General features: G+C 39.6%; 4 protein-coding genes and 1 long non-coding RNA gene across 7 annotated transcripts; 3 read left to right on the forward strand and 2 right to left on the reverse strand.

Annotated features, from left to right (window-relative positions):
* Nucleotides 1-4,609: 4,609 nt before the first annotated feature.
* Nucleotides 4,610-7,888, forward strand: LOC147494794 (uncharacterized). Of its 3 annotated transcripts, none has more exons than XR_015200208.1 (7): nucleotides 4,610-4,665; nucleotides 4,766-4,830; nucleotides 5,095-5,251; nucleotides 6,245-6,304; nucleotides 6,588-6,703; nucleotides 7,047-7,249; nucleotides 7,643-7,888. It is a non-coding gene; the product is annotated as an uncharacterized LOC147494794 (long non-coding RNA). The 3 variants fall into 3 exon arrangements; XR_015200206.1 differs by having other exon boundaries at nucleotides 5,095-5,138; XR_015200207.1 differs by having other exon boundaries at nucleotides 5,095-5,138; nucleotides 7,047-7,241.
* Nucleotides 5,342-5,861, reverse strand: LOC147494795 (large ribosomal subunit protein eL42). Its single transcript, XM_086569280.1, has one exon. It carries the CDS (start codon nucleotides 5,795-5,797, stop codon nucleotides 5,480-5,482), a length of 318 nt encoding a protein of 105 aa, XP_086425406.1. The 5' UTR covers nucleotides 5,798-5,861; the 3' UTR covers nucleotides 5,342-5,479.
* A 1,566-nt stretch (nucleotides 7,889-9,454) lies between the features above and the next one.
* LOC147494796 (serine/threonine-protein kinase SAPK3-like) lies at nucleotides 9,455-15,444 on the forward strand. The gene is made up of 8 exons (XM_086569281.1): nucleotides 9,455-9,464; nucleotides 9,550-9,642; nucleotides 10,658-10,762; nucleotides 10,858-10,956; nucleotides 11,045-12,114; nucleotides 12,454-12,556; nucleotides 14,888-14,980; nucleotides 15,102-15,444. The coding sequence occupies exons 3-5, from the start codon at nucleotides 10,697-10,699 to the stop codon at nucleotides 11,177-11,179; spliced, it is 300 nt and encodes a 99-aa protein (XP_086425407.1). The 5' UTR covers nucleotides 9,455-9,464; nucleotides 9,550-9,642; nucleotides 10,658-10,696; the 3' UTR covers nucleotides 11,180-12,114; nucleotides 12,454-12,556; nucleotides 14,888-14,980; nucleotides 15,102-15,444.
* A 17,885-nt stretch (nucleotides 15,445-33,329) lies between these two features.
* LOC147494797 (uncharacterized) lies at nucleotides 33,330-34,464 on the reverse strand. The gene is made up of 3 exons (XM_086568245.1): nucleotides 34,246-34,464; nucleotides 33,969-34,101; nucleotides 33,330-33,883 (listed from the first exon to the last, which is right to left on the reverse strand). Exons 1-3 carry the CDS (start codon nucleotides 34,462-34,464, stop codon nucleotides 33,444-33,446), a joined length of 792 nt encoding a protein of 263 aa, XP_086424371.1. The 3' UTR covers nucleotides 33,330-33,443.
* Nucleotides 34,465-63,200: 28,736 nt separating this feature from the next.
* Nucleotides 63,201-64,509, forward strand: LOC147494798 (uncharacterized). Its single transcript, XM_086568246.1, has 4 exons — nucleotides 63,201-63,286; nucleotides 63,398-63,881; nucleotides 63,993-64,181; nucleotides 64,243-64,509. The coding sequence occupies exons 1-4, from the start codon at nucleotides 63,201-63,203 to the stop codon at nucleotides 64,507-64,509; spliced, it is 1,026 nt and encodes a 341-aa protein (XP_086424372.1).
* The last annotated feature ends 5,776 nt before the right edge of the window (nucleotides 64,510-70,285 follow it).

Consider the following 70,285-nt stretch of genomic DNA (forward strand, 5'->3'; position numbering starts at 1 on the left):
ACTCATATGTAGATGTTTTAATTATTGTATGCATATTAACTTGAGTTTGAAAGAATTAATCCTCGTTCCCCGCCAAGGAGATGTATATAGATATCCGAGATTAATTTAGGAAACAAGCTTTTGTTACTAAGTCATTGTAGTATAAATGAAGTTTGTGAGTATCTTCTCTGAAAAACTCTCGAGGGTTATAACTCGTCCACTAGGGAATTCCTAGTGGTTTAAGGCCTTGTTGCATATGGTCAATGCAACCTTGACTCTGCTAAACGCGAGACTTAGCTTAGAATGCACAGTTTTGGCCACTTATCCGTTTTAATGTCTCTTCTTTGCTTGAGGACAAGCAAAATGCTGTTTGGGAGTGGTGTGATAAGCACTCAAAACTGTATTATAAAACCGTAGAGACATAACATTTTCGGTCAATTTTGTGCTTAATAATCATGAAATAATCGATCTTCGTGTTTTTGCAGGTTGGAGCAACAAATGTAAAATGATGATAAAGCCAAAGATTTAAGCACGGAATATGGAGTATACACATGCCTTCCGATCAAGTCCATGTGAAGCCCAACAAATTCGGACTAAAGCCCAAAGACTCAAATAGTACGTAATCCGGTCGAACGGGATTATGTGCAACGAAGCATCAAACTTCAAGCTCATATCTCTTGAACCGGGGACTAATGAACGGCCGAGTGGGCTACTCCGACGATCGGTCGCGATGAACTCTACAAATAGGCGGGAAGTTGTAAAAATGCCAAAAGACCGGATTGCCATCGACATCAGACGTGGACCCACTAGGCGGGCCCATAAGATTTGATGAGTCATCATGCAAGTCAAGACAAAGGTGCAAATAATTGGTGCAAATTTGACACCTTGCATGAAGTTAATGAGTTAGTTGGATTTAGGTGATGATTATCTAAAAAATGAAAGGTGTCAAATGGGGGTTAGTTGTGGATAAGTGAAAAATAAATGAGAGGAGAGTGTTTCATGTGGGAGAAGAGAAAAAGGCTCTCTTATGTAAAGGGGAGCTGATTTTGGGAGTTGGGGGAGCTTTTACTTCCTTGACTTTTACTTTTCATTTACATCCATGTCTTTAATTTTGTTTTTTAGTTCTTAGTTTTTTAGAGAAAAGCTTGTAACTTGTTAATGGGGAACTCTCTAGTTTTTAAAAACTCTTCTTCATTTAGGTAAACGGTGGTAGTTTTCTTGTTTCATTCTCTTTCTTTTTTCATTTCACATATCTTCTTGTAGTTTAATTCAATCCTAGGATCATGAGCTAAAACTCTCCCAAGGGGGAGGGTTAATGATGCTCATGTGAGGATCATGCTACAAATTTAGGATTCCAAAATCACTACTTAAAAGACTTAGGTTCTATTTTTCATCCCCGTCCCAAAATGACAGAGATTGACAATTATCGATCAATTGTTGTAAAGTAGAACTAGGAGTTGGAATGATATTTCGTGAGATGAAATATCATTTCAATTCTACATGCTAGCATGATATGTTTAGAGATAGGTATATTATGTTAGGGATTTGAGATGGTAGTGACCTGTTTCTAAAAGACTTGTAGCAACCTTGCATGAGTAGGATTAATCCTTCCCTATCTATCTCTCTTTTTCATTTAACTATAAACAAACTTACAAATTTTAGATAACTTGTATAAAAAAAATCTATTTATAAAATCCTTCTCACTTAGTTCTCCAAAGTGTAGATTCCAGTTGTGATCATTTAAATTCTTGTCTTAGAAGTTGGAACGAAATCCCTACTCGAACTAGATTGACATTCTCAAAGAAAAAAAAACAGTGAGTAAGGAATTATTGAGTTTTAGCACGTAGTAAGTCAACTTCTAAAAACACTGAAAAGTGCATAAGATCAATTATAACTGTTGAAACTGATTCTTGCATGAGTACGATTAACCCTTTTTCTGTTTCTCTATCCCTATTTATTTACGTAGAAATAAATCATCATTATTTTAGGTTACTTCCATTACCGTTAATTTACTTAAACCAACTAAATAACCTAAAATCCTACTCACTAAAAGCTGTAAATCCAATTGTGAACCTTGTCGAGCCCTAAGGTATGGACGATCCCTTACTCGACCTATCCTACCAACCCACGTGAGTAAGGTAATTAACTTGACTAAACGGACGTTTACGGACTTTGGACTTTGGACTTCGGACTTAGGACTTAAAGGACAAAACTTGAAATTACCGTTTATCAAATGGCGCCGCTACTCGCCTAAGGACTCTGGACATTAAACGTAATAAGTAGAGTACATCAAGGAAAAACCCCCCTTCCTACCCCCTCATTTTTATTTTCATTTGTTTTGCGATATTAACGTGTTACGTACCTGCTTGTCCCAACTTTTCTTTTTCTACTAACAGATATCCGTGAACCAGATCTTGTTTATCATTATTATCACAGTCTAAGTATTCTGTAGGAAGTTGAAGTACTGAATTGATCTTATAGTCTCGGACAAGACTATAATAGTAGCGCGCGAGACTAACCTGGAGTATCAACACTCGGTTTTCAGGTACAAGCCACCTTCCTTCTCAGTACTACTTTGGACTCTCTAAACCTGTTTATCCAACTTCTAGTAAGTTGTCGAGCTCAAGAGTTAATTTGATTGTTATACGAGGAAAAGCGGGACGCTAGGTTTCAAATTCTTAAACACTCAAACTTTGTCGAGGATATTATTTGGTTCATTGCTATATCCTGTTTTACCTCGCATATTTGTGTGTTGGCATGAGAACTCTTTGCATGTATAGAATTTTTCCTAAGTAAATGTGGTTCGTCATTACATATTCACGTTAATATGATTAAAATGATTCGAATATATTTGGATGTCTGCGTAATTTCAAACCACATGCTTAGATTATTTTTGTATGTGTATATTACATCCATTCACGTACGCCGTATTACTTTGCATGAGTACGTTCTCGACATTCCTCTAGCTCGCATCTAGTTGCACGTGTAGATTATATTTTGTGTATACATAACTATATATTATTGCATGCGTAGGACGTGTTTCTAATCACGAATAGTTAATTTAGAGTTGCATGTGTAGACTTCCTGTGTATAACTAGTGTGTGTTAATTGCATGCTTAATCATCTATTTTGGCATCTCTCGTCTTTAATTGTATGTTTCGTAATCACGTCTTCATAATACATTAATTACGTAAACTAAAAAAAATTAAAAAAATTAAACAATAATAAATAAATAAATATCCTAAAAATAAAAATGTCAACATAATCATAGTAATAATAATTGCATAATACACCATCATACATCATCATCCTATTCCATCAGTGTCTAGCAAACGTGAAAGATTGAGGTTACCTAATTAAGGAACGTGCTAGCACGGACAACCTCCCTCAATTCTCTCATGTGACCTGGCTGCTGGAATATTCACATGTTATCCTAGCCTACCTGCTCACGTTAGCAACAGCTCAGGAAAACGTGGTTCACCTCCCTCCTTCTGTAATAACTAATCCTCATGTCATAATTCGTTCCTTATGAGCCTAAAATTAAAATTTGTGTTTGCATGAGACTAAGGTCTTGTACTAATAAGGAATTAGAACTTACATATCGTCGTCAGAAATACAATAAACAACTATATAAGTTATCCCCTAGACATAGTTCTTCCTTCGTAAACCAACCTCGTCAAGTATCTTCGTTGTCATTATCTCCCATAGTTATGGCCCAGGAAAATCCCACAGTCGAGAAACCCTTTTCGGACTTCTATTTGCCTACAGAAGGACTTTTTTCGCGATTAAACTTCGATGAGATTTACGGTGATTTTCGCATTCTGCGAAACGTTTTTGGTTTGTTACCTATTTACCATGGTCTAGACCATGAAAAACCATACAATCACCTTCGTCGGATGCAGCAAGTAGCCACCACTTTCCACCATCCAATCGTTACCAACGAACAAGTCTTGCTTAGGTTGTTTTCCTTCACCTTAGCTGATAAAGCTTCGGTTTGGCTCCGCAGGAAGTTACCGCAATCCCCTTGACATATGGGCCAAACTCGTACAAGCATTCATGATAAAGTTCTATACTCAGAAGAAAACTACAAAAATGCTTCAGAAGATTCAATTCTTTCGCCAACATCCACTACAACAGAAGGGGTCTTTTGCAGCGCATCTTTTTGCAACGCCAAAAAATTGTTGCTAAAAAGGGTCTTTTGCAACGTCTTTAAGTGCTGCAAAAAGTTTGTCATGTTATCTCACTCAACTCACTTAGAACTATTTGTTGAGACGCCAATGGCGTGGCAAATGTTCGCAATTAAATATTTCTCAAAATAAAAAAATAAAAAAATTTTGAAGAAATTTATTATTTTACATATTTGTAGGTCGCTTATATCAGACGCTTCTGTTGCAACGCCTTTCTTCGTTGTAATAGCTTTTTATGAATATAAAAATTTATTAGGAATGATGTGCTACAACGCGGTTGGCGTGGATAATGGGCTTTTTCATGCATGGTTCTCATTGTTTTCACCTAAACGTTTGTCACCGGGCTAGTTTGTTTGAAGTCCGCGCTTTTAACTAAAACTAAAAACTTAAAATTGACACTTTGACTAAAACTAAATCATTAGCAAAAAAAACCTAAAATGAAAAAAGCTTTAAGTTGAAAAACCTCCATCGCCAAGCAGCTCCATTCAACAAAATGAAGGTTCCATCTCAAAACCTATCTGCTTAGATATTAAATGAAATCCGTAGATAGATTTTGCTTTCTAAATCTCAATGTTTATTTTCTCGTGTCTTTTTTACAGTTGAATAGCACCAATCCAACCACTAGTTGCTAGAAAAAGATCGAAATCGGTGATGACCAGAAGTTGTAAGTTAATCTCTCCATTTGTTGATTTACGGATACAATTAGTGGCTTTTGCAGTTGCATTTTCAATTATCTATTGTTCGTTGATGGCTGGTTTTTATGTTTACGTAAATCCTACTGTTTATTGGGTATTGCTTGTGTCTACTATCCATGGTTAACTTTTAGAAGGTTTATAAGGCTTTAGCTTAGTTGTCTGTTTATTTGTTTTGCACATTCTTGGTAATTTTAAGTATAGGTCTGAGTTCTCACTGAATTTTACATTTTCAGCAAGCTAGGTAGTGGACATGGAACCCCAGGCCAATTCAGGCTAGGTTTGTCATTTTACTCTTCCTAATGATAAATTACCCCTTACCTTTCAACTGTTGAGTCAAAGGGCTAATACACAGTCACTTGCAACATAACAAACTTCTTGTTGTCTCACGAGGTAAGCAACAATCAAGCACATGTAATAGTTCTTTTATCGTTGTTGTATAGTTTTTTTTTTTTTTTTTTAACATCTAAAGAACACCTCATAAAAACTTCATAAACATCTGTATTTGAATAAAATAAAACCAAAATATAAGCCTAGAATTTCCCATTTAAACTAATGTCAAGCAACAAAACAGCATCACGCTGGAAAATGATGATAAAGATACAAAATGAAGCGGCCCATTTAGAAAAGAGAAGTTCCCTTTCCCTTCTTGTCTCCACCAATCTCAAAATGCTTGCACCTCTTGATTGCGTGCTGGGAGACATGTTTGCAGCTCTGGCATTGAAGCCTCAACACGATCTTTTTGGTGGTTTTGGCCTTCTTGTGGAAGACTGGTTTAGTTTGTCCACCATATCCAGATTGCTTACGATCATAACGGCGCTTTCCCTGGGCAGCAAGACTGTCCTTTCCCTTCTTGTACTGAGTAACCTTGTGTAGGGTGTGCTTTTTGCACTCCTTGTTCTTGCAGTATGTCTTCTTTGTCTTCGGAACATTAACCATGGCTGCAAGTAGATTTGGCTCTTCTTTCTGCCTCTCTTTTCACCCTAGCCGAACCAAGATTTAGCTTTTATATTGCCAGCTTACCCGGGTTTGTTGTATAGTTCTTAATTGGTACTATTTTTTCCTTTTCCTTCATGGGTCTTTCCTCATTTTTTTTTTCTGTTTTTTGGTATGCGGAGAGACACCTGACCTCATTCTTACTATAAAAACAGTACTCCTTCAATCAAAATGTAGCTCTTGCTACTGCCATAGGACTATAGGAGTGAAAATTACTCCCAAATGGTGTTGTTTTGTCCCCCCCCCCCCCTTTGTTAGTTACATGTGTTTTAGTGATAAAACACGAGTTCTTATCGAGTTATATAGACTCAAGTTAGAAGAATTTATTAGTTCATTAATTTTCTATGAATTATGATAATGAGCTTACGTGTATATATGTGGTATCTATAGGAGTTGACGTTGGTTATAGTTCTTTGGGAACGCAGCGTGACTATAAGGAAGCGTGTAAAGGTAGGAACTTACACCACCAGTCTATAACCTATTTATTTCATGCATGTTGTATTTATTTGAATGGTTAAATGTTAGTTGATCGTTTGGTGTGTCATGAGCCACGTTGTTTGGTGTGCCGTGAGCCACGTTGTTTGGTGTGCCGTGAGCCACCAACGTGTCTAGAAAATGCAGACTTACTAAGACTCACAACATATAAGTTTTTTGTGTGGAAATAATGTTTTTGGTGAACAATGTATTTTTTTTCCCTGACAAGTTTCTATACGTTTCTTTTTGTTCTTTTTAGCGAGATATGAGGCGCCGGTGAATATGCTGAGGCTTTATTTGGGTTTAGCTACATTATCATTGATCATCTTTTTTATAGGATTTCAACATTTACCCGTGATTGTAGAGCTTACTGAGGTATTATTGGCTTTCTAAGATACACTTTGTACAAATATCTTGTTCAGTTAAAATATGAGAGGCCTTATCTATTAGTTTTTTGTTTCGTACATTGAGCATTCATAGAAGAGTACTTGTAAGTTGTCAGTCAAGCTCGTGTTGCGTCCATTTAGGTTTCAGTTGTTGCAGTAGTTCTATTCAGAACTTGTTAAACAGCTCTCCCCATATAGAAACTCTTGCCTAGGAAGTAAATCAGGTTCTAAAAAAAACTTTGTCATTCCTTTTATTAATAGTTATTTTTCTTCTTCATGTGTTTAGCCTAACTTATCTTCTAATTCTTATACATCACTCTTCCAATGCTTAGGTAATGAAGGCAAAATATTGGGGAGAGGTGTTCCAAAGCATTCATTACCTAAAATCCATTGAGAATAGCCTGTCACTATTTTGGTAGTTGCAGAAGTATGTAGGACCTGGTCATAGTTAATTATTGATGAGGTTTTTACAGTGTTGATTGGGCAGCAATTTCCTGCAACATTCTTGAAATATCTATCATCAATTGGTGAGTAGGTAAAAACTCTCTTGACTTTAGTTCTTCTTTGTGTCATTGTAAACTCAATATATACTTGGTTCTTTTTACTCTTTTGCTTAGTTTTAATCAAATCAGTTGGGATATTTGAACTTTCCAATCAGAGAATTTCTGACATGTTTCTTTATGACATTGAGTTGAAGTGAATCAGGAATCTTTATATGAGATAAGGGTTGTGGTGGTTTGTGAGTACTTGTATATGTTTGATTGACGTGTAGGTAGAAATAGAGGATAATTGTGTGGATTGTGTGGTGCTGATTTTTGGGTTTTGAAGGAAGTAATATGCATACTTAGTGAACGACATGTCAAAGAAGTATACTAATTTGGATAAGTATACTAATGTCTTTTCTTTTCCAATTTGTTGTTTGTACCAGATTGCCTGATTGGTTGGCGGTATATTGATAAGGAAAACTTAGGTGGATGTTGTTCGAATCGGCAAATTATTGGAATTTGGCCAAAATCTTATTTTTTGAAGAACTAATCTTATTTAGTTGATGGCTTTGAAGATTATGTAATTCAATATATTGGCAGAGGCTAATTGTATGGATGCTCAGATAATGTTTTTGGATGATCTTAATTAATGAAATATATTTTGCTATAATTTATTGTGAATGAATACACTTGTGGTTTTTAGTTTAATCATAAATTGTATTGGGCAGGCTTATATAAATTGAAATGATTCAAAATAATCCCATTTGCAACGCCAAGCTCGTTGTAAAAGAATAACAATTACCAACACAATTGGTGCGGCTAAAACCACCAGCAGTGGGGCAGCTAAAAACACACTTTTGGCAATGCCCTTGGTGCAGTTAATAATTTAAACCTTTTGCGACGCATCTAATGTTTTGTTTCTTTTGTGACGCCAGAGGGTGCAACTAAAAGTAACGCTTTTGCAACGCTAGCAGGTGCAGCTAAAAAGAACCTTTTGCAACGCCAAACGCTGCAAATAGTTTAAATATTTTAAAAATCATTTTAGTTTGGGAAAATACTTTAGCAACGCTAATAAAGTAATAGCAACGGCACAAGGCGTTGCAATAACCTTCAAGCTTTTGCGACGCCAATTGTTGCGACTCAATTTAGTTTTTGTGACCCAATTTTTTGCAGGGCCTTTGTGACGCCCACATTGGCGTTGCCAGCGATCATTCGCGGCTTTTGCAGACACTGAGCGACACCAGATGGCGTTGCAATTGAGCCTTTCTGTTGTAGTGATCCCCAGGAATCCTTTACGGAAGCATGGAGCAGATTTACGAATCTGCTTCTCGAATGTCCCCATCATCAACTCGACACCGCTATCTTAGTTCGTTCATTCTTTAATGGTCTCTATGACCATCGAAAGGAAACATTAGATATTATGAACGGCGGTTGTTTCATGGACAATGGCGCTAATGAAGCATACCCTTTTATCGAGAAACAGGCTTCACAGAACACCCATTAGGGTAACACTAATTCTTCTAGATCTTCTAAAGACACTCCTACCAAAGTTACGTCTATGTTCGAGGTCAAACCCAATCTGAAATTAAAAACTCTGATCGAGTCCCTAACCAAAAAGGTCGATGCTCTTTCGGTTCAAGTAAATGATCAAAAACCTAACCAAGTCATGGCTGCCAACGTTTCCCCATGTCTTCTTTGCTTAAGTCACTAGTAGAAAAAAGGCTTTTTGTGACTGTTTTAAAATGTTATTTGTAGGATCGTTTCGTTGAAACGGTCACAAATGGCATAAAAGGGTTTTTGTGACTGTTTTAAAAAGTTTTTAGTGACATGCGTTTTCGAAACGGTCACAAATAGTTTTTTTTTTTTTTTCTAAAGAAGGTGTATATGTGTGGAGAACTATTTGTGACTATTTCACTAAAATAGTTACATGTTCCCGGACTGACTTTATGTGACATTCATAGATAGAAGACCAAATTCTAATTTTTTAGTCCCGCCCCCCACAACTGCACTAAAAAACTACTACGAAGCCCAAGTTCAGTTTCCCGGCCCGCTCTCTTCAAATAGTTGCAGGTTCGTGCCTCTAAGAAACGGTTCACAAAAATGGAAAAAAATATAAGAAACAAAACAAACAAACAAAGTGAATCGCACGATCTCTTGCGACTCTTTATTCATTGAAATCTGAAATTTGCCCAAGTCCGAAACATTCTAGTATCACTAGTCATTGAAATCTGATTGCCACCCACATTAAGCCGATTCTCGAGATTGGTACTATTATCAATAATGAAAGGCTATGTCTGGCCAATGATACTATTTTTAATTGTGGTGATATCACCTAATGCTTTTGCTGCAGGAAATTTGTCATAGGGACCTAAAGCTGGAGAATACACTTTTGGATGGAAGTGCAACTCCACGTCTTAAGATATGCGATTTTGGTTATTCAAAGGTTGGTAACAAATGATTTCTAGGTTTTGTGGTTTAGATATGATAAGAACCTCACCGTTCCCAACCAATTCATGATAATTACATTTTGTTTCGCCACAGTCTGGCATATTGCACTCACAACCTAAATCAACAGTTGGAACACCAGCGTATGTTGCCCCAAAAGTTCTATCGCGGAAAGGTAATTTTTTTGCTTAAGCGTGAAGTTGGCCTAGTGAAATGTAGACAGTTGTCTTACTGCGCCTCAGGCTACCTTATTACTCAGCTATCTGATTATTGGTCTGAACACCCTCAACACGCTGTGAGTGTTGACCCAGCGCCAGAAAAGGGAAAAAGAAGGAAAATGGAAAAACATATCAGGCTACACACTCACGGCTGCATATAACACAACACTATTAAATTACTCATGAGTTTTGGTGGTACTGTTTTTTGTTATCACATCGACATTTTAGTTAGTGTAAATAACTATGCATCATGGGAAGTTTGTTTTTTATTTCACAAACTGCCTGTGATGACTTTCATTTACAAATATCTTAAATGTGAATGCCTTACAAAGTATCATTAAGAAAGAGCTACCTCTTGATTTAAAATTTTACTTGTGCCTTTGCTAAAGCATAGGGACAAGTTGGCACTTGTTAAGGATCATGTGTTTTTGCCGGTCCATGAGCTTGGAACAAAATTAGATAAGCACCTGCTACTTTGCATGTACCTAATATCAGCTAACAATATATGTTCGAAGCATCTGATGTGTTTGCAAAACAGGCTCTTGTCAGTGCGTGATTTTTCTTATTGTGGTACTGTCGTTACACAGCATTAATATTGATATGTTTCTGTAGCAGACATATAGTCACGTGTGCACGGCCATACCTCAAAGTAGTTGTTTATTTTGAACTGGCGATCTATAACCCATTAATAGTTTCATGAATAGTGTGCTTTTCGTACATGTGTACACAAATTTGGTTCAACTCCCCTAGTGGACCAATCAATGGATCCTACCCTAAGTTTCTCTATAATTGCAGATAGCAGATGTTTGGTCCTGTGGTGTGACACTATATGTAATGTTGGTAGGAGCATATCCATTTGAGGATCCAGAAGATCCTAGAAATTACCGCAAGACTATTGGGGTGAGTTCTTTTCACGACTCACTACCAGCTTCATTTCTGCATACTTGAATTTGGAGTGGATTCTATCAACTCATCTTTTGTGATATGCTCAACAGAGAATAATGAATGTTCAATACTCCATACCAGACTATGTTTATGTATCTTCAAGTTGCAGGGAACTCCTCTCCAGGATTTTTGTTGCCAACCCGTCAAAAGTGAGCTTCTCCCCACTAATTATGCATCCAATTCTTATATTTCAGTCGTGGAAGGTCTAACCAATTTTGATCTTAATTCCAATGATAGAGAATCACCCTACCAGAGGTAAAAAAGCATCCCTGGTTTCTGAAGAACCTGCCCAAAGAACTGGAAGTCGACAAGACAAATTATGAGGGCACAAATAGTGACCAACACCTCCAGAGCGTTGAAGAAGTAATGTGAATTATACAAGAGATTGGTACTATTATCATCCCCATTGGTAGTATTGTACATATCAAGCATAGACACAAGCTCAATCCCATTCACAATGGCAAACGCATTAGGAGCATTAGGAGACGGTATGAAAGTTATATTCAATCTTCCACCCACTACATTAACACAAAATTCCTTGACAATATAATCATAGTTCAAAGCCTGAGTAGTTTGCCAAACGCTAAAGTTTCTAAGGAAGGTGAATTCCCCGGAAATGGCACCAAAGCGTGCATCAGAAGCATTGAGACCGGCATATGAAGCGGGGTAAAAATGAAATCAAGTAAGGTATGGGTTTTCAATTTACTGTTCATGCCTACTTTACCTCATTGATTTGCAAATTGCTATGCTTATATAACCCCATTTACCTGAAATTTTCTATGAGCACAATATCAATTATAATTATATGAACCAAGAAATACAAATTAACCCCATAAAATGTTAGCTTAAGACAATTATAATTTTTGCTTATTTAGCGAGGATAAATGTCTTCACTAGTTCTTTGTGCATGAGGATGTCTTGTATAACATAATGTTGTGTCCGACTTGAATTTGTGAACTGGGGAATTTTATATTGGCTTGCTAAAATTGTTATGTACTTTGCTTAAGTTTATGGTAATGGAGATATTAGGTGTTTTATGCTCATTGCAAGCATCCACCATGAACTGAAACCTGATTTGTGTTCTTTTTCTGTAGTTTGTATTTACAATCAGGGATCACCATCTTTTTACTGAACCTATGCTGCAAAAGTAATTTTTTATTTTGGAATGTTTAATAGCATTAACAATTTGGCTACTATGTTCTCATGGAGGTGATTTCGTTATGCTTTTGAATGTCTCTTCTGACGAGAAGATTTTACCAGCCATATATGGTGAATTAAGGCCTCCTCTTGGGAAGCATCGTTTGAAGGTACATCCTCACTCTACATAATGAGTTACTGTAGTTTGACTATTTATTTAATTTTTATTATATTTTCAGTTGGAAAATATAGCTTGGTTACAATCCAAAATTGATACTCTGTGCTTCTGGAGAATTGGTAGACCCCTCTAACCTATTATTAAGGTTGTTAATATATAGACCTGAAACCATTCTTCAATCTTACAATATCTGAGTAGAATACAGGTAAGTTTCTGATGTAATCGAGTGGTTGTGTTTTGATGGCTTCAATGAACTGTGAAACTCTCTATTAAAATTTTCCAGCAAGCACCTCACCTAGATCAACTAATTAGAAGCAATTATCATATGTAGGGAGACGTCCAAGAGAAAGAGCTGGGATTTGTTGGTGTTAATTTGAACGGGATGTTTTCGAAACCGAAGTTTCCCGTGGGAATTCCGGATTTGCTTTCAACTAGTGAGTAATCATTTACCCAAGGTTTAATTCTATATATGCCTGACTAATATTCAATGAATTATGTTATTTGATAGAGAGTAGTCTTTTTATTTTTAACACCAATTTCTAATGGACTTTTGATTGGAGTTTTGGCATGATATTTACCATTAGAAACTTTGTATAATTTGTTAGTAAATCATAACAGAGGTGGAGAGGAATATTCAAACCAATTGATATTCACAGTTGATTTAATTGTTTGGGTCAATACGTATATAGATGGTGTTTGTACTTTAATTATATGTCTTTGCTAACTGCTGTTTCAGAGTCTTGGCTAGAGATAATGAGTGAGCGATTATCGCTCATCTATTGAACTTTCTTTTATGCAGTAATAATAATCTCATTATCTGGTTTGCTTAGTAATTGGGTTATACTATTGATCTTTCACCTCAATCTATTCTTCATAGAAATTTTGGTGTGTTTGCGTTGTTGTTAAGGTGGTGTTCATTAGTTGTAACTCGGTCGAGAAGTTAACCCGTCAGAAATCAGGTTCTGCCCCAGTTTTGGAACCGCCTTTTAACATAGTTAGGCTATGAATCAAACCCTTGTCGAACATGAAAAAGTAAGTTCTGTGTGTCTACTTTTCAGCCCAATTGGCCTCATCGTGTTCTGAGCCCTGTGGAAAAAGATTTTGTGTTTAGAAATTTGGTCGGCAGAAAACAGTGCGTCAAAAATCAGTTTTTGCGTACTGTGTTCAAGCCCAATTTTCACATATTTAGAATGAGATTGAGAATTTTTGTAAAGCGTAAGAAAGTAAGTTCTGTATGTTATCTTTACAATGCAAAAAACCTCATTGGTTTTGGATAACTGTGGAAAGAGTTGTACTATCCCGAAGATAGTCCGTCAGAATTCTTACTTGCTGAAAATTAGGATTTTTACCAAGTTCTCGCTATAATTACTCCTCGATAGGCTAGCATTAGGACTTCAAGTTCTACAAGTATATATATCATAGTTTTCAAATAATCAAGTGGTGTATTATTTGGATGACTATAGGAAACGTTATTGTATTAGTAAGTTGGCTAGAAAACCTACCTTGTTCTCTTTTTATGTGCAAGAACCTATTTTGAGAAATATTTCTAGTAATGAACAAAGAGTTTCTTAAACTTTTCTTGGCTGTTTTGTATAGTGTTTGTGGCCTACGTTTCGATGATGGTTTTGTTTGGAACTGACATGAATCTTAAGATAGTTTTGGAGACCTGAAAGTATAGTAAAAATCCATTTTTGAGTAATTCTGACGTATAGGTTTATTGTGCGTCAGTAGGGCTGAAACTTTATATATGATATTTTGAATATGAACGTTATCGAAAGTGAGAATAGTGATTATTTTCAGCATGTTTATGTATGACAATTATATTTTTGGTTAAGAGCTACGTAAGACTTGATTCTAATTTTGAAAGATTAGATATTTGTGTGACTATCGTGGTTGTGGCTAAGGTTATTTGTGTGTTATATTATAATGATTTTAGACTATGTAGTTAAGTTTGAATTAATATATATGTTAGCTAGTTTTACTCGTTTAAAATATGCTTTGCAGGATGGTATTATCATATAACGATATATGTAAACATACTAACATTCTTACAGGTGTGGATTATCATATAACGATTTTGAACAAGATAAATTTATTTTATTTGTTGGTTAACTTTGATAAAAAGACGCCTCACAATTGTATAGAGGAACTATGATCATGATGTAAATTTTACAATGTTTTTAGTAGATTTTAGATCTTATTTAGAGAAACTAATGTCTTCCAATGGAAGAAACTAAATTGTCTCGAGAAGTAAGGGTTACTTAACCTGTTTAGGCATTCGTCAATGGTTAAGTACTTGGGTTGAGCAATAAGATATATATTGTTATGATTTTCAGGTTATAACATGATTAAAATTTATAAAATGTTGAAAATACAGAGGGAGTTTTGCCAAAATTTTTGTAGGATTTTCCTGTCTCTGTATAGTTTGGGTTTTGCTTGGTTGGTCTGTATCACGTCCCAAGTTTTATAATGATTGTAGATGTCACGTGCCTTCGGTATTCAGTCATTATGAAATTTGGGGTGTGACAATAACATAATGATGTCTCCTCCATTTATCATTTCCCTGAAAGAGGTCGACGAGGTAAGACATTATGGTGAAGCTTTTATAACTATGATTTTAAATATCGAAATGGTTTACTTCTTATTTATATGCATTTACATATGATGTTATTTATGCCCAAAAGGATGTGCAATGTAGTTTTAGACTCAACTTGTAGTTTTGCATTGTTTTGTAGTTGATAAGCATCAATTTCATATTTTTGCAGGGCCCTAGGCAACCAGATGGTAAACAATGTAGTATTCATGCAATGCGCTTCATGCGAGACCTAATGAGTGATCCTTCTTCTTTTCCATTGAAAGTAAATAAAATACCTCTCACATTTTAACTTAATTTATGCTTGATATCTTTAGCAACTGTGTTTTAATTTTTTTTTTTCTCTATTTTGCAAAATATTAAACTTGTTGTTTCTTATATTCCAGCTAAAAAATCTTAGCCATAAAAAAGCCTTCACCGACAAGGAGATATATGACGTTCGAATGGATTTTGTTATGTTCATCCAAGAATGTATTATGAACTATCCTCATGATGAAGATGAACCATAAGGCTGAAGACATATATGTGGGTGATCGAATTTGACGAGATTAGGTTATTTTTTCATTTGGATTTGGATTAGGATTAGGCTGATTATATTTATATGAATTAGATTGGAAATGTGTTATTTTTTTCATTATGTTTTACGATTAAGTACAAATATATATTGGTTATCCAATGGGATTGGAATGTTTCAATGAAATTAGCAATGTATATGAGTGTTACTTGAAATTTAATGGATCATATTCAGATATGTAGTTTATTCAGGTGTGTAGTTTATTGCAGATCAACAATTTTGGGGTTTTTATATATATTCACGTTTTTTTTTCTTTTTTTAATTAAAAAAAACAATATATACATATTACTGTTTTACCCAAACCGTCATGACTAATGATACTTTTTATGACCATTAAAAAGGATGAATGCATAACAGTTTATTTAAAACCATCACAAATGATATGATTTGTTGTGACAATTTTTGAGCAATTGTTACCATTTTTTTATGGTTTATAACCATTAAAAAGGATGAATGCATAACCGTTTATTTAAAACCGTCACAAATTATATGATTTGTTGTGACGGTTTTTGAGCAGTTGTTACCGTTTTTTATGGTAGAGAGAGGCTAGTTTAGAACAAATATTTGTGATGGTTTTGGGAAAAAAATAAATGACTCCCACTCCGTCACGATTTTGAAAAAAAAAATAGTGACAAAAGACTTTTTGTGAGTGTTTTTAATAGTGATATAAAGTCTTTTTTCTTGTAGTGAGTCCTGAGCACTCCGATTTTTATTGTCCTTTGGCATACGAGTGTCCTGTCCAACCATCTGAAGAGACTTGTGCTTTCAATATCCCTAATACACCTTGGCGACAACATCCAAATTTGGCTTGGCGTCCCCCTGCCCAACAGCCAGCTCCTCCGGGTTTCAACAACGCTCCTGTACGACCACCCACGAACTACAATTCCTACCGTCAAGGAAATCCTCCGCAATTCCAACAAGAGCAAAGTCAGTTTCCTAACACTGCCAATATAGGATACCAAAACAACCGCAGTCTTGTCCCTACAAATACAGGTTATGGCTACCAAAATCAATCCGTAAACAATAAATGTAAACTTGTTCCTAATGCTCCACTAGGACAGTCTACTACCGATAAAACAGCGGAAACTTTTCTGACTTACATGAATCACCAATTTCAAATCCTAGCATCTATCCAACAGTCTCTTCAGCTGTTAGCACAGGATAAAAGTCAAAAAGGCGTGTTTCCTGGCCAATTAGTTCCCAACCCTAAGCCCACAAACACTGCCTTATAACTTAACAATGCACCAAGATCTAGTAATCCCAGCCAGGGTGAGGTGAATGCCATCACCACTCTTCATTCTGGCCAAACCATCGACAATCATATACATATGCTAAACATTGAATCGACGAAAGCCGCGGCTGACGTCTTTCCAACTCCTACCTCGCAACCTATAGCGGACGAAGTTGTTCCTTCCAAATCTACAACCACGTCACCGGGGAAAGATGCCACTGATCCATATGTGAAATTCAGCCCAAAAGCTCCATTCCCTGCCCGTTTGGGAAAGAACAAACCTGATGAACATTTTGATGAGATCAGAGAAAGCTTCAAAAATTTGACCATAAACCTACCTTTTCTCGATGCACTTAAGCATTTACCTAAGCATGCCAAGTTTTTGAAGGACATATGCACCAACAAACGACTAATGAATGTTTCTCAACAAGCGTTCCTCACTGAGCAGTTTCCCACCATTACTACTACCAATGGTGTGGTTAAATACAAAGATCCTGGGTCAACCAACTGTACCATGCACGTTGGGCGACAAGTATACTGCTACCGCACTTCTAGACCTAGGCATGAGTGTTAACTTACTTCCCTACTACTTATTCAAGCAGTTAGGTCTTCATGAATTAAAACCTACCAACATGACCCTTGCAACTCGCGGATTGCTCCATCAAATACCCAAAGGGAATAGTAGAAAACGTCCTAGTAAAGGTCTAAGATTTCTACTACCCCATTGATTTTGTTATTCTAGATACCGAAGTTGCCTGTGACTCTATTCCTATCATTTTAGGACGTCCATTTCTTGCTACTACTAATGCTCTCATCAATTGTCGGGATGGTTCAATGACAATGTCTTTCAGGAACCTTTCTGTAGAAGTCAATGTATTCAACTTAATGTTCTTCCCGATCCTAATATTGAAGGTGAGATTAGCCTGGTTGATAGTCTGGCACAGGAATATTTTGCAAACTCTTTTCCCCCAGACAAGGTACACCAATTTCTTTCTTTTGATAATCCAGAGTTTGATGATGACTCGTACATTAAGGATGTCCACACATTATTAGAGTCAATACCACTATTTGACCCTACTGCTGTGTTGCCATCTGATTCAGAAGAACCGGACTCGCTCTTTTCCATTGAAGAGACGGCCTCGTCACGAATCCTTGATCCCCACTCCTCCAACTCTGGATTTAAAACCTTTACCTTCTGATTTGAAGTACGTACATCTCGATCCCGATGGTAGTCACCCTAGAATAATTTCTTCTCACTTGACTACCGATGAAAAAGCACGTTTGATTCGTGTCATTCATGAACACCGCTCCATTATCGGATGGTCCTTAGATGATATCAAAGGAATAGACCCTAGTGTATGCACACATCGTATACATCTAAATGACGACACAAAGACATCGCGAGAACCGCAACGTCGCCTTAACCCTGCCATGAAAGAGGTGGTGAGAGAGAAAGTTTTACGTTTACTTGATGCGGATATCATATACCCTATCTCTGATAGTGACTGGGTTTGTCCTGTCCACGTTGTTCCCAAAAAGTCCGGCATTACAGTTGTGCAAAATGAAAATTATGAATGCATTTCCACTCGCATTCCATTAAAATGGAGAATTTGCATTGACTATCACAAACTTAATGTCAAAACACGTAAAGATCACTTCCCTCTTCCATTCATTGACCAGATGATAGAACGTTTAGCCGGTCATGCTTACTACTGTTTTCTTGATGGCTATTCCGACTATTTCTAAATTGTCATCGATCCAGCTGATTAAGAAAAAACAACCTTCACATGTCCTTTTGGAACCTTTGCATACAAACGAATGCCTTTTGGTCTTTGCAATGCCCTAGGCACTTTCCAACACTGCATGCTTCACATTTTCAGTGATATGGTGGAACGTTATATAGAAGTCTTCATGGACGACTTTTCTATTTATGGAAATTCCTTTGACGACTGTCTATCCAACCTTTCTGAAGTGTTAACGCGTTGCGGAGAGAAAAATCTGGTATTTAATTAGGAAAAGTGTCATTTCATGGTGACCAAAGAAATTGTTCTAGGTCATATTGTTTCAAAAGACGAGATAGAGGTTGATAAAGCTAAAATTGTTAAAATTGCTTCGCTACCTATCCCCCGAATAGTTCGCGATATCCGTGTTTTTTTAGGCCACGCTAGATATACAGGTAATTCATTTAGGATTTTTCTAAAGTTGCTCGACCCTTAACCAATCTCCTGCTTAAAGATGTGGTCTTCGACTTCAATTTCAATTGCAAACAAGCTTTTGAAACTCTAAAAACCACGCTGACTACCGCTCCTATCATTCAACCCCCTGATTGGTCTCAACCATTCGAACTAATATGTGATGTTGGCGACTTTGTTATTGGCATCGTACTAGGCCAACGACGTGATAACAAACCCGTTGTCATTTACTACGCTAGTAAAACTCTTAATGACACTCAACGTAATTACATGACAACTGACAAAGAGTTCCTAGCTATTGTCTATACTTTGGATAAGTTTCGCCCTTACCTGGTTGGATCATCCACCATCATATATATATATATACATATACTGACCATGCCGCACTTCGGTACCTACTCGCGAAAAAGGATGCGAAACAGAGATTTTTCCGCTGGATCCTTCTCTTGCAAGAATTCACCTTGGAAATCAAAGACAAGAAAGAAACCGAAAATGTCATGGCCAACCATTTATCAAGGCTGGTTGGTGATGTTGATAGTGATTCTGAAGCCATCTGTGATTCCTTCCTAGACGAACATTTATCTCCATTTTCTCCTCTCCATGGTACGCGGATATCGTTAACTACCTAGTTATTGGGGAAGTTCCTTCCTCTTGGTCACGCCCTAATCATAAAAAGTTCTTATCCACTGTAAAATATTATTTTTGGGATGACCCCTACCTCTTTAAGTATTATTCTGACCAACTCATTCGTCGATGCATTCCTGACTAGGAACACATTGACATGTTATCTTTTTGCCATGAACAATCTTGCGGTGGTCATTTCAGTGGGAAGAAAACTGTGGCCAAGGTTTTGCAATGTGGTTTTTACTGGCCTACCCTTTTTCGCGATGCACACGAACATTGCAAAGGTTGCATTTGTTGTCAGCTCCTAGGTCGCATTACCCAACGCAATACGATGCCCCTAAATCCCATTTTAATTGTGGCCATTTTTTATGTTTGGGGCATTGATTTTATAGGACTCTTCCCGATTTCTGAAGGTTTTCTCTACATTCTAGTCACTGTGGACTATGTGTCCAAATAGATTGAGGCACTCGCATGTCACTCAAATGATCATAAGACTGTCGTGAAATTTGTAAAAGAAAATATTTTCTCTCGTTTTGGAGTCCCCAAAGCTATCATCAGTGATGGGGGTACACATTTTTGTAATAAAAATTTTGGGTTTTTAATGAAGAAATATGGAGTTACTCACAAAGTTGCTACTCCATATCACCCACAGACGAGTGGCCAAGTGGAAGTCTCCAACAGAGAGATAAAGTCCATTCTAGAGAAAATTGTCAATCCATCAAGAAAAAACTGGTCTCTCCACTTACCGAATGCCTTGTGGGCATACCGAACGGCCTTTAAGACACCTATAGGGATGTCTCCTTATTGCATCGTTTTTGGAAAACCTTGTCATCTTCCAGTTGAACTTGAGCATCGTGCCCTATGAGTCATCAAAAGCCTCAATTACAATATCAAAGCGGCAGGCGAGAAGCAAAAACTGCAATTAAATGAGCTTGAGGAGATTCGGAGTGATGCTTATGATCTCTCAAAATCCTACAAAGCTAATATGAAAAGAGTGCACAACAAGCACATTTTGTGTAATGATTTCAAAATTAGCCAAAAAGTTTTTCTTTACAACTCCAGATTGTACATTTTTCCTGGTAAATTGAAAACACGATGGTCTGGTCCTTTCATTGTGTCAGCTGTGACACATTATAGGGCAATCTCTTTGCTTAATCCACAAGATAACAACGAATTTCAAGTAAATGGCCAACGCCTCAAACATTACCACGAGTTACGCTCCCCAGCTGTTGAATAGACTCTTCTTCAGGATCCGGTCTACATAGACTAGATGTTTCGTTTGGCGTACTCAATCTTGTTTTTTTTGTAGAGGGTATGCCATTTTGGTAGCCAGGCCATCTTTTATTTTATGATCTCAAAAGTTCTTTGAAGTGTGTGGTTGCAAGCACCGGAGCTGTAGTCCACAAAAACTCTATTTCAGAACTGAGTATAATGTCTTCTGCAACACGAGCAAACGTTCCTGCTCGTAAACGATGGGTACCAAAAATTTCACCTCCTTCCTTCTCTTCCCTTTTCTACTCTCTTCCTCGCGAACTTCAGCTAATCATTTGGTGTAAGTCTCACTCATCACGAATAGGTAATGGTCGTAGTACTTTTGCTCGTAAACGACGTGTGTGAAGGATGGGGTGGTGCATGCATTGGCAAACACCTTTATGTCCAGGTCTAGACTTCTTATCCATTACTAGCCGATATAAGGTATACTTTTGTCTGACACCAGCTGCGCAGGATAAACTTTGTCGCTGCGTCGTTTCTCCCACGGATTGGGAATCGTCTTGAGGATCTGAATTTAAAAGACTTGCAAATGTCTTGAGGATCTAACGTTAAAAGACTCGAATCATCTTAAGGATCTGACATTAAAAGACTCACCTTGTAGATATGTATATATTGTTGTCTTTTAAAATTTCCTTTGCATTAAGTTGTGCACGTAAAGATTCGTGCTCAACCTCGGATGTTGCCTACTTGGAACACGTACGGGCAATGGATTCCACTAGGCCAACCCCTAGAATTGGTTACTTTGAGTTCCCTTTGGGGCGGTTTGAGGATAGTCATATGTAATAAGGGCAATATTATTAGACCGAAGTGCGCATGGTCCAGGATGGTACCGTCCAGCCCCTAGACCCATAATACATAAAGGTGAAGCCACAGTCTGGCTGGATTGGGTTGCTCCAGAGCCGACATGACAGTTGCCTAAGAATTTAGATGGTGACTATTATGGACATCCAGTGTTATTCACATTAATCTCCCTTGTATAGAAATAAAACCATAGTATAAAAAAATAAAAAAAAAAAAAAAAAAAAAAAAAAAAAAAAAGTGCACCACTCCTTGTAGTCACATGCCCTATTTTTTCCCATTCACACTACATCCACTTTTGCGCCTTATTTTAGAAATATACAAGTTGGGCAAACTACCCTGTGAAACCTTCTCTTGTATATTCTATCTTTTTCCATGTTTGATTCACAGTCTCAAGAATTTGTTTTTAAACGATATTTAATGCAAGGACCTTGGTAGAATTGTTTTAGAAGATACACGTGGTCTAACTACCCTTTGACACCTCGATCCGTATTTTCTGCATTTTCGAATTGGTGCTTATTTATAGCAAGGCTAGACACCTCTCAAATCCAGTCTTCCCTTTTTCACTAAATTATCTTCACCACTCCATTCCTTCCATCATTAATGGCCCTAACTCGAATTTTCATGCCCGGGCAAAATTTTATGAAAAATTTTCAGAGTGGTTTATTTCACCCATATTTTGATACTAAAATTTTACGTCGAGGATGGTTCCCTCTATTATATCATAAGGAGGCACTTTATTCAAGGGAATTGGTCCTGCTATTCTATAAACACAGTTATTTCCAAAACGGGCAATTCTTTGTTTGTGCAAACGGATGCGAGCGCGAATTGACTCTAGAAATCATCTCTGAGGTCTTTCAAACTCCCATAACGAACCCGGGGGTACACCTTCAGGATTCACCATTCGACAATATAAGGCATCTGATGTTTGCAACTATCTTTTACGGCGAATACAACCAGAAAAACCGCATTGTTTATCAACGATCCTTGCAAAGAAACCAATTATCTGTGATCCAATGGCTAGCTCATAATGTGCTCGACACATCTAAGACTTCAAAAAACAAAACCCTCCTCCATCTACTATGGATACTGTAGACTAAATGCAATAATTTTTGCATAATTCAATTTCTTTGGAACGCGATCGCACGTGCCAGGAAAAATCAACTCCTTTGCCAACCATTGTAACACTTATCATGGTGCGTTAGGGTTTTCCTATTACTTCTCCTACTACGTACCTCAGAACAGCTAATATTCTCACCATTCACTCTATCTGCATGAACGGTTTTTGGACTCCCGACATTGCAAAGAAACATGCCGGTGCAGAAACCGCAAAGCTTGTTCTGCTATCAACATCTTCACTGAAAATACAATACACAATGTATTAATCCTATGGAAGGCCTTCGTCTAATTCACCAAAGACTAATGACATTATACACACGTTAGAACATCATCATCACTAGTCTTCTTGAATTTCACTATCTGTGGACAATACAAGACGAGGAACAAGCACAATTCTTGCACAGCCACAACTAGTTCTTGACAAATCACACTCTCATAATGGAGAACCACGCCGAGATTTACCAGACACAGAGCGCCCTGTTGCAACGGGCTGTTGCACGGATTAACTGCATCGAGAATCTTATAAATGGATTTCTCTCACCTAAGGATCCTCGCCGTTACTTAGGCCCATGACACAAATTAGATTTTGCAAATTTATGTTCTTTGTCATTTTCTTTTTAGTTTTTAATATAGTGCAATTTTCCTATGGTAATAAATGTCATTTGTTTCTACTTAGTCATTCCCATCGTATTCTAATTTTTGGTTTATCGTTGTCTACAGGTGATATCTTTCATCACACGACTTCTACAATGGCATCTCCAAAGATTATTCCAGAACAATCTTTCCATGCTTTGCTGAATTCTCCTGCATATGGACATCTTTTCAGAGACTTCATCACCCAAGTTGGTTGGAACTCCTTCATTCTGCACCCTGAGCAGACATACTCTCTAGGTTTGGCAACTTATTTTTATGATCATATGGAGGATCTACCTGCTACTGCACGTGGTTTCGTTTTGAATGGATTTGCAATTTGTATTGGTAACACCAGACATCTCTTTTACGAGCCAGCAGTTGCTATGGCTTTGGACCTTCCTTATATTCAGCCAAACACCCTCATTCAATACATCATACAAAACAATATTAATTACTATTCTTGGGAAGATTTCGCCGACCATTATGGCGATGGCCTCGCACAAGTCATTGGCGTCGCGAGAACACGGCCGATGGCGGACAAACACAATTCCACTAGCCCGATTATGACCATGAATATCGGGACTGCCATGTTGTTTATCCTTCTGAACATCATGGGGGATTGGCATTTTTCCACTGCTTCGAATCATCTTGTAAGACTTTCCATGCTCTGGCCCAGCAACATACCGCCTTCGACATCACAGACCTAGTAATTGAGAACCTGAAAAGGTTTCGTCTTTTTCGGCAGCACTATATCACTTTGCCAGTTGCAGCATGCCAGATAATGAGGACATGCTTCCTACAGTTTGCGACCACTTTTCATGACTGGGTACGAGTAGATTCTATGTGTCCGATGAACAAGATAATTCATTCTTTGAGATTTTGGGTCTGTCGTCGGCGCTCTTCAAGGTACCTGAGGAAAGTTCGTTGCTTCCCTAATGACAAAGACATGATAGCTCATCTGGACACTTCTAGAAAGAGGAAGTGGAGCAAAGTCTAGCAGACTATGATAAATTGGCGTGACACAAAGGAATGGCATTTCGATAAAGATGAAGCTAGAATGGACAGACCCCTAATTCGTGATTAGGGCAGTGTAAGTTTATGTACATATTTGTTGTTTTACTTTTTGATGTGAAAAATAAATAACCTAACAGTGTGCTTTCACTTTTGTGTTGTATATTATATGTGGTGTTAATATAATTTTCTGTTAAAGATATCAGCTTTATTTTTGCTCAAGCTTCTCGGGTATATTCTTTCTTACTCTTGACACTTTGAGGACACAGCATCCGACTGTTTAGAGGTGGTTAGAACCTTTCGTAAAAATTAAGCATTTATAGGTTGTATATAGTTTTATTTTATGTCTAAATAAGTAAATTTAGTGACAAAGTCTCGTTTCCTTTTCTGTGATGAAAAATATTTAGAAATCTCACCCTAGCATTAGAATTAGGACTTGTTCTTAGAAACTTAAGTTAATATGTATGCAATAGTTTTTACATATTTTCATGAGCATTCATGCACTGACTATCATTAAATGTAAATAGCCAAAAATTCACACCTGTAAAAAACATTTACCGCTAGTCGTCCCACGAACCTTTCATTAACCCTTTCTATTTCACCAAAAATTCATTACCCATCTATTAACCACAAATAAATAAGCCTACCTAGATGATGAGTATGAGAAATAGGATGAAGTGTGGAAAAATGAAGAGAAAAACTTGTCACAAATCAAAATCAGTAACCTGCTTCAGAAGAAAAGAAAAGGAAAAATATAAATATGTTTCCAAAAAAATTTGAAAGAAAAATCAAAGTTAGAATTTCTCCCAAAATCAAATCAAAAGGGAATACAAAAGCTTAAAAAAGTCAAGTATGGAAACTCATGTTAGAAGCAGGAAAGAAAATAAGGATTTCTCTAGTATAAATATCTCGAAGACCTTATTCTCTCATACTTATCATTTTTTTGAATTTTCCATTCTATTTTCTTCTACACTACCACCTAAGCCCCATAACACCTAATAAAGACATCTAACTCAATTAGGAGTAAGGTGGTGTGATAATAAGTAGTAGATATGAATTCTCGACCTCGGCTCCTCTAACTGTCATTGAGTATGTCAGGAAACGTGTGCCCACTGCACACTGGAGTTAGCAAAACTTGAGTGGAAAAATGAGAGAGAAATTGTGTTTCGACACATACCTGTGAGAACCTACTTAAATATCCAGAAACGGCCCTACTCGTACATTTCATTGTAAAGATCACTGCACGCATGCTCATATGTAGATGTTTTGATTATTGTATGTATATTAACTTGAATTTCGAAAGAATTAGTCTTTGTTTCCCCCGCTAGTGAGATGTATAGATATCTGAGATTAATTAAGGGAACAAGCCTTTGTTACTGAGTCGTTGTAGTATAAATGATGTTTGTCAGTATCTTCTCTGGAAAACTCTTACGAGGCTATAACTCGTCCACTAGGGAATTCCTAGTGGTTCAAGGCCTTGTTGCATACGGTCAATGCAACCGCACCATGCAAAATGAGACTTAGTTAGGACAACACATTTTTGGCCACTTATCATTTTAATGTCTCTTCTTTGCTTGAGGACAAGCAAAGTGTTGTTTGGGGGTGATGTGATAAGCACCTAAAATTGTAATATTAAACCCTGAGAGACATAGCAATTTGGTCAATTATGTGTTTAATAATCATGAAATAATTATATTTTCGTACTTTTGCAGGTTTCCGCAGTTAAAGTGAATATGATAATAAAACATGCATCAAAGTTCGGGAATACTGTACATACTTGAAGTCTTCCCACTCAGCCCCAATGAAGCCCAACAAAGCCTGACTAGAGCCGAAATTTCCAAAGGGACAAAACCAGTGCAGAACGGGTCCACATGTAAAGAAGCAGCAAACTTCCGAAGCTCACATCTTTCAAACCTGGACGCCGATTTCGGCTAGTGAACTGCCAGAGCAACCAGGGCGACGAACTCTACGCAAAGATAGAAAGTTGTAAAAATGCCAAAATCCGAGTCGCCACTGGACACAACGTGGACCCACTCTACGGAGCCACAAGGCATGACGAGTCAGCATAGGCAGGTGGCAAGTGATGGTCACAATGGTGTGACACCTTGCACAAAAGAAAGGACGAAACAAATCAATGTATGAATTGATTTAAGGAAAACAACAAAAACATAAAAAGTTTGGATTATTATGGACAAAAGGACAAAACCTTTAAAATAAGGTTTGGATTGTTTGAAATTAGAAAAAGACAAAACATAAATGAAGGGCTTTACAGAGACCAGGCTATATATATGAGAGGGGGACCTTACCTTTGTTAGTTTTTAGTTTTAGACTTTAGTGGTTAGCTTTATATTCTTGTATTACTTCCATTTCCAATACGTAGCTTTCTCCTTCCAGTAGCTTTCCAAGCTTCAAGTACTGTAAGTCCTTTACTTAATAAAAGTCATTTCTTTTCAAGTTTAATTCCTGTTCTTCATTTACTTATTTATTGTATACAACAAATTCAATTAATCATCCAATGACCATGAGCTAAAACCCTCCCAAGGGGGAGGGTTAATGATGCTCATGTGAGGATCTGGATTGACACTTTAATGTTCCATAATCATTACTTAGGAATTAGGTATAGATTATGCATCCGGTCCCAAAATGATTGAGACTGTCCAAGTTTGGAGTGTTGATGCTCCAGAACAGTCTCATGAGAGACCCAAAATGTCTCGCGCACGACTCTATGGTGTTAGATAGCTCTCTGATTTGTCCAACTGATGTAGAATCGAACCAGGAGCTGAAATGATATTCCAAAGATGGAATATTAGTTCAACTCCTTATGCTAGTGAGATGAGCTCAGAGATGTGTGCATCTCACTAGGGATCGATACTCGACGCCGTCTCGAGTTTGTCTATGAACTCGAGATGGATTAGAGTTATAGTGATATGGTATTATAACTGTTGAAACTAATTCTTGCATGAGTACGGTTAACCCTTTTCATGTTTCTCCATCCCTGTTTATTTACATAGAAATCAATCATCATTATTTTACGTTACGTTTGCATTACCGTTAATTTACTTAAACCAACTAAATAACCTAAAATCCTGCTCACTAATTAAAAGTTGTAAATCCAGTTGTGAACCTTCCCGAACCCTAAGGTATGGACGATCCCTTACTTGACCTATCCTACCAACCCACGTGAGTATGGTAACTTGACTAAACGGACGTTTACGGACTTTGGACTTTGAACTGAAAGGACAAAACCTGAAATTGGCGTCGTCTGCGGGTCAATTTTCTAGAGAAAACAACACGATCAAGTTGTTATTCTCAGGCCCACAAAGCATGGAAATCTTCATGGATTCAGTCAAGCAACTTGTCTCTGTCGTGAGTACAATGCAACAAGCAATCTCAAACTTAGAAGAAGACAACCAAAACCTGAGGAGAACTTCACTCCTAACCGGGCGCCCTGCATCCGGCATCAACGCCCTCATCACCGACGAACCACTCCAGCCAAAAGATTACTCAGAAGACCAAACCAGCGCAACCACAAAGAGCACGCCGTACATTCCAGTTCCATACGAACCAGAGAACCATTACAGCCATGACAACAAATATAGCACGAGGAACGCAATACCCAAGCCTGAAGCAGCTTCAAACCACCAGAAGAAAAGAACACGATGAGGGAGCAGACAATTCTACTCGCTATCCAAACCAATGGAAGAAATCCTCGAGGAAATCAAACGCATTCCATTTTTTCAACCCCTCCCCCTGAGAGCAGACAAGTTCCCCAAGAAACCAGGCAATCGCTTCTACCATTATAACCAACTCTGCAACCACCACACCAATGAATGTCAACACTTGAAATGCCACATTCAAGACCTTCTCGATAAAGGTTACCTATATGAGTACCTAGCCATTCCAACAAATCAAACTGGTTACCCCCCATGGCACAACTCAATCTGTCAAACTATCTAGATCGTTAAGCCACATTTTCAACAGCATCCGAAACACTCCATTTTTCAATCCGGACATCAAACCAATTCCAAACGTTACCAGTCAACCATTCTGTCAATTCCACCAAGTTCACTCCCATCACACTGACAAGTATAAGTGCTTGAGAAATTACATATAATACCTTATCAGCAAAGGACTCTTGAAGAAATTCATTGACGACAAACTGCAACAACCTAGTAGAGGTCCAGAACAAAGGGACTTCATCCATCATAATGCCAACTGTGGCAAACCACAAAAACAAAAGAGAGGTCGAACTACTGGGGCTTTTACTCGAACACACGTCCCAACAGTCAAGTCCAGATTAGAACATGATTCCCCCCCTTCCACACTCCCAGTTCGCAAGTGGATCCACCCATATCGTCTAGATTCACCAACTTACAGCTGGGTCGCTTACCACAACAACGATGTATGGCAGCGCACATCAGCCAATTCAACACGGTACACACAGTTCGCAAAGAACCGTCATCATCTGAGCAAAAGAGTATCTATGCTTTCACAAAGGTCCATTCGACATGTTTTCTTTATTTCGTCAATGTCTTACCTTTCTATTCATCAATAAAGTTATCCCTCTTTCTTGGAACATGTTTTGCTCCGTACTTACAATTCAGTATAGAAAAATACCTAGTTCACAATGTCAAACCAGTTCGCTTCCACAAACACGTAAGAACGACTAACGAACTACAATAACCATGAAGTCACACTTCGACTCCCCCATAACAAGGGAGAGGAACATTACACTAGGACGATGCACCCAAGAAACTCTGTCCATACGAAAAACATAGTAACTAACTCAAAACTCACTATTACTCAAGAGAGACATCACCAAACCACATAGTACGAAGCATACTAATCAACCAGCAGTACGCTCAAATATGACTTGGCCACAAACAGCCCATGATCTCACATACTCAAAGAAGATCGATACCAGTCATATGCCCACACCAAGATCAACGCATAATCATAGTCGCACAACACAAACCATACACTGGGGGCTTCACCAATAAACAAAGGCACCGATAGAAACACCCCACCAATCTGGACGTATCTTCTACCATTAGTATGTATTAACAGCCACGTGCAAGGTCGCATTTCTTTTTCAGGATCAACTCCACACGTGCTTACCTCATGAGCTCACTCCATAGTGACTCCAGCTGGGTAAATAGTCTCGCCAGCTGGGGACCTATTTTTCTAGGACCAATTCAGGATCGAGCTATCATGGTATCATACCAATGGAGAAGCGGAAGCTAGGAGCAACTCAACATGAACTTACCTCACGAGCTCACTCCAAAGTGACTCCAGCCTGGTAAATAGTCTCGCCAACTGGGGACCTAAACTTCTAGGACCAGTTCAAGATCGAGCTATGATGGTATCATACCAACGGACGACCTCGTCCAGGATCAATTCCACACGTGCTTACCTCACGAGCTCACTCCAAAGTGACTCCAGCCGGGTAAATAGTCTCGCCAGCTGGGGACCTATATTTCTAGGACCAATTCAAGATTGAGCTATCATGGTATCATACCAATGGAGAGCGGAAGCTAGGAGCAACTCAACATGAACTCGCCTCAGGAGCTTACTCAAAAGTGACTCTAGCCGGGCAAATAGTCTCGCCAACTGGGGACTTAAGCTTCTAGGACCAGTTCAAGATCGACCTATGATGGTATCATACCAATGGACGACCTCGTCCAGGATCAACTCATCACATACTCGCCCTACGAGCTCACTCCAAAGTAACTCAAGCCGGGTGGACGACCTCATCCAGGAGAAACTTAATGTTGGAACGGCCACTTAGTTTACTGAAGTGCCACCCAACCTACAGATCGATCACTTATATGTAGGACAATCTGAAGCTAGGAGGAAATCAACATGAAATCGCCTCACGAGCTCACTCCAAAGTAACTCAAGCCAAGTAGACAACCTCGTCTAGGAGCAACTCAATGATGGAATGGTCAGTCAATCTATTGAAGTGTCACCAACCCTAAAGATTGCTCACTCATACACAGGACAATTTAAAGCTAGGCCCGTTCCAGCACAAAACTACAAGCTACGAAACTATACTTCTAGTATCGTAGCTCCCATAACAACATCAACAGAGTTTTACTACGCTAAAAGCAAAGGAACATTCAAGCAAGAGAGATCATCAAAGCTACTCAAAAGAACTGTCCGAGCTACCTTAGGAAACCAGTTCACAAAGCTTCATAATATCAAAAGAACTACCCTAGTCACCTCAGGAAACCAGTTCGCAAAAGCGCGATTGCATCAAGTAACGACCTGCTCAAACCAGTCCAAAAAGTAAACAGCCTCCCATCACTCCAACGTAACAGGCAAAGTTTAAACATTACATTACTCAAACTATGGAGACATGCCACCATCATCCATAACTCTATCAACAGAGTCGGATAAGACAGCCTGACGATCTCTGAAAAGCACAACAGAAATATCCTCTGCTAGATCAGCACCACTTGCACCTCCAGGTACGAGTTTATCTCTAGTTCTAGAAGCATCATGCACACATTGCAACTTCAAGTCTTCATACTTTCCCTTCAGTTCTTAAATGTCCTTAGAAAGTACATACTTACCACCTTCCACCTCACTAAACGAAGTCTCATAAAGATTTTTAGTCAACTTTGCTGCCGACTTGCATCTATTTGCAAAATCTTCAACTTTTACCAACTTAGCTCGCTCCATCTCGAGCTGACGTACTAGATCACTATTTTCTGAAGCCAATCGAACTTCTCCGCAACCAAATCGTCAGATTTTTTCTTCAAAACATCAGTCATCTTTCTCTAGCTTCAAAATAGAACGAACATTCACCAACTCCTCATGAGCCACATCCATATTCCTCTTATAGGTATCACCAACCAAAGCCAATCGTTTCAGATGTTAGTAACCAGCAAGCAGCTGCAAAAACAAATCAAAGTCCTCATGACAGAAAAAAAAAATCAAAACACCACAAAGACGACACAAAATAGAGTACTTACATAACATAGGCTAACATCCATGGATTTCAGATTATCCACCAACTCCTTGCCTTCAATCAACCAACTCCTTCATATCACCATCCAAAACAATACTGTCCAACAAGCAGCTCGCCACCAATGGCGACTTGAAGCTACAATCAAATCGCTTCACCAAATGGGTTTTTCCCATCTTAGGATGAACATACGATAGACTCCTATCGAGCTCAGCACTTTGGCTCTATGTTTGCATCCCCTTAGAACAATCCTTCAGAACACTTATCTGCTTCACAGTAGGAGAAGAAACAAGAGTCGCACCACCGACCTCCTTATCAAAAACATCAAAGTCAAACTCACTAAGGTCAATAGTTTTAGAGAGAGATGGACCATCCATTGCCACCTTCCCATCACAAGTTCCTATAGTCCCCACATTATCAGCAACATCACCGACCTTCCTTTTTAAATTTGGCAGTCAAACTGCCACAATCACCTCACCAAATTTGGGCGTATGATAAGAGCCCAAAACTGTAGTTTTAACCCCTTAACAATATTACTTTTTAGACCAATTATATGATTAATAAGTAAAAATTAGTATTGTTATCATATTCTTATGTATTTCAGGCATTGGAGTCGAATATGTGTAGAAATGCGTCTCTTTTGCGAGATAAAAGAAACAAAGGTTGGTTGCTAAAAAGTTCTATGATTAAAGGCCAAGATTCAAGGAGAAAAAGCCTTTTTAAAGCCCTATCAAAGCTGAAAAGTCAAAGTCAACGCGGGTAGAAATAACGCACAAAAGTCAGCAGAACTTCCGAAAGCCATATTTTTGGACTCAGACCTCGAAATTGGGCCTACCTTATGTCAAAACAACCGGCTTGAAATGAGCTTTCTAATGGTCTAAGCCTTGACCCAATTATAGGAGTAAAAGTGGACGAAAAGGCAGTTGAAGTCATTTCCAGCTGAAAACCCCTTTGTGGACTGAAGTAATGAGGTTTTAGGCTCGATTTTTCGGCCCAAAACATGGCTCCTTAGCCCATGCACGAGATTATGGATTTAGCCTCTTCTATTTAAAGAGACTAAGGCTTAGCTCTTAAGCTACTTAGTTCTACTTCATAAAATTAGTTTTTAGATAGATGAATCTAGTTAGTTATCAAGAAAATAGTTGTTACAACAAGTTTTTAGTTTTTAGAATAAAATACTTAGTTTATATTTCAAGTTTTAGTTTCTAATTCAATACTTCATTCATAGATTTAGTTTGTTTTAAATTGATAATTAGTTATTCATAATCTTAGTTTTAAATTCAATATTAATTCTTTTCAAATCATTATACTATTGTTTAATTAGATTAATAAAGTTTAATACTTATTCAATAATGACTTGTTCTTGTTGTTCTTGTGTTAGAAATGATAGCTTAATGATTCAAGGCTAAAACCACTATTAGAGGGGTTTGAGGAAGTCTTGATGAAACTTGATTGGATTAGCATAGAAATGGTTATAGTAATCTATTCCATTCTAGAAAGTAATTAGTTCTCCATGAGAATGGGTTTGATTACTTCACATGTTGATTGTTAGTTGGTAGAGATTACCATGAAGAATTAGGGATTAGAAAGACCCAATTGTTATGCGAAAACATTGCAATTTGGATTACGACAATTCTTTGTTAGTTTATTAAGTCGAATCAAGGTGGAATCAAATTCCCCTAATTCATTCTCTTAGGGTGTGTTTGTTAACTAGCAAACTTCTAGTGGGAAAATATAAGATTTGCCCGTGTTTTCCCACTATAGATTTGCCAGACAAATTTATAGTGGGAAAATTTTAGTTTGCCAGTGTTTGTTTGCAAAAATTTATAGTGGGAAAATATAAGATTTGCCAGTTTTGCCAGTGTTTGTTTACATGGTTTTTCTCCAGTAGTGGCAAATGATATTTCAATTTTTTGGAGATATTTTTTTTGGTTTTCAAACTCAATGAAGTATAACAAAAAATTAAATAAAATACAAATTAAATAAAATAAAATACAATATAACTCAACTTTAATAGTATCCATAGGATGTCTTCTTAAACAACCATCGCAGCATAGCAGTAGCAGCAGCACACCACCACCACTCCACCACACCCACCACACCACCTAATTGCACACACTACACACACTACCACACACACCAACCCACTACACACAAACACAAAGACTCAACAAGAACACACAATAAAATATCCAAAAGTAACATCAATGTCACTTAACAATAATATATCGGTCCACCACTTAACAACAATCCCACAAAAACATATAGTTCAAATATAGAAATAAACCAAAAAACAAGGTTGAATCAACGTCCAGCTTGTTCTAGCCTCCTAAACAACCATGAAGCCTTGATATCCTCTTTAAGGCCCAAGAAGACCTTAATAAACCTATCATTCTCGACCAGCAAGTCAAGCGACCTTAAGAAAAGCTCAGGATTCATATCAGGAAGAGACTGCAAAGCATCCTTCAACAAATCTATTTGGTCTACTTCTTCTTCTTGTGGTTCTAGTTTGAGGGCCTCGGCAATTTTTGCCACCGCTTCAATTAACACCTTAAACGAAGGGGGTTCAGTTATATCCTCAAAGAATCGAGACTTCCTAGTCTTCTTAGAAGTAGGTGTAGTGCTTCTAGGACCACTCTCAGTTTGAGAAGTATCCCCACCAGTATCTGAGGGAGCACCAAAAGCTGAGGACTCACTAGCATCAGAATCGTCACCCCCATCTCCTTGGGTTTGCCTAGAATCATCTAAATAAGAAGTTGAAACAAAAAGTTAATTTCAAAACTAGTTAGACACACAAAATTCAACTCTATTTACATCTAATCAACTTACCTCCATCCACCATGTCATCATCGAACCCACTATTACCCCCTTCTCCAGTTGCATAATCATTCCCAAAAATGAGACAACATTCGTCATAGTAAGGAAATGATTTCTGCCTGAGAGTTTTTGCCAACAGATGAGCCTAAATCCCACAATATACCAATTAATATGGCATCCAAAACCAAATCCTATAAAAAAAATGAGATTATTTTATTACCTTTACATAACTTTCCCATGCATTCTCATCTCAGATCAATTCTCTTGGTCTCTTTGTTGAAAGACAAACCAAACCACTAGCATCAACTGCATGTTTAGCAAGAACTTGCCAAGCAAGTCTCATTGTTTTCAACCTCGACCTGACATTGTCTGAAACACAATTCATTCCAAGTCGCGTATTGATCTCATCAGCATTACGCTTCAAGCTCTCTTTCCTCCACCCATTATCTGCCCTCTTGCCCCCAGTAGCTAACTCTTCTAACAACACCTCTACCAAGATGGCTTCCATGTTGGGATACCATCTAATTTGGGGCGATCTTGTTTTCACAACTTCTTTCTGTTTTCTAGCCATACCTAGTTTGAAGCAATGACCAAAAAGAACATAGCATAGTAACATATCAAGGTAACAAATAAGAAAGATTGCATGTGAATAAAATATTATAAGTAGTTGAAACATAATAGTGTCTATTACAAAAAAACTCTAATAAAATCATAAGTCTACTACAAAAACATCACTCATATAATCATAATATCTATTACATCACTCGTTATCTTCCCACATTGCAATTGACAACTCATCCCTAAAATTAGTCCACCCAATGCTTGGTTGCATATCAATATTCATATTTGGAGCATTCAGAGAGTTGTCAGCCTCTTCCTCATCATCAATGAGCTCCTCGTCACTTAATGTATTATCAGGATCTTCTTCTCGCAAGAAGTTGTGCAATGCACAACAGGGGCAAGGATAACCTTTGTGTGTGTTTTGACATCGTGGAAAACTGCATGCCTTAGATAGGCAAATCGCTTCTTCAAGAGACCAATTGTCCTTTCAATAACAGTACGCAAAGATGAATGACGAAAGTTATATTGTTCTTTATGATTTTGAGGTTGAACTTCACCTATCTCTCTAAGATGGTACCGTACACCATGGTAAGGCGTGAGGAACCCTGGCACTAAAGCAAATCCAGGATCCGCAAGATAGTACTTGCCATTTGGAATAGTAAGTTTATGCCCTGGACGAGCCACAACACTCCTCAACAACCGTCCATCGTGTGCCGATCCCTCCCACCCTGCTAGCACGTATGTGAACCTCATGTCAAATGTGCAAGCTACTAACACATTTTGGGTCACGACACCTTTCCTGTTACGATACCTAGCCTGTTGTGCTAGTGGTAAATTGATTGGAAAGTGTGTACCATCAACCGCACCCACAGCATCCTAACATAAAAAAAAATCATAAATATTTATTAAACTATTAAACATTGAAATCAGAATGATCCTATCCATTTTCTAAAAAGTTGACTGACCTTGAAATAACAATACTAATTATGTGTGTTGGTACACTCGCGAGGAGAGTTATCAGTGGTAGCATTTGTTACTAACTCTCTGAATAAACAAAGGATTGCATCCAACACAAGATGGAAATAACGGTGAACTGTTTCTCCTGAACGGAAGAATTGAAATGTTTCATTCGATTATGCATGTCATGCCCAACAGTGTTGAGAAATAGGGCAACTTGCTCTTACAATGTAACATGTCTGCTTTCACGTAGACCATGACCATGCAAACGAGTGCACAAGCGACGAAACATTGATCGTCTCATCCTTAATTGCTCGTGGCAGAGAATATGTCGTGCTTGTATACATCCTACCCAATACAGTTCTCCGCACTTGATCCCAATTCCTATGAGGACCTCTAATAAGAGCGGGGGGAGCCTTACGCCTAGGCCTATACCTCTCCATATACATTCTCCTATACCACCATGTCATCATCATATATGCACTTATAACTATAAGTAGAAATGCCACTAACCTACGCTGACGTTCGGTAATCATTCTACAATATCTCAAAAAGAAAAAAAAAATTAATGAAGTATACAAATTCATGTACTCAATTAACGAAACAAACAAATTGATACAAACATACATGCATAAACGACAATCCATACATCTATTGTATTCAACCAACAAAGAAATAACAATGAACCATTCTAAAAATAATTACAACAAAGATTTGGGTATTCATTGTGCATTTGTGCCATGTCAGATAGGGATACTTCAAGTCTTGTTACCCTTACTTTGTTTCTAGACTCTATTCTTTTCGATCAACTACCAAAGATCAACCTGGTTTGGACAGTGGGAAATAAAGAGAGATTATTTTCTTGGTGATTCTACTATGTCTTCTATTCTCGCCTCCTGGATAATTTTCATCCTAATTATATTCCAGATTTTTCTTGTAGTTATATTTGGAGTTGGGGAGTCTATTTGTGCTGCACAATACAAGTTAAGATTTTAACATTGTTACATATCACTATTGTGAGGAAACCTATTGTCAATTTGTATTCAGCGTGTACTTCAGATGAAGAGTCGGTTAGCTATACTATCATCCATCTTCCTTTCTCGTGGCATATTTGGTCTTATTTCTTTTAAATTCGGTCTCGAAAGTGGTTTGGGTTTGTCATGTGAAGGGTCTACTAACTTCTTTGTTCTTGAGAGCTCTCCACAGATGGGAGTAGATTGTGGAGCATATTCCTTTCCCATTATATGGGTAATGACCGATTGTCCTTTAGCGTAGGAATTGGTATATTGATGATAACCTTCATCTTTGAAGGAGATGATTATACAATTAAAGGCCTCATTTTCGTTCGGTCAAAAGTGTGGAAGGAGCTAAAATATCATTGGAAACTATTTTCAAATTAAGAGTGTCTGTTACAGCAGTACTAAAATGATTATCGAATGACTAAGGGTATTTAATAGCGGGTGCCACCAAACAACGAAACCAAACTAAATTAAAACTCAAACAACGAAATTAAAACCAAAACTTACCTGATGGCACGCGGTGAGAGATGGAGGTGGAGCGAGCAAGTTGTTGAGAGGCGGCAGTGAGAAAGAGAGAAGAGAGATCGAGAGGGAGAGTTGTTTCTATTTTCCTACCAAAGTGGGAAAATACCGGGTGACTAATTCAACTTTGGGGGGAGGTGTTTTCTATTTTCCCACTTCTAGTGGGTTAATTTGATTTGCCGGCTAATTCCAAATAGTGTTTGCCAGGGCCCTTAAATACACCCAAACACTGGCAAATGGTACTTCTAGTGGGAAAATACAATTAGCCACCCTCATTTGCCAGTTAACAAACACACCTTTATTGTTAATTTACATTTGAATTGCCGTCATTTCATTTATCGCATCTTAATTAGTTGATTCACCATCGTAGTCAATTTCAATTCCATTACTCTCACGACTTTGTTAGCTTACACGAACTAGGAAACTTCACATCTAAACGACTAGGAGTGGAACGAATTCTCTACTCCAAACATATTGCATTGATAACGAGAGTAGAAAACTTTGATATATAAGCACGAAAATAGTTTTAGTTTTACTTACATTTGAGTTTCATCACTTATTCGTAGGTAAAACTAGCGTTTTCCCTTTTATCAGCGCAGAAGATGTTCCCGGTCATTTTCACCCACAGGACGCTTGCTAACAGAATGCAGCATCAAATTATTTCCAGCATTCGAACTGCCCCCAAGGCTACCACCACTCCTCATCCGAGCTGAAAGACACACACCTCTCGGTTCGTTCACAACAGCTTCAACCACCTCATTCCCCATGACAAAGTTCGAATTAGAGTTCGAATCACTCACAAGTAAAGGATGTCTGGTCATTACCTTATATGCTTCCCACATGTGAACTTAAACTCTCATCAGCTCGCCCCCAATGAACAGGAACGAACTAATGAGAGGGGGTTGTGTGAGGGACTAATATACACAACCAATGTATATTATATACGTGTCCAGCACAACTTAACAAGAGAACATTCCCCCCTCATGATAGCTCGCTTCATAGCGAACCAAACTGTCTCTCCATCACGAATTGACACCATTAGAAGACACCTCCCCCGACGAACTCATGAGAAATGCCTTCACAGCGAACCAGCATAATCACTTTACCTAACGACCTCATACACTCACCCTATGACCTCACTCCAAAGTTACTCAAGTCGAATGGACAACCTCGTCCTAGAGCGACCTCCATAGTGCTCGCTCACCCCATTTTATAACGGCTAGTAATGTACGCCTTCACTGATACATTCAATGTCGCAGCTTCAGTCGCACACCTCATCAATCGCCATAACTCGCCATCATGACCTGAAGACCAGGATCTGACCTAACACTAAAGAAGATGAAGGACCGCCAAGGTTTTCTATATAAAGGGGACAAGAACTACGTCTGACCTGATTCAAGTCTCCCCCCAATGGAGAAAACTTGATACGTAGGCAGTTTGTCCAAACGAACTTGGTCAAACCCAATCAACCAACCCATCTCCCTTAAATTGCCTGCATCAGTAAGGTTAACCAAATACAACATTTACATGGCCCTTTGGGCTAGGTAAGCTTTCAGACTAGAGACTGGGTGCTGCTACAATGGGTGGACCGAAGAGCGAAAGCAAGTCTTCATGGACAAAGTGGAGGCAGTTGGGTTTACTCAAAATGGCATATTGGCAAGAGCCTTCGGGCTTACGGTCCTTCAATGTAACTGGTGTGGGTCTGCCTTAACCCTAAAAATATTTCAAACAAAAAATTATCAAATTATCAAATCTTCAAAACCTATTATACTCTTCTCTCTCAACTTCTACAATTCTTTTATTCAATCTTGTGTGTGTCGTAGGCAAGATGGTCAATTGCTGGGAATGGTGTATAAGAGATTCAAGGCTGGAAGTGCTCGAGGTAGAGTGCATTGGTGCAGAGATTGCAGTGGGACTATACAAGGACCTAAAACTTCAACGAATACTTGATGCAGAAGCTAAGAGAGGAAGGAGCTAGAGCAGGATGGTAGTTTAAAGAAATGATCAATATAAGCTTTAAATTGTTTAAGACTGCTTCTGTAAACTCTAGTAACTCTATTTTTCTTTTCTGTTGAATTAGGAAATATGGTAATTTCGAGCTCATCAGTTATATACAAATTTTGGATTATGTAAATGGGCTCTAAAGCATGCCGATATTGGTCCTCCATGTGTGGACTTATGAAGTTGTAAATCTTTTAAGAGCAGTTTAATACATGGACCAAAATATTGAATTCGAGCAATATATTATGTACTCCAAAAACCAAGATATATCGGATATATCAGTGGATATATATCCTTCTATTGACCGATCAAAATTTTGTTTTGTATATCGATATATCAGAAATATCGTTGAAATATCGTCGATTATATTAAAAATATCGTTGATATATTAATAAAAATCGGACAAAAATTGGTCAAAGTCAACAATTTATATCGGTCGATATATATCAATATATCGGAAATTGTGATATATATCGACAAAAAAAATTCAATATTCGGTGGTGATATATCGAATATTTCCATCTCGTGTACCCAAAAAAACGATAAATATATCGGCAATATTTCATAATCTCGATAGTATTTTGGGCCTCGGTTTAATATATGGAAGGGTTATCACCGGAAAAAAAAACACAAAAGAAATCGAAAATAGCAAAATTTCAAGAGTTTCCTTACGAAATGTAACAAATCGAAAATTGTCATGGCATATGCATTGCACGAGTATTTAGCCCCCTTGGTTTAAACCAAAATCTTCCAGGACACACCTCTATTTAGTCCAACCAAACCAAACCATCACCAAGGTCCCACCCCACTACAAAACTCACTAATATATTCTACATTCATGTTTTCCAAGTAGATTCATATTTGCCTGCATTCCATCTTCTGAAACCAGTTCTGAATCCATTTTGAAACCATCTTCTAAAACTGGTTATTCAAAAACAAAACTTCCATTCAATCAAACTAAAATCCCAAAATCTATTCAGTCAAACTAAAATCCTAAAATCTATTCAATCAAAGTAGATAAATCATTGTTCTTGAACAGAAATGGGTAAAAGCAAAAGAGCAAGTGCAACTTCGGAGGTGGGAAAGGGTGTCGTGGAGAGAAATCCAAACATGAGATTGAAAGTGTGTCATAAAGTAGATAAATCACAGAAACCATCCACTTCTAAATCTACCAAAGCACCCACTTATAAATCTCCAAAATCATCTCATCGATCACAGGTAAAATCTCTTATAAACTTGTTTTTTTAAAACTTTGAAGATTTTGTTGCATATCAGTTGAAATTTTCTATAAATTTCACAAAATCCAACTTGAAATGCCATGTTCTGGAAAGATATATATGTGTGTTTGTTTGTTTGTTTGTTTGTTTGTTAAGTGTTTTGAAAAAAATATTTGGAATTTATTGGAATAGGTTATAAGAATATGTGAAATGTTTGTAGAAACAGATTATATAGTCTAGTGGTATTAGTTTAGGGTGATCTTGAACATACCCAACAAAATACTTCCGTACCCCAACTTTAAAATAAATAAATAAAACAATTTTAGACACATTTAGCTTCCTAAATTATCCTTCTTTTTTATTAGGCGTACCCAAGATATTTATTGACTAAAACAAGTCATTTACCATACGTGATTCAGTTGTAGAAGAAAAAGACGGTTTTTTTTTTCCCTTCTCCAATAACCTTTTATTCTTTTATCTCATTAATAAACATGCAAATACTCATTTTTTATTTGAATCAATCATACCAAAGTAATGAGGATGAAGAAAAAAAATTCAAAATCAAATTTTAACGAATGGGAGAACGGGAGAACGTAGAAGACTATTATACTTTGGATTTTGTATGAACCTAGAAGTTCCTCTCACTCCCAATGCGTGAACCTCTCAATTCCTCTCACTCCAAAAATCCGCCTCCCCTTTTTCTCATCCCTTCTTTTCTTTATATCTCTTTTTTCCTCCTCTTTTGGGCCACACACCTGTCCCTTCATCCGACGATTCCACCTTCGTCGTACCTCAGCCACGTCCGCCCTTAGGGTTCCGCGGCAATGTTCCACTGCTCCCACTCTTATCTGGTTACCCTGCCCTCGTTCTCTTTTAGACTTGGTCCACGGCTCTAATATGGGCCACTACAAATGCCCCTTCTCGATGTCGCTGGCCATATAATGGCGCCGAGGTCGGTGAACTCCCCTTCTCTTTCCTCTTCCACTATTCCATGTTTTTCTTGGGCAGCGTGTGATGTGAGAGGCACTCATCACGCGCGTTCTTTCTGGCGGCCTCTTGGTCCCCGTGCGGCTACGTGTCATCATTTGGCTGGTACCCCGACCGATGCTTCGTTTCCCCCGCCGGCTGAAGTTACGCTTTTACCCTTGGCCTATTTAAACCCCACTTTCCCTTCATCTTCCCTCACTTTCTTTCCTCTGGTTTTGCTCTTCTCTCTCCAGCCTCCATTTTCGCCATTCTTCAAGTCTTCATCGGAGTGCAAGTTCTTTTCAGCGGTGGTTCCTCCAGCATCTTCCCCTCTCTCCTTTTCTTCACCGATAATGCGTTTCCTTAGCCTTCCCTTCTTTTTTGTTGTCTTTGTTCTCCCATTATTGTTGTAAAAATTTTGATTCACGGAATCCGTTCATCTTCTTTCGATGTCGGGCCGCGGATCTATTGACTCTATCTCTTCTTCGTTCAACGAGCACTCATTCGCCCACTCCTCTGCTCCATCTGCCGGCCCTCCACCTCGGTCGTCCTTGCCGCCTCCCCCTAGATCTCGTAGACCCTAACTTAGATGCCCTCAGAGGCGGCTTATGGTGTTCCGGCCGGCGTCATCTTTGGAGCCGCGTGTCTTCCGTTACCCATTATCCACATCTAGTTCCCCGCCGACCGGGCTCACTGGTCATTACCGTAGGTCAAATAGTTGCCGGTCTGCGGCTTCCCCTTACACTCTTGGATGTGGAAGTCTGCAATCACTTTAACATTCCCCCCTGCCAAGGTATAGGGAACTTCTGGAGGATAATGTATGCCGCGAATTCCTACAACCGATCTCATAATCCTCAAATTACCAGCCGCGACGTATACTCTCACTACTATCTCAAAACCAGCACCAAGGACGTAAGCATAGGATACCAGTCCTTCTGCGTTCGTCCTAAAAAACAGTCTTTTCTCCTCAAGCTTACTACCTCCGACAAGGTTTGGCACCACTACCCGCTCTATGTTTCAGGCAACTTCTTATCCGCGGACATCCCATCTTCCCTGACTCTTAATCATCTCGCCTTCCGTCGTCGTGGTGAAGTGGTTCTTTTCCCTGTTATTCTCAATGTTTCCCCTCTGGTTTATTAACTTGCCTCTGTCTTTGTCTACAGGTTGGCGGCCAGATTCCAAATCACATATTTACGACGACGTCTCTTGCCCGATCTTTGACCAAATCCGCGGTCTAGGCTCTGCTCAAGCCGACTTGCTAGGTATTCACCCCACCACTGCGACTCCCCTACTCCCCATTCCCGCTCTCAACACCTTCGCGGCCTATCCGGGACCATTTTCCGCCCTCCTCCTCCTAAGGAACGAAAGCCCAGCGCCTCCCCTCCTTCAAGAAGCGTTTCGTACCCGAGTTCTCACCAACTCGGTCTTCCTCTCCTTCTTTTCGGCTCCGTCCCCTCGGATACCCATCTTTCCGCTACCTCCTTCGCTCTATCTCCCGGGGACGACCCGATTACACCTCTCCCACTTCCCCTACCGAGAACATGGATGTCCCTGGCGAAACTTTTGATAGTGACTCGGGGAGGGCGAGGTCATAGAGGTTCCCTCCACTGAGGTGCAGGTGACCACTGAACAGCCGCCCCTAAAGAGGCCGCGGACCTCCTGCTCTGCAGAGCCTGAACTCCCCCCGCAGCCCGACCCCGCATCAGGGGATGTTGCCTCCATCCCATCCGTCCGAAACTCTGCAGCCCCCTCCTCCCCTCCTCCCCGCGCGGATAAGGCGCCCGCCTCTGCCCCTGCCTCCTCAGATACCCCGGCCCTCCACCATACTGTTGCCGAAGAATTCCGACCCGTATTCAAGGTGCGCAACCGTCGGGTAAACCTTGACGACCATACGGATAACGCCCAGCGGTGGCCTCCTCCTTATTCTACTCTCATTTGCCCGAGAAGAGGCCGCTGACGGAGGCGCGTTTGATTTCGCGACCGTACCTCACTTTATTAATTGGGAAAGGGTGAGTCACATTATTCATCCTCCGTTTTTTTTTTTTTTAACCTCGCCCTTGCATCCCAGGTCAGTTTGGACATATCCTTTATGATCCGCGGTCTTCTCAGCGCCCGGAACAAACTGGCTGCCTTGGAAAAGGAGTTGGACGGACCCCAGGGCTTAAGGGCAACCAATGCCGTGCTTCATTCTGATTTGGAGGCCGCCAACCTAGCCAAACTTCAAGCTCAAGACGAACTACGGACTGCGGAACGTATCCACCAACAGTACATGGACCAAGTCAACGACCGTCTGAGTCAGCAGCGGGAATCCCTTCTTCATCATCATCAGCTCAACGTGGATTCTCTGTCTCAACAGCATCAAGAGACCCTGGAAGCTCTCAAACAAAGCAACACCAAGAGGCCCTCACCGCTGAGTCTCAAAAGAGCTTAGGCGACATGAATATTCTTCGGGATCGTTTCAAGCTTCCGGCCGACAAGAGGGTGGCCAAGAAACTCCAAGAAGCCATGGGCGGCTTACTCAGAAGGCCGTCTTCTCCCGAAACTCTTGGTACTCCCGCTGATCGGCTCCACCGAGGCTCGAGGATTTCTTTCTTTCGCTTGAGGCCGCGGCTTTACCCACTGAGCCTTCCGAAGATGCGGCTCCCGCCCCTGAGATGTCATAGAGAATTTTGTATTTGTAATTTTGTATTTTTGTTCCCCTAACTTTGCTATGGGTCATACTCACTCTTTTCCGTTTGCTATCTTATTGTACTATTGCCTTGGGCTTTGCATGTTATTTTACTGTCTCTTTATCAATTGCTGCTACTTATCAGTTCGATTCTCCACCCTTTTCTTCCTCTACCACTCTGCATCCTTTCCACGTTCTCTTCTTTCCTTGAACCGCCATCGGGCTCACCAATCCGCTGCCCTTTCTCTCGCAGCACAGTGTAAACAACTGGGGCTACTCTCTTTACCCCTTTGTCTCTTGCATCTCTGATCCGCGGAGGGCTCATTCCACTCCACGGACCATTTAGGATTTCAGCTACTGGGGCTCTCACATTGCCCCATGTATCCCTTGCATCTCTGATCCGCGGAGGGATCCTCTCACCCCACGAGGTCTCTCCCTTTTGGGGCGCTCTGGCCGCCCCATGCATTTCTCACGACTCTAATCCGGGGGGGCTCATCCCTCCGGGACTCTTTAGGACTTCAGCTGCCGGGGATCTCTCATTGCCCCATGTGTCACTCGCATCTCTGATCCGCGAAGGGCTCCTCCCACTTCGCGAGATCTCTCCCTTGCATTTCTCACAACTCTGATCCGGGGAGGGCTCATCCCGCTCCACGGACCCTCTTGGACTCCAGATGCTGGGGCTCTCTCATTGCCCCATGTGTCACTTCGTGCATCTTCGATCCGAAGGGCTCCTCCCACTTGAGATCTCTCCCTTTGCATTTCTCATAACTTCGATCCGGGGAGGGCTCATCCCACTCCCGGACTCTTTAGGACTTCAGCTGCGGAGATCTCATCATTGCCTGTGTGTCCCTCGCATCTCGATCCGCGGAGGGCTCCTCCCCACAAGGCGAGATCTCTCCCCTTGCATTTCTCACAACTCGATCGGGGAGGGCTCATCCCGCTCCACGGACCCTCTTTGACTCGGATCTTTGGGGGCTCTCATTGCCCCATGTGTCACTTTCGCATCTCCCGATCCGCGAAGGGCTCCTCCCACAGCGAGATCTCTCCCTTGCATTTCTCACAACTCTGATCCGGGGAGGGCTCATCCCACTCCACGGACTCTTTAGGACTTCAGCTGCCGGGGATCTCTCATTGCCCCATGTGTCCCTCGCATCTCTGATCCGCGGAGGGCTCCTCCCACTCCGCGAGATCTCTCCCTTGCATTTCTCACAACTCTGATCCGGGGAGGGCTCATCCCGCTCCACGGACCCTTTAGGACCTCAGCTGTTGGAGGTTCCCTCATTGCCCCATGTATCTAGTTTACATTTTGCTTTTAACGCTAAGCATAACAAACGTCTTTCCATTCACAAAAGTCTTTGTGGTCTTATACATTTACATACTGACTCTAGTCCCTTGTCCGGACTTCATTACCTTACATGGCACAACATTACATTCGGTTATAGATTTTTTCAGCATCCTTATATTCCATGGTTTCTCAATCTTTTGGATGCAGTAGCTTATGCGTTGCTGCGCCTCCCACTTCCACCACGGTATATGGCCCTCCCAAATTTGGGCCAAGCTTCCGTCCTTTTCCTCTTTTTTACCGGGCGCCACTCTGCGTAATACCAACTCTCCTACCGGAAACGGCGGCGGGGGCGACCCTCTTGTTGTCTTGTCTCGCAACCTCTCGTGATACTCCTCTGGCGGATCGCGAGCCGTGTCCCTTGTCTCGTCCACGGGTTCAAGTCTCCCGCCAATATCGCCCGATTCGTCCCTCCTCCACCGCCGGGTCCTCCCAAAGTGCTGCGACCATTTCGAGGGTATGACCGCCTCGGCGCCCGTATGCTAAGGCAAACGGGGTCTCCTTTGAGCTTCCCCGTGGGGTGGTCCGGTATGCCCAGAGCACATGGTTCAACTCGTCGGCCCACGCGCCCTTTTTGTCTTCTAGCTTCCTTTTCAGGCTGTTCATTATTGTTTTGTTGGAAGATTCCGCTTGTCCATTGCCCTCAGGATTGTAGGGGGCCGAGAACCCTTGCTTCACCTTATACCCCTTTAGGAACGCGGCCACCTTGGCTCCCGTGAACTGTGTTCCGTTGTCTGCGATGATGGCATACGGCAATCCAAACCGACATATGATATTCTCCCATAGAAACTTAATTACTTGTGCTTCCTTGACCGGGCTGTAAAGGGACGCCTCTATCCATTTAAGTAAAGTGATGCGTGGCGCCATGTACCTACCTCCTCTTGCCGCGTCCCATGGGCAGCGGCCCCACTATATCCATAGCCCACATAGCAAATGGCCACGGATTGGAGACATTATGTAGGGGTTCCGCGGGAGCGAATATGAGCTGTGAAAACTTCTGACACTTATCGCATTTCTTGGCGAACTCCACCGCGTCTCTCTTCATGTGGGGCCAAAAAATAAACCCGTGTTAAAAAGCGGTCTTATTTGTGGTTCTTCCGCGGAATGACTTCCACAATCTCCTTCATGCAATTCGCTAACACTTCTAAAGCCAATCGAGGTCCCGTGCACCTCAACAAAGGTCCATTGAAGTTTTTCTTGTATAACTTCGCCCCACCGGGACATATCTCTGCGATGTCCGTTTCCAATCTTCTCTTTTCTCTTTTTGTCCGTCACCTCCCTTCCTTCCGGAAATTCGATGGGATTTATCCAAAGCATCGCCCGTTTTCCCGATCGGCATACCTCTTCCGCTTCCTGCGTGCTAGGCCTCTCCAACCGTCTCACGCTTTATAATCCTTTCCTCGGACCCGGGCATGGCTGCCGATATATACGCTTAGAGCATCGGCGTGCTATTCTCGCCAGCGACCGGATGTACAAACTGGACTTTCTCGAACTCATTGGATCTCTTGTGTAACACTTCCAGATACTTCGCCATCCTTGGGCATCGGGCCGTGAACCCCCCATTAGCCTGACATACTACCAGATTCGAGTCTGAGTACACAATCAGCTCTTTCACCCCCAAATCCCCGGCCATTCTCATCCCTGCTATCACTGCCTCATACTCTGCTTCATTGCTGGTTGCCGCGAAGCCTAACTTCATAGTCAGTTCTATTCTGTTGTTTTCGGGTGTGACCAACACGACCCCTATTCCGCTGCAAGTATCGGTGGCTGACCCATCCACAAACACCCTCCATCCGTTTCTTTTGTCCCAAGGATCTAGAAATTCGGTCTCCACCTCTTTCTCTGGTTCCATCACCATCTCCTCTCCCCACGTGGGATCCTCAGCCGGGAACTCAGCCAGGAACTCCGCCACTGCCTGTGCCTTCTCCGCGGTCCTTACCTGATACTGTATCTCATAAGCACTAAGCATCACCGCCCACTTCAACATTCTTCCTGACCTTTCTGTCCTTAACGCCTGTTTGAGAGGCAAGTTTGTGACCACTACAACCGAATGGGACTCGAAGTAGGGTTTCAGTTTCAGCGACGAGAAAACCAACGCCAAGGCATACCTCTCAACCCTGCTATACCGCGTCTCTGCGTCCAGTAATGTCTTGCTCTGGAAGTACACCGGCTTCTCCACCCTATCTGTAGGCCCGGACCAACACCGAACTCATCTGCGTGCTTTCGGTGGCACCCAAGTACAAGTACAACTTCTCCCCCTCTTCGGGCCGAGACAGTAAAGGAGCCTTGCCCAAATACCCCTTCAACTCTTGGAATGCCTCCTCGCGACTCTGGCTGTCCATAAGAAATCCGAGTCTTCCTCAGCCGGCCCGTCTGGCCGCGCACTTGTCGAGGACTTGGCAATGAACCTATTCAACGCCGCCACCCCTTCCGCTAGCCATTTTGTACTTCCTTAACATTCTCGCGGGAAGGGATTTCTATCGGCGATCTTATCTGCTCGGGTTGGCCTCTATTCCCCGGTGAGTCACGCGATGTACCCGGGGAACTTTCCGTGGTCACTCGAAGGTGCACTTCTCAGGATTCAACTTCAAATTATACCTCCGCAGTATCCCAAACGTTTCCCGCAAGCCCTCCAAATGCTCCTCCTCGGACATGCTCTTTTCCACCATATCGTCTATGTATACTTCAATTCCCCTCCGAATCTTGCTTTCAAACATTTTCTCCCCCAACCTTTGGAAAGTGGCTCCCGCATTCTTCAGCCCAAATGGCATCCTTGTATAACAGTACGTTCCGCCTTCTACCACAAATGCTGTTTTCTCCTGATCCGGCCCATACATCGCAACTTGATTGTATCCCATAGATGCGTCCATGAATGAGAATATTTTGTACCCCGCTGTTCTATCCACCAGTTCATCTACCCGCGGCATGGGGTAGCTATCCTTCGGACACTCTTTATTTACATCCGTGAAATCAACACACATCCGGACCTTGCCATTCTTTTTTGGTACCGCGACTACATTGGACAACCACTCAGTGAACTCAGTTTCCCGTATTATGCCCGCTCCCTTCAGTCGTGTCACTTCCTCGCGTATGCCCTCCGCATACTTGGGTCTGATGCTCCGCATCCTCTGCCTCACCGGCTTAGCATCTTCCTTCATGTGCAACCGGTGGCATGCAAATTCTGGATCTAACCCAGTTACGTCCTCCACCGTCCAAGCAAACACATCCCTGTTTTCCGACAAGGCTGTACCCGGTCTACTCTTCCAACACTCGACGGCGGGATCCTATCGAGGTAAAATCTCTCTTCCTCCCGTCCCTATGTTAACCACTTCAATTTCGTTTAACGCGTCTTTGGGCCCTCCGCTGGTTCCCTCTTACTTTCATGGGGGCACCACCAGAATTGCTATGCCCGCCTTTTCTGGGGTGGGGACTTTCTTTCCTCGTTCCGTGGACCAACCGCTTCCATTGGCTCCTATGGCTGTTTTTGGCGTTATTTGGTCTCCAGCGGACCTCGTGTATGCCCGTCCGGAGTTGGGAACCGTATCACTGGTAGTAAAGTAGGCGGGGCGACCTTCATCTCATGGATCCACCGCCTCCCCAAAATGGCGTTAAAATCGTGAGGTGGAATCTACCACCATGAATCGGGCGAACACCATCACCGGTCCAGTAGTTACGGCAACAAGACTTCCCAAGAGGCTCGGTCATGCTACCATTGAACCCATTACAAATTAGATGCTTGGGGTCTCAACCGCCGGGTTCATTCCCATTTCTTCAGAGCTCCTTTGAACAACGGGTCCACCGCGACTACCACAATCAACCAATACTCTCTCTTCACCATATAATTGCCCATCATCGCTATTGTGATAAATCCTCATGGGGTCTCATCGCCCGCAAGTCCGCTTCTTTATCGAAAACGATCGATCTTTGTCCTCGGTTAACTTTAACGTATGGCGGTACCCCATTCCTATCGGCTGATCTGGGGATGCTTTCGCCCTCCTCCTATCCCTGTGTGCATTATGACTCAACACCTCCCCTAAAAATAACATGTGTAGTCCCAATATCGATCGTCATGCGCCCCTCGATTCTCATTCCGCACCTCCCTCACGAACTCCTCATCTCGCCCTTTCCACCAATCTACGTACCATCCACTTCGGTAGATAACGGTCATCCGTCTCATGATTCCGCATCTGGTGATATGCACAGAACGGTCTATCTGGAAGCTCTATTGGGTTGTTCCGCGGTCCTTCGTACCCCTGTAAATGTTTGATCAACGGCAATATTTCGCTCAATGGTCTATTCAGCGGCGTTACCTCCATTTCCCTGTATGGCTTCCTTTTCTATTCTCTCGGCCGAATCGGCTTCCCTTGCTCTCTCCACCGCCAGGGGGCTTTACGCGCGGTTCCTGCTTTCCCTATCCAGCGGCACCCTCCCCCGGTGCTCCCCGTCTTTCTCTGGGGACAACCACGGCTTTCCCGACCTTTTCGGTTCAGCCGGTAAGGTGTCCTCATATCGATGTATTTCTCCACCCAGCGGATAGAGCTCATGCAAAGTCGCGATCTCATTCTTCGCGACCGATTGATGCACTCCGTTCGGTCGCAAACCTCGCTTTCGAATCGCGATAATCAGGGTTCTTTTCGTCCGTGTTCTCGACCTTGAGTCTCGAATTTTGAACCGACATAAATACTCCCTCATTGTCTCCCACGACCTTTGTCTCACATTGAACAATACTGCGATGTCAACCGCTTTCGTTTCTTCCGGTGGATGAAATGGTCTATAAACGCTTTGTTCGACTCTTGAAAATTCCTTATGCTCCCCGCCCGGCAATCGATAGTACCAATCGGGGCCGCCCTCCTCCTTCAAACCGGGGGAACATCATGCACCGCAGCCCATCATACCTCGACTCTTTGCCATAACGGCATTTGTTGCACGAAGTGGAGGATGTGATCTGTTGGGTCACCTTTCCCGTCCGTACCTCTCGAATCTAGGTTGGTTAAAACGCCGGAACCTCAGGGACCCAATCCCTTCCGCCCAATGGGTTTGCGGTTTAGCCCGACCACCACGACTTCGCCGCTCATCACGACTCTTCACCTTCGACTGGTTCACTTCTCTATCTCTGTCTATCATCTCTTGCACCCCTTTCGATTGTCAAGCCTACCCTTTGGGTTTTCAACGAGGTTTGGGTCTTCTCCTTCCCTCTTCCGAGCCGTCACTTGACTCTCCGCTGTACCTTCCTCCTCTCTTTCCCTTTCTCTCCTTAACCGCCCTTTCTCTCCTCTCTCAACCGTCCGATTTCTTCCCTCATAAGCCGCAGCTCCTCGTCTCCGTCTCTTCTCTTCTATCCCTTTCCTCGTCAATCTCCGGCTTCCGCGTTGTTTCTGTCCATTACTTTCTTTGTCTTGCCTACTTTCGTTTCTTGGGTGCCATATCTTCTTTGCTTTTCTTTACGTTCCCCTGACGGCGAGCCAAATGTATGAACCTAGAAGTTCCTCTCACTCCCAATGCGTGAACCTCTCAATTCCTCTCACTCCAAAAATCCGCCTCCCCTTTTTCTCATCCCTTCTTTTCTTTATATCTCTTTTTTCCTCCTCTTTTGGGCCACACACCTGTCCCTTCATCCGATGATTCCACCTTCGTCGTACCTCAGCCACGTCCGCCCTTAGGGTTCCGCGGCAATGTTCCACTGCTCCCACTCTTATCTGGTTACCCTGCCCTCGTTCTCTTTTTGACTTGGTCCACGGCTCTAATATGTGCCACTACAGATTTACTACAATGAACATAATGAATAGATATGAAGAGGCTGATGCAATAAAGCGGAGAAAGTGATATGCCCCACCTCTTATTGATATTCAAATCAAAATATACCGATACGAGGGAATGGAACCATGGAGTCCGAGTAAAAGGACAATCAGCGGTATGAAAAATTAAACTCCCCACTCTTGTATTACATTATTTTACTCTCAATATGTATGAAAGCTAGGAGGAAATCTAGAACCCGAAATCATGGTGCCACTGAGAGCTGTGTTTTCAAGTTTCTCTAGGGATTTGTTAGAGATGCAAGGAAATTGGGATTTTAATGTTGAACCCAAAATAATGAGGTGGTGAACCACGGAGTCTATCAACAGTGTAGATGATGATTTAATTATTCTGTTTAGAGTTAACCTTTTGACAATCTCCATTTTCTATACACATGCGATGTTGGACAAACTTTCATTTGATGGATTATTCTCTCATTAGGAACGCGTCTATTATGTATGGTCATAGTGCAGATTATCAATTGTTACTTCATCTTACATACCCTATATTTTGAATTGTTTCTATGTTTTTCTTACCCGGTTTTTCATTTTAATAACATAATTGATAAAATGCAGATGTGCCAGAGGGGGCTGTTATCATACGGGTGCACACTGCCTTGAACAACTTGTTTAGTTGTCTGTGATTCAATGAAGTCAACCTATTTACACCAAGAGACCAGCTGAGCTTTGGATATGCTCTCTACAGATTAGGAGATTCATTCAAGCTCTTTATGTTTCCAAATTGCGAGTACAATTCTATCTTTTTGTTGCATAATCATACTAGGGAGCATTCTTCCAAGGTTGAATGGGTGAAAGATTTGAAAGAAATTAAAAAGAATAGCACCGGATTGATAGAGACAAGGGGTGGATTCGGCTTATTTACTTACCCTGTAAATGTTACCTCAGTCGGCCTCCAGCCTGTAACAAGAACATCCCAAGTAGGCTGACTTGTAGTCCTATCAACTTTAGTTGTCTTTGGATTCATGGTCTCGTGTCAGTTTTCAACTGCTTGGGACAAGTAAGAAATGTAGTATTCAGGAGAACATTCACCACCAAGGACTGAGTTTATGGACATGAGCAGATGGGCAGGATCTTATAGCGCACAGCTGAGGTTTTGTTTGCTATATGAGATGCCAACTATTTATAATCTAGCCAGTGAGGCTGGTCCCCAAGTTGATGCTAGGATTCGCCTCATGATTTGGAATGCTGTTGAACTATTTCAAATTTCCCAATGGATCAAATGGACCTTATTTGTTGGGGTGGAGGGGCTGGCTTGTATAACACCCCGTGTTTTAGTTCTCTTATTTTCATAATAATAATAATAATGAATAATATATAAAATAATATAGGATAACTATCAGTTAAGGATAAGAGTCCCGTAACTAATAGATAAGGGTTGTCCTTGTTTTTCGGTGAGTTTTCTCACGTAGAGTTTTGGGAAAAAACACACGAGGGTTTTAGAAAAAGAAAATGGGAGTTTTACTGACAGCAGAAAATGAAGTTTTTCCTGGTAGCTGGTTGATAGTCGGAGCGCGCTAAAGGTGAGTAGTTTAGCTTTTCTATTATTTTACGTCTATACAGAGATAACTGTATGGTCTAAGATTTCCGCTCTTGTTTCCTTCTCATTCCGGTTGTTATTTAGCGTATTTCCGTAGGGTTAAAAGCTGGGAGTATTGTTAAAACACATTTGTATATTGGTTGTTGTTCTTAATTACCAAGTTTTATTTGGTATTTATTGGGCCCGAGCTCGTTAATGGCGGCGAGCCACAACCAGTGATTGTTAGGTGTTTGTAGTTTTTAACACTGTTGATACATTAAATCTTGTTTGGGGTCGTTGGTTGATGTCAGGCTATCGAAGCTCTGTCGAAGTTTTCGACAGCCGCTAATGGCGTCGCCAAAACGAAACAGAGAAAACGCCCCCATGGTTTGCTTGGAACTTGTTGTTGGGACGGTTAGGATGAAAGGTTGTTTGGGCGAGGTGGTTAACACTTGAAGGTGCTGCGGGAGCTTGGAGAAATCGTTAATGGCGTTACTGCCATTACTGTGTTACTGAAGGTTTTGAGATTTGTAGTTATTTTCGTGTTTGAACTGTTTAGGATTGAGTGTTGGGGTATTGGTTGAGTGATGAGGGCTGTCGAGTGGAGCTTGAAACAAGCTTTAATGGCGATCACGTTTTTCCAGATCCAGTTTGGGTTGACGATTTTCAATTCAAGAATGGAGTTTTAGCTTTTATTAAAGAGGTTGGGTTTTTCTCTAGGAGTCCAACCGCATGGTTGAAATGGGTGGGCGATTAGAGCTTGGTGGTGGCCGGTTTTGGTGGTGGCTGCTGGAGGAAGAAGGTTGGAGCTGGAGGAAGATGAACAGTAACCGATTTTGGGCTTGGGCCTAATCGGTTGGGCCAATTCTATTTTTGTTTTCTTTGGGCCTTGGTTGTTTTGTTTGGGCCCGGATTCTATTTCAGTTGGTTTGGTTCATTTTCTTTTAAGTCTTTGGGCCAGAAACTTAGATTGTTTTGTTGGGCCGATTTCAGTTTAATTTTAATTTTGAACTTCGGTTATGTTTTGGGCGATTCGATCTAAAGTTTTAGGCGGTTTATAATATTGCATGGGCCAGTCCATAGGACTTAATATAGATCCCAATTGGGTCAGGTAGAATAAATAGATTAGTTTTAGACTTTCGGGTTCTAAGGTTTGGGCTTGGCCAGTTGGGTCCGAACCATGGCTTTAACCATGAGCCCATAAGCCATGCACCTTTGACCTTAGCCATGAACCATGGCTATGACCCTGAACCTGTTGAACTTGGAAACGACAGTTTGACTTTGACAATGATGTGTTGACTTTAACCAGAGTTGACTGTTGACCAGAGTTGATTGTTGACTTTGACCAGGGTTGACTTTGACCAGTTGACCCAAATTTGACTTTTTCATAAAAATATGATTCGGTCTATTAGGATAAGTCTAGGACTATTAGCATGTTTGACTTAGGCTAAGACCTTTCTATATATACATGTGTATGTGTATTAACTGCTATGTGATATTTCAGTTTTTGTGATATGCAACGTTATGACACTTAGACATCCATGAAACTAATAATGCGTAAACCAAAAATACATGAATCAAGATACTCTTTCATTCTCTGAAATAATACATGCGATACGGTTCAATAATGAGTAAATAAAGTTACCGCGAACCTTTTAGATCTCTCACGCCTCAAGTTTTGGAATTGAGTTTTATGGTCATTGATGTCATATGTTAGGTGGGCATTTATTGAATGTGCCATAAATGGCCCGTTAGCGTTATATATGGGTATTCATTGAATGTGCCATGAATGACCCGGGTATTCATTGAATGTGTCATGAATGACCAGATTGTTTGGACTGCCCTAGAGGAACTAAGGTATTCGCCTTGCGGGTTAGTTGTATTCTTTGATTATGCGAGTGTTTGGGTTACTTTTGAATACATAGGATATCTACATATGTTATATGCAAGTTCTAACTTTCTTTTGCAGGAGGGTAGGACTTAATAACATTTTGTGCAGGGGCGCGGTTCTACCCTTATACAGCAGTGGATATCGGTAAGTTTTAATTCAATGATTTAGATATTAAAACGAGTTATTATAATGAGTTATATAATGGAAGTCTTGCTTGGGAAGAAATTATGCCGGTTAAAATGACGGAACTACCTGTCTTCCAAGCTGTGAATGATTAAGTTATGGAAAAATATAAAGTGATTGTTTGGATAATTAAAGTATGATAATATTTATATGTGGTTAGTCTACTCATACCAGCAAATTCCATTTTGCTGACCCATGTTTGCTTTGTTTTGGCAACGTGGGTGTGTTCTTGGGAACATAGGTGGAAGGCAGTGGAACCGTGGCGTGTGATTTGGATTCTTGCCTGGAGCAGTCCGTTAGTTCGTTTATTAGGTCTATTCTTTTGAAAGTATGTAATAACGTAGTTTTCTTTTCATATGACTAGAAAATACGATGTTGAAGACCTGTTATTCTTAGAGTGGTTTGATGTTTTATTGGGACAGAAGATAGACTTTTATAAAGTAATAAAGAAATTTTTTTGAGATTATTTTGTTGTTAAGATTCTTTATGATGTGGGTTTTAGGTTTTGACATGTGTTGTATCCACCCCGTCATAGCCTGGGTTTTTAGACAATTGAACCGAGTGATGTTTGAGATATTTATATTTCAAATATTCATTTATTTTAATTGTTTAGAAAATCGGGCTATGACAGCTTGCTTACAAAGTCTAATTGTAGATTTTTAACTAGTGTTTGACTGTCCTTAGTCACCCTTTGTTAGCAAGACGCCAGTATGTGTAACATTTTGGTATGTTGTCAATTTTCGTTTTTGCTTTTATGAATGAGAAGTCTCTGCCTATAACACCCCGTCTTTTATTTGCTTTTCCTATAAAAATAATTATAATAATTATAATAATAATGAAAATGAAAATAGATAAAACGGATAGATGATAACTATCAGCTTAGGGATAAAAGTCCCGTAAATAAGTAGATAAGTTTCAACCCTTGTTTTTCGGTGAGGTTTTAATAACTAAAAAAAAGTATTCTCACGTAGAGATTTTGAGGGAAAGACAACGAGAGTTTTAGAAAAAAAATGGGAGTTTTACTGAAAGAAAAAGTTTTGAACGAGGAAGATCGTCCTTTTCTATATGATCGACTTGATCTTCGGGATTTTTATTCTTCATCGGGTTTATAAGCGATTGAGTAGTCGGCGATATTTATTTTGTTTAATTATTTGTTTCTGCTAAACATATCAGTAATATTGTTTTACATATTTGAGATTTTGTAAACTCTGTAATGGTGCCGACGAGTCAGATACAAAACTTTGAAATACTACAGTAAATAAAATTATGACGAATTTGAGAATTTAAACTGTCGAAACCTTGACACCGGTTGTTAATGGCGTCGCCATCAAAACCAACTCGTCCTATATATTTTTGGTTGTGTTTGACTGATGTGTTTTGTTTGATTGTGTGGTGATGTTAACTGTTGTAGTTATAATTGAATTGAATGGTGGTTGTGGTGGGTTTTACTTGGTTGTTAGTCGTTGGATGGTGAAGAATAGAGTGGGTGCTGGAGAATGAAGTTGAAGCTTCGGAACCGGCGCATTAATGGAGGTCAATGTCGATCCAGTTGTGAGGGACGAATTTGATAAACAATGATTTGGATTTTTGGTAGGAATTAAAGTAGTAGGGGTTTTGTTGTAGGTTAATTTCGGTTAGTGGAGAGTTGATTTTGTTGTGGTTGGGGCTGTTGAAGCTCCAGAGGAGCCATTAATGGAGTCGATCTCGATTTACCCAGTATAAGGGAATCGCGATTTGTTAGTATAGATAGGTAGGGGTTTGAAAAAGGAACCAAATCGCTGGGTTCACTTGTGGTGGCGAGTGGCTAATTAGTGGTGGCTGGAGGTGGAGGCGCTGGTGAAGGTGTTGTGAGGAAGGAGATAAATAGTAAAGTTCGATTTGGGCTTGGGCCAACTCGTGGGTGGGCTTATGGATTTTAAATTTTAGATTTTTATTTTTAGACTTAAGTTTAGACTATAGGCCTTAGACTTTGGGCTTTTGGGGTTATAGGAGTTTAGGTCTGGTTGACTGCTATTGACCTGGCTGGTTGACTGCGGTGGACCATTGGCAGGTTGACTTTGACTGTTAACCAGGGTTGACTTTGACCAGTTAACCCAAATTTGACTTTTACCTCGGATTATGATTCGGTCTATTAGGATAGGTCTAGGACTATTAGCATGCTTGACTTTAGGCTAAGACCTTTCTAAATATACTTGTGTACATGTATTTACTACTCTGTGATAGTTCAGTCTTTTATGATACACAACATTATGACACTTATACATCCATGAAATTAATAACTCGTAAACCAAAAATACATGAATCAAGATACTCCTTCGTTCTTTAAAATAATATATGCAATAAATTTCAATAATACGTAAACAAATTTACCGCACCCATTTAAAACTCTCCACGCCTCAAGTTTTGGAATTGAGTTTTATGACTGCTGATGTTATATATTAGGTGGGCATTTATTGAATGTGTCATAAATGGCCCGTTAGCATTATATAGGGGTATTCATTGAATGTGCCATGAATGACCCGGGTATTCATTGAATGTGTCATGAATGACCAGATTGTTTGGACTGCCCTAAAGAGGAACTAAGGTATTCGCCTTGCGGGTTAGTTGTATTCCTTGAGTGTACGGGAATGTAGGGTTGGGTATTCCTTGAATGTGGCGGGAATGACCCAGGGCATTCATTGAATGTGCCATGAATGGCCCGTTAGTAATATGATAGGTATTCCTTGAATGTGGCGGGAATGACCTAAGGTATTCATTGAATGTGCCATGAACGACCTGAGTTTTGTGCCAAAGAGGCTATGAAATATGTGTATGAAAGCCCAGAGGTGGTTATGATATGGTGGTATTCAGTAGGAGAGAGGCACACAGGAATGTGTGATTTGGCAAATGTGTGGAATGCAAATCGTGGAGTAGATACTAAAGGGTGGGTGTATAAGAAAAGTAATTGAGTAATTGATAAGAGAAATTAATTTGATTATACGAGTGTGTTTGGGCTTACTTTTGAATACATATAGGATATCTACATATGTTATATACAAGTTCTAACTTTCTTTTGCCGGAGGGTAGGACTAAATAATATTTTGTGCAGGGACGCGGTCCTACCCTTATACAGCAGTGGATATCGGTAAGTTGTAATTCAATTATTTAGATATTAAAACGAGTTATTAGAATGAGTTAATATAATGAAAGTTTTGCTTGAGAAGAAACTATGCCGGTTGAGATGACGAAACTACCTGTCTTCCAAGCTGAGAATGATTAGGTTATGATAGATTTAAAGTGTTAGTTGGGATAAGTAAAGATTGGATATGTTTATATGTGGTTAATCTACTCATACCAGCAAATTTCACTTTGCTGACCCATGTTTGCTTTGTTTTGGCAACGTGGGTGTGTTCTTGAGAACATAGGTGGAAAGCAGTGGAACCGCGGCGTGTGAATTGGATTCTTGCCTGGAGCAGTCCGTTAGTTTTGTTAGATCTGATTCTTATTAAAAAGATGTAATAACGTAGTTATATTTTCAGCATGACATGAGAACATGGTAGTAAGGACTATTTCTTCAGAGAGTCTGTTTGATGTTTTGTTTGGACGGGATGATATCTGAATAAAGTAATGGCGGATAATTATTGAGATTATTTTAATTTAAGTTGATTCTTGTATGATATGGCTGTTAGGGTTTTGTATGTGTAGTATCCCCCGTCATAGTCTAGGTTTTTAAACAAGTGAACATAGTGATGTTTGAGATATTTATATTTCAAATATTCACTTTGTATTGTTTAAAAATTTGGGCTGTGACACTGCCACTGATGGACTTGAATTGTATTGTCCTTGTGTATGCTAAAATCATAATGACATGTAACTACAAATTTGTAGCTTGGTTCATAAAGTTTATCATAATTTAGTGATGTTTTACGTTTATAGGCTAATTTAGTGATAGCTTGGTTCTCAATGGATGTTGCTATCTGTTGAAAATGTGTAGACACAGTAGATGTCATTGTACTATCTTGCCAAATGAAACACATTATAGAAAATGAAAATGTCACAACGATACAGCAAAAGCAAGTAACAAAAATGGAATAATATCACAAGTTAACTAAGAGTGCCACAAGTAAGGGGTTGCTGCTTTAATTGAAACAGTATCAAACCGAAATACTACAAGTCTACAAAAAATTTCTTACTACTGACAAATACAGCCAATTTGCTAAATAACGTCATGGTTTTCCTTGCCAATAGCACCATAGCAACTTCCGAATGGAGAGTGGTCTGTGTGAAGCAAGAATTCTTTATAAGTCTAAATTCTTCCTAATCTTACTTTCTACTGATTCTGAATTCAAACTCTTGATTCCACCAGGAGATTGCAAACATCTCGGCCTGCCATTAAGCATGCCAACAGCGTGTAGTTTTAGAACACATCAATATGGACTCCAGCAGCTCCCCTTTCTATGAAAAGCTTGCAGAGCTTAATCGTCGCTCAATGCGGCATTTCATCAAACAATTATGGTGGTGAAAGCCAAACAGATAACTAATTAAGACTCAACAGACCCAATTCCAAATTCATTACAGAGTTGCTGCAAGACAAAGGTTAGAAACATTGAAGGAGATGACTTTGTAATTTAAAAGCAAGTTCAAGTTTAATACGCATAGACTAAATCTGTGTTTGCAAGGCTAGTAAGTTTTTTATTTTTATTTTATTTTTTTATTTTTGGTAGAAGATACAGCGAGAGGGATAATAAGAATACTAAAGAAATTTTTACTAAAAAACGGTAACTAAATAGATGTGTATTATTTTTATTTATTTTTTTAATTCATTTGCCTCTTGTCTTTATTGAAAATATTTCAAATTATTTGGGAAATATTATTGGATTTAGGCGGTTAGTGGGGTATAACAAAAACTTATATCAGTTATGTGGTACAGAAATATTTTTATGGGTATATCCAAAATCAAACTTAGTTTAAGCGCTTGGATATTGAATAACTATATTTGGGACAGTACGAGACTTATTTGGGATAGTACGAGAAAGACAACAACCAATGGGAAGGAAAGTTACGAAACTAACTATTTATAGCAACTTTTAACTGTCAAACCGGTTTTAGAAGTCAACTCGGTTTTAAATGCACGTGTTTTGAGGGCGTTGATTAGCTGGAATATTTGACTAATTTTTCCGAGTTAATTAGGAACAACATGTCAATGTGAGGAAACTAATGGGCTTGGGCTATTATTTCTCAATTGATATCATAGCCTTTTAAGTTGCTGGCTTCACTAACGGGTATGTGTTTTTCAACCAAAAAAAATATTCACCGTGAGAAAACGGTGTTGTTCTTTTCATCAAAGGGAATCATAAAACCGTTAATAATGAAATTTGAGCTACATATCGAGTTACCAACATCACGGTGCCAAAGTTCAACACATTTTGATGTCATGGCGGAGTCATGGACTCATGGGCTAGTCCATTTGGCCCCGAAAATTGGTTAAAGTATTTTAAGCCAAGACCGCAAGGTGGTACACGACGTTTCAACTAAATTCATGCCCCATTTCCGCACAAGGATATGTTTGTTTTTTTAAGAAATTGGTCCCAAGACCTATTTTCGAGTGAAAATCACTCTCAAAACCAATTTCAAGTGAAAATAATTTGGAAAACCAATTTTTTTTTAATCACTCTCAAAATTTTGAATAATTTTGCGACTCCACTTACTCCCTTATGAATTAGTAAGTTTATGCAAGTACTATGTAGCAAACTTATGAATTCCAAGTCTCTATATAGACTCAAAACCCCTCTTTTATGGCCATCAATTTTTGGAACAATACATATTACATATATCCCACTCAAGACTCAGTGTGCCTAAAAAAAGCTTTGCTGCGGCTGAAAGCAGTTTTCTCCCCCTCTTTCTCTCAACTTCAAAATTCAAAATTCTTCTCTATCTGATCTTCCCTATCTTTCTTCTCTTTTCTACTGTTGTTGTCTTACCACCTGTTAACGTTTGCTTATCAGTCTATTTGTTGGTATATATAGCTGCTAAGGCATTCTATCCAATGTGTTATTCTGGTAACGTTCCCTCATAACCCTCCCCCTTTCACCATCCTCACCCCCAATTTCCCTCTCTGATACTGCTTGGTTACATGGATCTCATGAACGGAGATCAGCCTAGTAGGGTTGAGTCAGGAGACTCATCCAAGTCAAAAATTGAACAACTACAATCTTAAATACAAAATCTTTTCTGCTCTAAGGAAAAACGTGTGGTAGACATTGGCTGCAAGAATGGGGAAGATAGTTCAAAGGGCATACCACCTTGATGGGTAAGCTGTATGGGAGAAAACACTTACCTCTACAAGATCTAGTGGATGAGCTGCACAGGTGTTGGCATACGAGAGGTAGTACAAAGATCGAATCTATATCCAAAGGGTTATATAAGATAGTTTTTAAGAGTCCTGATGAATATGAACATGTTAGGAAAAATGGACCTTGGCTGATTCAAGGATTTATCATATCTGTTAAAAAGTGGAAATCATTCGAGTTACTCGACAAGGAATGAAAGTTTGACATGGTAGACTTTTGGGTCCATATATATGGGCTTCCGTTTAATTGGATTAATGATGAGAATGTTAACAAGGTGGTGTTAAGTCTGGGTAAATTAAGGCTGTTGATCTCTTGTGCTCATCGGGTTTAAAAAACCGGTGGCAAAGGTTAGAGTAAGGATGGACATTAAAAAATGGTTGCTCAAAGGAATAGACCTTCGAACGGAATTGGGGGAAGTCTTCCCAGTAATTTTTAAGTATGAGAAACTTGATATTTTCTGTTATTTCTGTGGGTGTATTGGGCATGATTTTCATTATTGTTATCAACGAGAAAAATATAGCATGGACTTGAGGAAGTATGGTGGCTCTCCCAGGGATGTCAAGAACAATTTTTCTTTTATGCTGCGAGCGAATGTGTTCTTCAATGGTGTTGCTAGTTCATGCCCTGTGTCAGTCATGTTTTCTGGTACACCACAAAAACCAAGATATGATCAGATTCCAGCGAGGAACAGAGGCTCACCGGCGAAAAGGAACTGGAACGGGACTAGACTGCTGGCAACACCACCAAGGAGTGCGCACGTGGCAACTATCTCTGATAATAGGCCTATGGGCACAAAGGAGAGAGAGTCCTATTTGAATGTGGTCAGAATGGATACCTCTGAAAACATGACCTCTGGGTCAGTGACCGTTGCTATTTCTGTCTTGGAGGACCCAACTTTCTTTGCTGACGGCCAAAGGCTAGGGCTCCTGACCCAGGCCCATGAGGAACAAGGCTTACCTACTGGGCTCTTGCAAACACATGGTTCACAAGATGGGGCCTTGGTTGTCTGGGACCCAGATAAAAATAACTCAGTATGGGGTTGGATGTGGACTTGGGTAGGGCCTTTAGGCTGGATGACACACTTCTAATCCAAAATATCTCTTTAGCTTCTAGAAGGATCAAGGCTATACAAGAGGTGGGTTGTGCTTCAGTGGAGCTAGGAGACCTAGTCTCGGAAGGGTGTTATCTTGGGAACAAGAAAAACTCTAGGGGGTGATTATGCCTCGCTGAAACACAGTTCTTCTCACCTTTCCAAGGCAATTATTTTCCCCCTTGAAAACAACGAAACAGATGGGACTAAGCATGCCTCTATCCCGCCTAGAGCTGATTTACCCAGCTTTCGTTTTATTGGTTTGCCCACACGTGGTAGGGGATACAAAACGCTGGCTTCTAGAGGAGCTAAAAGGAGCGTTTTCTCCAGAAGTAATAGAAAGGATCCAGTTGGTGTGGGAAAAATAAGAAAATTGTTTACCAATATCGGAACATAAATATAAACTATGGATGGTAATGGATGGGAAAGGATTAGTTTAAGGTTGGCTGAACAAAAATCAAAAAGGACTAAGCGAGAAGCTGATGATCTGAGGGCTAGGGGGCTGGGGCACTTGCTTATTCTGGAAGATGCCCCCATCATCTGTGTCTCTAGTGACATGATGGAATCGAGTGAACCATCACATTCAAATCACTCTCTAGATTCTAGTGTCCCCTCGGAAGTCTCTGGGCCAGATATTCCTGAAGAGGAGATCCCTTCGGATGCCTTCTCAGATGAAAAAGAAGATGATCCATCATAGGAGGCTACTCAAGATATGGGAGTGAACAATGCTGAACAACAGGATGAGGTCTCAGTAGGGAATGCACCTCTAGATTTGGTACAAGGAAGTCAAGATGGGTTGGGCTACGACTCTGAGGATAATATTTCTCAACCTCAGCCTCTTGCCATTGATGACTCAATTGTGACGAGGCGTCTAAACTTCAATCTCAAGCATCAGAACAATGGTGAATGCTCCAAAGATGCTAGGGGTTCTAAAAGCGGTTATGGTGGTGATGAAATCTCAAGTGGTGCAAGTGGGGAATCAAGTAGCAGTAGAGGTCTGTGTGGTCCTCCTCTAGGGTTAGCGGTGGTTTTCCCCAAACAGCTGCCTCTTAAGAAAGGATACACGCCTGGAATTGCCGGGGAATAGGTTCCTCCACGGCAATTCAAAATCTAAAGGATCTTTTAAAGGGCAACACCAACCTAATATTATTTGCTTGTCTGAAACAAAAATGGGGAAAAGTAGGATCAGTATGTTGAGTAAGGTGATCAAGTACGATAACTTTTTCTGTGTTCCGACTTATGGGCTTAGAGGTGGGTTAGCTTTTCTCTAGAGAACGGGAGTCAATCTGGAAGTGCTAAGAGCTACTGCAAACCAAATAACAGGTAAACTATCTGAGTATAATAGTTTTACTCCTTGGTATTTTAGTTTTGTTTATGGTGAACCTAATGCTAATCTTAAGCATAGATTTTGGAATGAACTAAGAGAAAGTGCGCTTTTTATACCTGGCCCTTGGATTTTATTTGGAGATTTTAATGTCATAAGATCTCTAGATGAAAAAGTAGGGGGCAGGTCCATTTTTACAAATTGCATGATTGAGTTCAATAATTTGATTAATGATCTGGGTCTGATAGATCTGAGATATAAAGGCCCCAAGTTTACTTTGAATAATAGCAGAAAAGTAAAAGATAACATCCTTGAAAGGCTTGATCGTGCCCTTGCCACAGCTGATTGGATGGATCTTTTTCCAAGTATGGTGGTTAAAAATATGGTTAATGCTATCTCGGACCATTTATCTTTATTGATTAATCTTAAGCCTAAGGTGGAGAATGCGGATAGGCCTTTCAGATTTTGTGATATGTGGCTTAAGGATGATTCCTGTAAGCCTATTATAGATAAGGCTTGGAATGAGGTAACTCATGATCTGCCTGATTTGAAAGTCATCCACAAGTTAAAAAATACTAAGCAAAGTCTAAAAACTTGGAATAAAAAAGTGTTTGACAATATTTTTCATAATATTAAGAGGATTCAAAAAGATCTGGATAGAGTTCTTCAGAAAGCTTTCACCCCTACTAATCATGAGAAAGCTAAAAAGCTTAAAGCTAGCTTGTTTGATTGGTATGAAAAGGAGAAAAGGTTCTGGAAACAGAAGTCTAGCCAGCATTGGATTAAAGATGGAGGAAGGAATACAAAGTTCTTTCACCTGTCTACTGTTTATAGAAGAAGAAAAAAAAAATATTGATAAGATTAAGGATAATGAGGGTATTTGGAAGGAAGATGGACAGGAGGTGGGTCTAGCTGTTAAAGAATATTTTGATAATATTTATGCTTCTGATAATCCTACTAGTAATTATAACATCCTTAATCTGTTCTCTCCCTGCATTACTGATAGAGAAAATGAGATTCTCTGCTTGCCCCACTGGGGAAGATATCTGAAATGTGGTGAAAAAGATGGGGCACCTTCTATCAGCAGTGTTGGGATGTTATTGGATCCTCTATTATTGATTGTGTTAGAAATTTTTTCAATCAAGGTTGTATGAATCCTAGTTTTAATGAAACTTTTATTGCTTTAATACCAAAAATCTCTAATCCTGATCACATGTCTAAGTTTAGACCTATTAGTTTATGTAATTTATGCTATAAGATAATTGCTAAGATTTTGGCTAATAGACTTAAGGTTCATATAAACAAGATTGTCTCTCATTTCCAAGGAGCTTTCATAAAAGGTAGAAGTATAGGGGATAATATTGGCCTAGCTGGTGAGATTTTCCATAATATGAAGCATATGAAAACTAAAAATGGTTTTGTTGCCCTGAAAATGGATATGGCCAAAGCTTATGATAGAGATGAGTGGTCCTTCATAGATAACATTTTCCAAAATTTGGGGTTTAGTGATAAGTGTAGACTCCTCATCTCCCAATACCTCTACTGTTTCTTATAGAGTGTTGTTGAATGGTTCTCCCCTCGAGAAGTTCAATCCTGACAGGGGTCTTAGACAAGGAGATCCTCTCTCCCCTTACCTTTTTATTCTGGTATCTGAAGCTTTATCTAGAATAATAGCAAAGGCTAAGAGCAATGAGGATATTTATGACATTAAGATCAAAAGGAATGCTCCCCCATTACTCACCTCCTTTATGCTGATGATCTTATCTTGTTCACTAAAGCTAATCTGGCTGAAAGTAGAAAGCTTAAGAGCATCCTTGAGGAATATAATAGTGCAAAGCTTCTAGACAAAAGATAAATTATGGAAGGTCTAGTATTTTCTGTAGTAAAAACGTTCATAATATGCATAGTAAGATTTTGAAAAGATTTTGGAAAATGAGATTCTTTGAAAAAAAATATAAGTATCTGGGGGTTCCTACTGTCCTTTCCCATAAGAAGAAAGAGGACTTTGATTACCTTGTTGATAAAGTTCACAGTAAGATTAAGGGGTGGAGAGCAAAAGTCCTTGCTCAAGCTGGGAGGACTACCCTCATACAAGCAGTAGCCCAGGCAACACCTTTTTTTGCGATGGCCACATACAAGCTCCCTCAATCTACTTGTCAGAAGATAAATAGAGCTTGTAGAAATTTCTGGTGGCATGGTCAGGAAGACAGTAACAGCATCCACACCATTGGGTGGGATGACATATGCAAACCCAAGGCCTTGGGAGGCCTAGGGTTAAGGAAAGCTAGTGATATGAACAAGGCTATGCTTGTAAAGATGGCCTGGAAAGCTATTAATGATAACACTTCGATCTATATGGGCTAAAACTTTCCTAGCTGCTTATGGGAAGAAATGGTTTGATATAAAAGTAGAACCCCCTCCTAGGGCCTCTTGGTTCTGGAAAGGAATCCATAGAACTGCCAGGATATCCTTCTAGGGATAATTTGGAGCATTAGAAAGGGGGACAAGGTTAATATCATGAAGCAGTCTTGGATCCTCCTTAATGATGCCCCTATTACTTTGGGAGAGGTGTTACCAGGCAGACCAGACCTTGAGGACCTCAGTGTGAGGGACTTGATGCTAAGGGATGACACTGGGTGGGACTACCACAAGGTCGAAAGGTTGTTTCCACTTGAGATAGCACACGTTATTAAGCAAGTGGTGATCAGACCCTCCAGTCTGGCAAGTGACAAAGGTAGATTGGGGGTGGCACCGGGGAATGGTAGACTCGCTTTCCATGCTGGCCCTCCATGCTGGATCAGAAGTTGTAGTTCTATGCTTAGAAACATAAAAAGCTATGCAATCTTGCAGCATGTTTGAAAGCCTGTAGGTAGCATCATGCATGCTTTGTGCTCCGTACCTTTCCGTCAGTAACATGGACAATATGGATTCCCTATATCCAAAGACTCTAGCTAGTTCCTTACCTGTGAAATACTAAATCAAAGACAACCCATTAAAATCTTCAAAGTTCACAGCACTTTACATATAATGCCTTAGTCATCACCCTACTCTTTTTATATTTAAAAAAAAAATCCTTATTAAAAACAGTATTATCAATGTCATATATCTATTGCAATAACTGATTAGCCAAAGTGCAATGCGACTGTTAACTATGAAATTTAATAGAATGGTATAAAATTTTACCATAGAATGTTTAAACCTGATGCTACAATGGGCTATAGAAACCACATTAGAAAGATGAAGATTCCGAACAGTTCAAATCCCAAAGTGGAAGCTTAAAATGTGCGGCAAATAATCATTCCTCAGATAGGCGGCTTACGTACTCTCAGTCCCCCTGCTGAAGAGGAATTAACAACAATACACTCTACTTTCAAAGAACATGAAGAAAATTTTCAACGGACGACCAGTGCCGTTACGTGATATACTTTTTTGATTATTTCTTCCGTGATTTTACGTAATTCAAAAATAGCGGCTTTTATATACCTCTTCTCATCATAATTTTGATGGTATTAAGAACATAGATTCCATGCCCATTCACTGAACATGTATCACTGAATGGGTATCGTTAAATTTAGAGTTTGATGAAAAATGTTTTACATGGAATTATGTAATTACTTAAACTATGTTTGTTTGATAGTTTGGTTCACATTTTGTTCCAATAAGATGAAAAGAGACAAAGATCATTTTAAATGTATAACTGTAATACCATCCCCAATTGCTATTAAGACTTTCCCACTACATATTCTACAACTAATATTCTCAACCTCTTGGGTGCTTTGAGATTGATTCAATTCTTTTGTATTAAGCTTCTGATCTCCCGTAGATTTACTCAAGGTGGTATAATAGTCAATTATGTAGATCTTTCGGTAGAGGTTTTATACCACAAATCTAATGAGCAATACATACTCGAGATGATTGTGTAAAAAACATCGTTTATGTAAAGAAAATAACGACCTAAACCAAAATTATGTAATACTTACTAATTATATAACAAAAACAAATCCTAAGCTTCCAAGGGACGATTGACCGGCAATATTGTTTTTTACATAGATCACAAATCTTACACATTACGGATTATTATTAGAAAAAAAAAAGTGAGATGGTAACTCACTTGAAAAGGCTGAGCTTTCCCTAAGGGAGCAGTAATATAATCATATACCGAAAAACTTTAACCCCGCAACTATCCAAGAAAATATCACCTTCACTGGGAAATGTCTTGAGTAAAAGAAGCTTTAGTCATCAAAAGAGGATTCTTCATTTGACGGTCAACCCAGGAAAGAACCCATCATGTTAAAACATTTGTCATCCTATATGCCAAAAGGTACATGTTATAAGATTAATGACTAACAATTAGGCTTATTAACTCTGTATATGGTTAAGCATTTGATATGATAGAATCAATATTAATTATTATTTGGAATGTCCCAACCAATTCCAACCTAATAAATTGTGACATATACTTTATAATTTGGCATAAAACAATAAACTTACATTTACAACTACATGAAAAATACATGCTTGAGCATCCTTTGCAAGTCAAGTGCAATCTGCTTCTCAACCTTGCTTAAGTCCATTAGTTGTTGACTTATTCTATCAATCAACTGAGGAGAAAATAGTTAAGAGCTCAAAACATATAGGGTTGTGAGTCATGGATAGAAAATAATTATAAAATGACCACGCGTTGTTAAACAGGCAAAATAATCAGGTTGAGTATCATGCACATATTATATATATTCAGCATTGAACAGACCTAATGCATGGGTTATTCTTCTTATTGTTAGGAGGATATATAAATACTCGTGGAACTCATGTACTGACTCGTGACTTCTTCCCCTTCTAAACCGAAGTAGGAAGCTTCGTAGTTCTCACATTTAGTTTTTGCTTAACATCCTTACAAAGGTACAACTTCAAACTGCCCATTTCATCTTTAAATTAGTCAGAACTTTATGTTTCAATGATAAATGCAATAATAAGTGACCATATCAAATTCAGCATTATTGGATTGTTAGATACAAATCAAAAATTTATATACCATAGCGTATAACCTTACTATGCTGGCTACGGAACTTGAAATGATATTGTGTATAAATATCATCAAAGCACCTATCATGATTGATATATGCAATGTTTGGAACAAATGATACATAGAATTTTAGGGGGGGGGGGAGGGAACTAACCTTCATTCTACTAATAGCGATGTTTATCAGTATTCAACACAATACTTGAGCACTCATCTGAAGTCCAACTGAAAAAAGAGATCACTTGTTATTCAATTACAAATTATACATGTTCAAGAGTAAGAACATGAAACAATTTTCTAAAGCCATTTTAAATTATATGAAACAGTGTTTTGGTTTTTAAATTTAATCATAGAAGGTTTTTTTATTATTTTCAGTCAATATGCAAAGAATTGCTAAACTCAAGTAATTTGCATCTCTCAATATTACAAACATCAAAAAAAATTACGACTTTATAAAATAATGTTAGACTCTAAAAGGAATGTAGACCAAATGTTCCAAGAAAATGGAATGTTTCCTGCTTCTTCATATTTTGTCCATCGGGAAGTCGGTTCACTACTGCTGGCAAAGGTAATTGCCCTATGTGAACTAATGTGGACATTTATAGTGACCAAATGCTAGGTTATTGATACTTGTGCTTGGCAATCAAGTTGCAACAAAATCCCATCTAACACTGAAGACTTAGTATCGACTTAGCAGGGACATGACAACCTCCAGATAATACAGAGAGATATATGAAAATTTAATAGCTATAATGCATTTGCATCCAACTTTGATGCCATCTCATAGTGACGTTTAATGAAACATAAACATCTACTTTGCTACTGGGCGAATAACGAAAAAAAAAAAAAAATTATCCTCACGGGTAGTGCAAGAAGCATAAGTTATTTTAAAGGTATTTTAATTATTTCATTCGTTTCACTTGTAGTATCTCATATTTCAAGTTCTAAGTTTGATTTCATTAATTACTTGTATTTTCCAAATATTGACTTCAATGCATTGTGTTGGACATTGAGGCTTACACCTCAAATGCCTTTGAGGCTCCCCTTAAGCCTCCAAGAGGATTGGGCATCAATGCTCTTATGTTTTTTTTTCTTTAAAAAACAACAAAAGAGCACAAAGGAGATCATATCCACACACTAATAAAAGAATAACAATTTTTACCAAAAGAAAATTTCAACACAGAGAGATAGATCGTACAAAGATAGTGTAACATAAATGAGTTAACACAGATAAAAAAAGCTCTAACACATTAAAATCACGAATCTACATAAATTAAATGCAATATTGTAATTTGGTAAGCTCAAACCTTTCTTTTCTTCCGCATTCTTTTGTGTCAGTGATGTGCCAAACTGGATGATTCCACTGATAACTTTTGGTGAGAGAAGGCTTTGTATATAAGTGTATGTTTTATGATATTCAAAGTGAAACTTCTTAAATGTCTTGATTGAGTTGGTTTTTGGGTTATACCACACCAAAATCCATCCATTTCTCCTTTGTTTTCCGTTGTTTGCTAAAGGTACCCATGCCACACTGAACACTAACGTCACAAAGAAGAACAAATGCAGCAGACACATCTTTACCTCTGGATTAAACTCTATTAATGAATACTCTCTGAAAAATGTCAATTGATTCCCTAATATGACCTTGAGCAGACCAAAGAATATGCAAGTTCGGCTAGCATAAATTTTTATTAGGGAATAGATTTAGATTACGTAGGGGTTTTTTTTTTTTTGTTATTTCCATTTTTTTCCGGTGTTTTAAAAAACGAAAACTTCTAATTCTCCCGATACTTTTGAAATTGGCCGAAATTTTCATGTGTTAGGGAGGTGATTATAATTTGATAATAGATTAAGGAAAATTAAACAAATCTGGAGAGGTATCACTAATTATTATTCCATCCGATTTTTTA

The sequence above is a fragment of the Coptis chinensis genome, chromosome 6, assembly GCF_015680905.1.
Source record: "Coptis chinensis isolate HL-2020 chromosome 6, ASM1568090v1, whole genome shotgun sequence".
NCBI classification, from domain to species: Eukaryota; Viridiplantae; Streptophyta; class Magnoliopsida; order Ranunculales; family Ranunculaceae; genus Coptis; species Coptis chinensis.

What these genes read in the sequence shown, in the direction of transcription:
- LOC147494795 (XM_086569280.1), bottom strand. Translation starts at nt 5,797, where the DNA reads ATGGTTAATGTTCCGAAGACAAAGAAGACATACTGCAAGAACAAGGAG.
- LOC147494796 (XM_086569281.1), top strand. Translation starts at nt 10,697, where the DNA reads ATGTTGGTAGGAGCATATCCATTTGAGGATCCAGAAGATCCTAGAAAT. An exon ending in ATTACCGCAAGACTATTGGG is followed by an intron (nt 10,763 to 10,857) that starts GTGAGTTCTTTT and finishes TATGCTCAACAG; the next exon opens with AGAATAATGAATGTTCAATA. An exon ending in TTGTTGCCAACCCGTCAAAA is followed by an intron (nt 10,957 to 11,044) that starts GTGAGCTTCTCC and finishes TTCCAATGATAG; the next exon opens with AGAATCACCCTACCAGAGGT.
- LOC147494797 (XM_086568245.1), bottom strand. Translation starts at nt 34,464, where the DNA reads ATGGAAGCCATCTTGGTAGAGGTGTTGTTAGAAGAGTTAGCTACTGGG. An exon ending in CAGTTGATGCTAGTGGTTTG is followed by an intron (nt 34,102 to 34,245) that starts GTTTGTCTTTCA and finishes TGTGGGATTTAG; the next exon opens with GCTCATCTGTTGGCAAAAAC. An exon ending in TGATGACATGGTGGATGGAG is followed by an intron (nt 33,884 to 33,968) that starts GTAAGTTGATTA and finishes CTTCTTATTTAG; the next exon opens with ATGATTCTAGGCAAACCCAA.
- LOC147494798 (XM_086568246.1), top strand. Translation starts at nt 63,201, where the DNA reads ATGGGGAAAAGTAGGATCAGTATGTTGAGTAAGGTGATCAAGTACGAT. An exon ending in ACTTATGGGCTTAGAGGTGG is followed by an intron (nt 63,287 to 63,397) that starts GTTAGCTTTTCT and finishes TTGGTATTTTAG; the next exon opens with TTTTGTTTATGGTGAACCTA. An exon ending in TAGATAAGGCTTGGAATGAG is followed by an intron (nt 63,882 to 63,992) that starts GTAACTCATGAT and finishes CATAATATTAAG; the next exon opens with AGGATTCAAAAAGATCTGGA.